Source organism: Argiope bruennichi, chromosome 3 (genome assembly GCF_947563725.1).
Source record: "Argiope bruennichi chromosome 3, qqArgBrue1.1, whole genome shotgun sequence".
NCBI lineage: Eukaryota > Metazoa > Arthropoda > Arachnida > Araneae > Araneidae > Argiope > Argiope bruennichi.
In genome coordinates, this window is record NC_079153.1 from 60,588,645 (window position 1) to 60,656,033 (window position 67,389).

The following is a 67,389-nucleotide window of genomic DNA, read 5'->3' on the forward strand; positions in this document are numbered from 1 at the left end:
AATGGCAATGAAATAAAATTGTTCACAAGCATCGTGTAAGTCTCTCAGTGTGTTAACTGAATAATTATGACACAGAGGATGCACGCGGATGATTTTTTAAGTGATAGAATTACAGGCCGTCTGGAATGTGGGAGTACTCAGATGAAAGTCTCCAAGGAACTTGCCAAACATGCCATCTCTATGCTTTTGCAACGATTCAAAGATGATGGAAATATACAGTTCATCTCCCCCTCCCCCAATTACAACGTTTAATGACGCCAACTATTTGGCAGTAACTGCCAAAAAAAGCAGATGAAGCACTGCATCAGGCCTGTGTCGTCAGCTATATTCAATCAATTATGGGGACGACAGTTTCAAGACAAACCGTGTACAAACGTTTGGAACATATTGGTCAATATGATTGCAGGCTTGTCAGATATGTTTTGTTCACTGTCGCCAGAGGCTAGTCTGGAGTAGAGAACATACGATATGGGCATCGTCACAGTGATATTGTGTGATGTTTTCAAGCTTCGTATCGGACTTTGATATGGAGAATGTCAGGTACACGTTACAACCTACAGAACATCATTGAACGACACTGTAACAGTGGTGCAGGATTGTTTGTTTGGGATGGATGTATATTGGGCTCCAGAATAGATCTGCATGTTTAAATTGGAATCATGACAGGCCGAATTTATGGAGACGTCATTCTTGAACAACATGTACATTTGTTTAGGAGTGTCATGGGAGCAGAATATGTGCTGTGCCCACCTTCACTGTGGAAACGTTGTAAATGAATGCCTTCAATCTGAGGCATTTCCACTTGAATTGAAACCTATAGATTATGTGTGGAAAATGCTTGGTCGACGAGTTGCAGCTCATCAACCACCTCCTACATGTGCACCGGAACATGTGCCGAGAACATAGCTTGATGAGTGGTACAATATTCCCCAAGATCAGCTTGAAAATTTGATACTCAGCATATATAGACGTTGTACGGACTGTATTTCATTGTCTGGGAGACATACAATGTATAAATCATCATAATGTTTGTTTGTTTCTTATGGCACTTGCCACTGACAAGCCCGCTGTTACGAAGACAGCGATTTAAGCCTGAGGGGGAACGTCTCTTATTTTTTATAGCAGCGCCAACTAGGGTCAAGAGTACGACTTTGCTACTCACGCATCACTCATTCGCTTGCACAACCCCTTTTTACAGGAGGGCACATTCACACATCTCCATGTATGTCCGATACGAACAACCATGCCCAAACTGGGACTCGAACCCGGGACGCCCAGATCACGGGGAAGACACGCTACCCCTATGCCAGGACGCCGGCTCATCATGTATAATCGTCATCAATGTATAAATCATCATAATGTATAATCGTCATCAATGTATAAATCATCATAATGTATAATCGTCATCAATGTATAAATCATCATAATGTATAATCGTCATCAATGTATAAATCACCAACCACGTAAAGTTAAGTTTTTGTAAGGGAGATAATTTTTTTTTGAAATTGCTTTAGAGAACAAAAATAGTACCACCATCGTACCACAAATACAACATTTTTTTCCTTGACTTTTGTTTAATTAATTTGCTTTCTTAATAAGTCACATTTGTTTTGTTTCTGAACCTTTATTTGTCGAAGCTGGTATCCTTAATTTATGGACATGGGTGTATTAAATTATGTGACATGAATTCTTCAAAGTACATTTGTTTTTATACTTAAAAATGAAAGACTAAGAATTAGACTTTGTGAAGTGCGGTTTATTTTTTCTGTGAAAGAAATGACGTTCCGTTATATTGGGCAAAAAAGTGTAATATTTGTATTATTAATATAAATATTGTACCAGAATACATAATGTATGTCGTAATGACCCAAAGCTCATTCAGTGATGGAACCAAATAAGATAACTGAATAATTTTTTTTACACCGAATATTATTTTAAATAGTTTTATTTATTGATATTATATTTTTAAGTACATTAAAAGTTTAAAAAAATAATTTTCCATTAAAATGTTTGATTGAAAATTACAGTATTTTGGCTAGAAACTAAAACAACCTATATATCTAAATAAAATTGCTAGATGGTATTTTAAACAAAATAAAAAAAAATAAAAGATATAATTAAGAGGGATTAAATTGTACTTTAAAAAAAAACCAACAGAAAAGTATTACATGTTCAAGAGAATTTTTGTAGTATTATTCTTGTCAAATTGTAGCGTTGTTCAGTTTTGACGTGCTTCAGTTAAAGCGACAAAATTATAGCATTAAAATTCACTACATTGTAGAATTCTCATGTCTATTTTATCTTGTATTCGGGGCATTTTTGTCAGCGTGAGCACATAAAATATTTGTCAATAAAAATAAGTTTATCTTTTGATATTTTTTTAAATATATTTCGATTGTACATATAAAGTGTTTCTCTTTTCTTCGACAGGTAAAAGTCATATACTGCCATCCGGAAGTTTTGACATTTGAAGCTGGGTTTCTTACTCCGACATTAAAAATGAAGCGAGATTTTTGCAGGAAGTATTTTGCAAAAGAGATCGAAACTTTGTATAGCAATTATAACGAATACATTTAAAATCTGCTGTATAAACATTCAGTTGTAAAACTATGTATGTCTTTTCTTTTCTTTATACGATATAAACTATAATTTATTTTTTTCAAGATCTAACAAATTTTTCTAGTTTGAACATTCTAATTTTTTTGAAGTTGTCTGAAAAGAAAGAAAATATTCTTCCGTATTTCATTGCAGATTGGTTGCCTTTGGTGATCACACGGTCTCTCAGGAATATTGGTGGTATTTAATTTTAAAGAAATATTATGTATAAAACTTAACACTCATGATTTCAAAAAAAGATTTTTTTATATAATATTATAAAAGCCATTAAAGTCTTTATATTTTAAGAATTTTACATGTGCTCTATCTATTGAGAAAATGGATTTTGCTAAGTGAGTTTAGTCCCATGAAATTTTCTAATTAAGTGTAAGGCCATGTAAGGGTAATTAAGTATTTGGAATTCATGTTGCCTTTCATAGTAATGTTATTTCACTTCTTGATTCTTCACATAATTTACAGTTATAATAAACAAAATCTTTCCACTGCAAATTTCTACAATAGATCTACAAATCACATAATTAAATATTTAATGTGATAAGGGAAACGATTTTCCTTACAGCAATTAAATGTATTGCTGAAAATGAAATATTTTTTAAAAATATGAAATTTCAATACATAATTTCACTGTAATAAAGTTTATATTATTAAAAAGACAACATTTTTAGTTTCAAATGGCGCAAGAATTAGTTTTATGCTATAATATAGTTATCGCAGGAAATCTTTCAAATTTTGTTTAACTTTTTATTAATTAAAATTCTAATCACAATTTATTTCGAATAAAAAATGCCTCTGAAGTGCACAGTGGAATGGACAATGTAATGGCTTTTACCATCAAAATGTTTGTGTGAAAACTGGCACTACATTGTTTGAACCAATCACAGGCACACATTCTCCTATATTATGAGTGCAGATAGAAAAAATATTTCCCGACATCTTGTAAAATAAGTATACCACGAACATCAATAAAATATAAACGATTACATTTATTGCTTATAATAATGAAAGCGAATGCGTGTCATCCAATATATAAATTGAATATATATGTTGCATACTTTAGAACAAATTATACCAAATTTTGCACAATTATATATTAAATGTTTGGAACTTATAAATTTGAATGACTGATTGATAACACTGTAAGAATTTTATTTAATTAAAAGTTTGCATAATGTTGGCATTTTCCCGTGCTCTTATTTCAGAGAATTAATAAAGTAAAAATTATTTTTACACAACTTTAAATGCAAGAAAATATATTTTTATAAGGTTGATTTTGATGTAAGCTATTAAATAAAAGCATGTAAGGAAGAACATCTTTAATATATAAAACACAATAAAAATTAAAAGCATTTATGACTTGTGGTGAATTGACAAAAAATGGGCTAATTCGGAATTTTAAAATTTTTGAAAATTCTATGCAGAAAAGAATTAATATAAGATTTAGAAAGAATAAGAAAATTGATACTATTGTGATTGTTCCAATTTTCATAACTCACCCAGTTTTACTCGCAATAGCTTAGACCTATTTTTTAAAATTAAAATACAGATATTTTGAACTTTAGCATAAACTATTTCCCTGCACTTATTTCTAGAGAAAATATCATGTTTTATATTTGTTTCATTTCTTACAGTAATGTACTGAAGAATGAAAATGATAAAATTTTCCTTGCTTTACTTGATAAAAGCTAATTTTTCCCATGCAAGCTTAACGTGCTCGTGCAAGTTAAATTTTACTTTTATTTCGTGTGAGATAAAAGGTTGGAAAATTTGCTAAAACTAACTTTAAAACCTGATTTAACACTTTATTTACCGAATTATTTTACCATCAATTTTTCAAATTTATTTTTGAACCATTAGTTAAGTTTTGGTACAGAATAAACCGAGGAAGAATCAAAGAACTTTTTAAATTAATTTAAATAATTTAATTAATTAAATTAAGAATAAAAGATTTTTTAATGTTATTCTTAGTTGACGTCTACTGCTTTCTATTGGAAAATACATTCTTCGTGTTCTTTCAAATATTGTTTGAAAAAATGGTCATATTTTGAAGATATCAGCGGGATTTAAACGGTATTTTAAAGTACCGTTGGTAAATAAAGGGTTAAATTAGAAAATTAATTTATGCTAAAAAATTGGCATCTTTCAGAAGATAATGTTTTGAATTTTAAGATGATGCAGAATAATTTTTATGCTATAATATTTTCTAATATTATTGTGGGAAAACGCCAAAGTGTGGTTCAATTTTTAATTAATTAAAATTCAAAATAAAATTTAAAAAAATTGCTCCGAGTTGCAAATTTTCTTCCATTACAATATACATGTGCCAAATAAGGTAGTTGTAGGTCAAATAATGTGACGAGCAAAGCGCCAACGTACACAGACTTTCTTTTTTAATATATGCAGAGATATAAATAAAGTAGGAGCTTGGCTTGACTTGGTTTGAATTTTATTAACACAAGAGCAATTCTTATGTTACATATGTTTAAAAAAAGAAAATTTAAAAGTAAAGAACACATTTTGGATGAAACAAAAAAACAAAAAGAACACAACTGGTCAAAACAACGATTTGTTTAGTTATATTAATGTCCTGTTGTAAAGCAACACTAGGGCTATTTAAGGACGGACCTTGAACCGCAGTCAGATGACGAGGACGACACCTCAGCTGGCACCCCTCCTCTCCATACCACACCAGCGGGACGACGTTTGACCTGACGGATTTAGCGTGCCACAGACCCCCTTACACGACGGTTCTTCGGTGGAATCGGGCTCGAACCTGAAACCTAACGGCTGACGAGCCAAGACCTTACCACCAGGCCACCTGGCCTGGTCAAAACAAAGAACCGAAACAAAATAAAACAATAAAAAATGTATCTAATACATTTAAAACTTATAAGAAATTAAAAATATTCTGATGGTGTTTTTCATTCAGCAAAATTAGAGACGATGAAGGGAATTAGAAATTATATGAATGCAAAATTAGAGACGATGAATGAGCTGTTCAAGGTAGGAATTAAAAGCTGATCATTTGATTAATTACAAAGCAATTTTTTTTGAGAATTAATGCTCTATTAAGTTTTTTTTCGAAATAACAGGACATGTTATGATTAAAAAAATATTATTGAAGAAAAAGAACTACCGAAAAATAATTATATATTTGAAATTATTCGAGCTAAGTATTTTTATTAACTTTCGCTAAACTTCCTTGCTCTGGCAATTAAATTGACAACATTTTGTTTTTGGATATAAAATATTCTAATGAAAAGAAATTGTTTTACTCACTTTAAAATGAAATAGAATTAATCGTTCAGACACATCATATACGCAGATTTAATTATAATACATGTAACATGGTACTGTTTCTAAATGACTAAGCCTTTCAATAATTATTTTTGGAGTCAAAATTTGGCGTTTTCCAGCGATAATTTCCGAAAATAATCTTGCACAAAATTATTATACAATTTTGAAAGTCAAAAATTATCTTTTAAAAGTTCTCAATTTACTTGCTTTAAATATTTTTAGACAGGATTTAATTAATTTTTTAAAGATATTTTAAGTATATAACATTTTTTTTTCATTTCTTTGAATATAACCGAAATATATTTCATCGTTTCATCAAATATTTTTTCGTCATTGAAATATAAAGAAAGATACTGTTAAATATCTATATAATTTACAGGACGAAGAAAAAAAGTGAAGTTACAATATTGCTAAATTTAGAAGATATATGAACGAAAAAGAATAGTGCAATGATGCCATGGAAATCGTTTTCATTAGAGAAGTTTATAAATACAATGAAAAGAGCACATATAATATTGTTAAAATAACACGCTTTAATGTCTGATCATTTGATGGAGTCATATATTTGAAGTTTTATCTAAATTATTTAAATGAAATCAGATATAACCAACATCTGATTTCATTTAAATAATTTAATAAATAGAGATTAAATTAAATCTTTATTTAAAAATTAAATTTAATCTCTAAGAGTGCATGGAAAAATTAGCTTGTTTCATCTGTTGGAGAAATTAAATTTAATTTTTACAAAAAATATTTAGTTTAATAGTTAGTATTAATTTAACGACTTTATTGTATTTTAGGTGAACATGGCTTATTTTCTTTACCAACAGCCCCTCGAACACAGAATCATCAAGGGTTTATATATACAGGACAATCTATCTAAAGGAGTTCTAACTGCTAAATTATAAACCAATTGTGATAAATGTATGTACCTAATAGCAAAAATGATCTAAATGAAGAAAATACATATACTTTACGTTGGTTGCCAATAAATGCATGATTAATTAGAACTTCAACATATTCTTGTCAGAGTTTTATGCATATATTGTTAATTAAAACACACACATTTACTTTTATTATTCCTTGAGATATATTTTGATTATAAGGAAAATAATTTGTGAAATAATCTGTGTATATTTTATACATTTTTCTGTTTTTATCTTTAAATACATTAAACTATCTGATGCTATATTTCCCATATCTTTATACAGGGTAATAACTCTATAGATATAAAAAAATGGTTAATTTTTGTGTGTAAGCTAATAATATTTGATTATAAATTGTTCCAAATATATAATTGTTCTTCTATTTTACTAGGATTAACAAGCGTTGTTATACTCCTAGCCATTCCTCTATTAACAATTTAGATTTTTTTTATTGTAGCCAAAATTCGGCTACTCTTTTTGTGTTCCTGGGACTTTTTATTTTCCTTTTAATGTTTTTGTGAACAGAAGCATTCAGCAGAATTGTGAAAGATGTAGTAGTTGTGATTATCTCAAATAAGTCTAGAAAGCTGTTATATCATTGGAACATCAGTAGTCATGAAAGATAAAAATAATTTTGATTCTGTTTAGTCAATTCTTTATTATTTTTCATATAATCCCTTTCTTCTAGAATTCAATTAATAATATTCCTTCCTTGCAGGGGATATCATAACCTTGCAGGTGATGTTATCATATTAATAATTCCTCCCTTGCAGGTGAGATCACAACAGTCTTTGGTAATATGCTAATCATCGAACCACATTTATTGTTTTATGAATTTTTACTAAGACTTTTTTTTTATTAAAACGAAATTTGTTACTTTGTAGTTGCACCTGCTATCCACCACTACGCTAGAGTTTCAGCTATCTTCCCAATAAAATTATAGATGTAAGTAATATTTTTAACTTTTATGTTATTCAACAATATTTAAAAGCTGATTCGTTGGAATTGCAAGAAAAAAAATGTTGAACTTAAAACAATGTAATGAATTTAAAATCGGCTTGGTTTATGTAAATAGAAAATATATAATTGAACAAAAACAGCATTTAATATAATAATTCCTTAATTATTAAATAAAAAACCCAAGAAAAATAGCTTGTATTTGCATTTATAGGATACCACATTTGATATTGAATGACATAACTACGAGGCATATATTTTACATATTCATTTTATCTTAAATGAACACTCGCTATAAACATATTTGCTGCATGCATAACAGGTATAAATTGCTCTGTTTTTATTGCACAATTGAATTTGGCAAGATTTGCGATCACAAAGACTTTTTTTTTTGAATTTACTGGAGTACAAACCACTGCGTTCTGCTCATATTTTTGAGAGGGGGCTTCTTCTCTGCAGCAACTATTTTCACTAGAGAATTCTTCAGAAAATACATGAAAAATGTAATTCAAATTTTCACAGGAAGTGTCTGAAAGCGATGTATAAATGAATATAAATACGTATTGATGTCCTTCATTGCATAAAATATTATAAACTTTAAGATTGCGAAAGCCGTTGATGGGTCTTGGTATAAATAGATATAGGTCATACTTATTATGGAAGTTAAGAATGGCTGAGTGGAAATTATATAGGAATGTGTAATTATTCTTATATTTCATTCAAATTCGTCACAAAGTTCTAGATCTCTGAATGATTTAAAAAGAAATTCTATTAGAATTTAAATTTATTAAAAGTTTTCAAAATGTTGACATTTTTTGGCGCTAATCTCTCTCTCCACACAGACACAGACACAGACACAGACACACACACACACACACACACACACACACACACACACACACACACACACACACACACACACACACAACCGCTTATGAATACGTAAACCACAAACTGGCTACTCCTACCCGCAGGAAGGCACATGGAAAAATCTGAACGACCGGACCGCCGCAACAGTAACACTGGGGGTGAGTCCTAAGGGCCATCACCGATCACAGTACAACTCTTCTCTTGGAAGTATGCGTCATCGGCAGGAGGAGCCAGATCACCACCTTTTTGTGCACTCACAAGGTTAGCGAGAACCAATCATTATCCCAGAAGCTTCTGATCCTCAATTACGTGGTGCTCTCAGTGGGACTTTATGAATACGTAAAATCTTTTCGAATTCCTTAAACATCAATTGGCAGCAATTCGCATGCTCATTTTGTTTGCGAGCTTACCTCGGTAGAAGAATTCAGGGCAATCTATTCCATTTCCAATAATTATTTCAAGATGAGCTAGGTTTTTGCAGTTGGACAAAGCGAAAAAATCAGTATAAAATAGAACAGTATCGAGTGTAAATCGAACAGTTATATCCAAAATCGCCGAAAACGAGAAGATAAGGCAAATGAAAGTTTTGAAGTATTTTTGATAAGAATACCCAGTCGGAATGAACAAAAGATAATACGATTTATGAGTATACAATTTTATTTACAAAACGAAGTTTCCGAACCACAAGAATATTTGCATTTAATTTCATCACTTGGGACTAAACGTAATTTCCCAGAATGCTCTATCAGTTTTGCTCTTGTATAATTTAAAATAACGTGATAAGAATAATTTGGAATATTTTGTAATAAGATGTATTTATCAAAGAGGATTGACATGACTAAATTAATCTTATTAATACTCTTTGTCTTCTGCGATTATATTAGTATTATTAGCATTATATCAATTAATTTCGATGAAATATATCTTATTAAAATGGGGGTGAAAAGTAAAAGCCAGATTTATTAATGTACTATTGCCACATTTTTACAATTTTTCTATGCAACCCGAAAAGCCGCTATATCCAGATTTCGTATTCGTCCAAAATCGCAGATTCTTGACAAGTTTTTGGGCAATTGACACTATTTTAAGTGCTTAGTGAGAGACCTTAAATTCATATTAAGTTTTAGGCTCCCTGTTACTAGAAAGTTTTTAATTTTATAAATAATTGTTTAATTTTTAAAAATTGATGTAATATAAAAGTTAACAATTCATGTAATTTGAAATAATTTAAATTTATTTTTAGTAATGAATGTGATTATAACTTCTTCTTACTATCAAATATGAAACACTGCATGGCGAGTTGGAATCATTAAGTGATCCCATGGTGCTAAGCGAAGCAAATATACTGTTATACTTCGTGCAATATACTTTTTAATTTATTAATATTTGGTTATTACTATTGATTATTAAGGTTTCTATATAATGTTTTTCATAAATATAATTCTTAATTTTTTTGTACTTCTAATATAAAATGATAAATGGGATTTCTATATTAATGTTTGTATAATGTGAAGGTAAGGGAAAGGTGTCACTTTCAAAATACTCAGACACCACTGTAAGGTATGGTTGTGTGTCAAAGGGCTCCGACGCACTTCCACTTCTAGCGGTGGGGAAAAAATTGTAATGATATTTTAAACTTTGAATTTAAACCAAATTAATTCCAAAGCTTTATCTTAATTTAGCCTATAGTAATTTCATTCTCTTATTTATCTATCTTATATATTCTCTTATTATTATTATCTCATTCCACTTTCAATTCAACTGAAGCTGTGTAAAAATTACTGCGCTATCAGTTGACCTTACCAAGGTGAACACGAGTATTCAATTGACACGTGGCCGGAAATCCCATGTTATGTAAGACTACTGATCATTTGACCCTTCCTTACTTCTGGTTTTGTGGCGTTCTGCTTTTGTACCTTGTCTGTGTCTCTGCTTGTAAATAATTATGCTTTCAAAGAATGGATAATAAAATTAATTAGAAAATGTAAAATGTCTTTTCAATGTCTTAAACCTGCCTCCTGCTTCACATTAAATTTGCTAATATATATATGTATATAAATACTCGTGCTATATATATATATGCTAATATCTATCTATCTATATCTATATCTATATCTATATCTATATCTATATCTATATTATCTATATCTATATTATCTATATCTATATCTATGTGTGTGTGTGTGTATGTGTGTCTGTAACACTATTTTGGTTGAAGCAGAGTGCAGGTTTGAAGAAATAGACGAGACGTTGTATTTTTAATTTCGTTTTATTCTCTCTTTAATATCCATCTCGGGAAAGCAATTTATTTTCAAGCAGCCGCAGAGCGGCACAAAAGCAGAAGTAAGAAAGAAATGCGAAACAAATGATCACTAGTCTTATATAACATAGGATTTCCGGCCACGAGCCAATTCAATACACGTGGTGACCTTTAATACCTTGGCAAGGGCACCGAAGGGAAAACTTTCATTTGATACGTAGTACTTACTGATGACGCATTATTTTTACAAAGGGATTAATTAAACCGAAAGTGAAATTGGATCAAATAAGAGAATATTGTTAGAATTAGCCAAAGAATTAGTTTTGAGTTTTGCACCAGAATCGATCTGGGACATTGCACCTTATTAGGAAAAAAAAAAAAAAAAAAAAAAAAAACCCTGCACTTAAGGAACGTGAAGAGACGCCATCGTGATAGCAAACGGTCTGTTATATGTGTCAAAAGCCTCACTTCTTTCATTTGCAATTTTAGCTCCATATATTTTTTTGAGAATTTAGAAAGCAATGGCAATTATGTAAATGGGAGCCTTAGATAGAAAAGAATAAGCATCCTATGAAGGTAATATATATTTAGGGACACTTTAAGCACATGCGCAAGCCGTATTAAGAAATAAGCACATGCGTAATACAACATTTGAAGTTACAAACTAAAACACTACCTTTAAGTACTAAGCAGAGGCAACTTGTTTTATAACACCAGATATACCCTATATATAGCGACAGGCAAATTAATTTGCTTTCCCAACTGGAACCGCAAGAACTCTTCCACCTGTAGATTTAACTAAGCAACTTGTGAACTAGTAAATAACTGTGGTAAATAGCATATAGGCCAGTTAACAACTCTTCTACCCGATCGTTTTGGTATAATGGTTTAGTTACTAGACTGCTAACCACAAGATCCCAGGTTCTATCCTAGCACATCACAAACCACTTCATTGGTGACCCGGACGATGAACTTTCGACCTTCGTAACAGCTGTTGTAGCGTCATCTACCAGCAACCAAAGTCGTCAGACTCACTTGACGCAGTATCAGCAACCATGAAACGCTCACCATAACGCTTGCTTTATTCAGCTGGGTACCGGTCCATTTAGACAACAGTTAATAACTCAATACATCACCACTCAACAGCCAAATCGTTCGTCTCACCTGCGACTCACTGGAGGGAGAGTCCTGTGGTGAATAGCATACAAGCCAGTTAACAACTCTTCTACCCGCACGATCATTTTGGTATAATGGTTTAGTTACTGGACTGCTAACCAGAAGGTCCCAGGTTCTATCCTAGCACATCACAAACCATTTCATTGGTGACCCGGACAATGAACTTTCGACCTTCGTAATAGCTGTTGTGGCGCCATCTACCCGCAACCAAAGTCGTCAGACTCACTTGACGCAGCAAACCAAAGTCGTCACACTCACGTGACGCAGCATCAGCAACCATGAAACGCTCACCATAACGCTTGCGTTATTCAACTGGGTACCGGTGCATTTAGACAACAGTTAATAACTCAATACATCACCACTCAACAGCCAAATCGTTCGTCTCACCTCCAACTCACTGGAGGGAGAGTACTGTGGTGAATAGCATACAAGCCAGTTAACAACTCTTCTACCCGAACGATCATTTTGGTATAATGGTTTAGTTACTGGACTGCTAACCAGAAGGTCCCAGGTTCTATCCTAGCACATCACAAACCGCTTCATAACATTTACAACAATAATAATAATAAATAACATTTTAATAAATGAAAATTTGAAAAAAATTCCTCTTTGAATACTGGAAGGCAAAGGTAATTTCCTTTTTATCGGAGTTAAGGGTTTCAAATTCCTTTCAGTCCTTAGCTCCCCCCTCCCCCCCAAAAAAAAGAGTAATATTGCATATTGAAGCAACTACGGATAATGGTTTTGCCCGTTTTTCATAATGTGTTCATTGTTAAATAAATATGGAATCGCCACTTCAGTATCTATGTCTAAATGAAATGAAGTTCTCCTCATCCCTGCCTATTATATAGGGAAGAGAAGACTGAGAGACCTATTCAGAAATGCTCTCAAACTTCTCTTTCAGATCTAGAAGATCTCTTCAAATCTCTTCTCTTTCAGATCTAGAAGATCTCTTCAAATCTCTTCTCTTTCAGATCTAGAAGATCTCTTCAAATCTCTTCTCTTTCAGATCTAGAAGATCTCTTCAAATCTCTTCTCTTTCAGATCTAGATCTCTCAGACATGAAATCGTTTCTTTTTGGTGGATTTCATCTACCAAGACGATATATAACGGCAAAATAATCAAATGTTTATCCTTTTCTTCCTTAGAAAACAACATTATCAAAAGAAAGAATAGATATCTAGTTTTAATTGATTAACTATTTAACTGTGTCTCTACAAAAATATTATTAGGGTGAGAATTATCAAAATTAAGTATTAATATAAATGTAAGAATAAACAAATAAAATTTTTTGAAATAATGAAAAAGAATGATAGAAATTATAATATGAATGCAGAATTACGAAAGTGTATATTTGAAGTTATGCGATAGGAGAATTTCTTATTATTTAGTTTTAAGCATCAATAAATACTTTTAGATCTCAAAGCCATTGAACTGTTCGAAGTAATGAACGAGTTCTTTATTATATTGGTTCAAGAACAGTGTGATATTCATTATGCAAATCGTATATAAATGCAGATTTTTCCCATTTGATTAAGGTACGGATCTCACTGAGTTGTCATCAACAGTATGAATATTAATTGATATCTTTGAAGTGCTTGGCATAAGTACAATTTCTCCAAATACATCATATCTGTCAGTACGCAATAACATTTTTATGGATACATTGATGCCATCATGGATTAGATATACCAACCCAATAAATTTCACGTTTATATCGACGTGCTAAATCAGTTAAGCTCTCGGGTTCATTATGTTTTTCTGAACGTTTATCAGTAATGAAATGGCATTCTAGAAGCAATTTCTACCCCCAGCCACAATGATGGCATTGAATTATGTTGCAAGAGATTGCAGAAAAAATGTGCTAGTAGTGCTGAAAAATTGCTTTAAAGGTAGATCTATTTGCTAATTAATTTATGAACTCATCACCGATATTTTAAGAATTATACCAAAGAGTGCCTCAAAATTAATGCAAGATTTGAATTTGCCGCCATTCGTTCAATAAAGTGTTGGCAACCCTATTAAAAATCATTTGACAGCTGATAGTTCAGGGTTAGTAAACATGGAGTGTTACAAGATAGAGCATGTTTTAATTGTTGAACAATATTTCAAAAATAATTAACGCCTGGCTGCTACAGTTGGAAAAAAATTGAGAATTGACCCCCTATATCGCGTGATTTAACACCATTGATTTCTTTTTATGGGGTTATTTGAAGGCCTATAACAACTAACAAGCCCTAAAGCACACGTGCATTGAAGAAGGAAATTCAACTCTGCATCGACGAAATTCAGTCAATTTCATGCAAAATGTTATGGAAAGTTCGAATAAAAGCTTGGAGACCATTTGTCTTATGTGTTATTCCATGCATAACCCTATTCTGTGTACTTTACTGCAACACATTACTTCATGAATGTTGGCAACTTCAAATCTTGCGTTAATTTTGAGACACCATTTATTAAAACCGTTATCCCGCATCTTCGCCCAAAGCGTGTTTTGTATATCGTTTACAGAGGTATTTTAAATCAGGAGCTTATTGATTTACAGACAGAACATCTGTTGACTTCAATGTTGTTCTTTTAAATTCATATGCCATTTCACCAGTCGGTGGGTAAAATAATATTTTAAAGGAATCAAGTTGAATTGTTCTGTAATTCAAGTACTGTTGAATTGTTTGAGCCCCCAGCATTCATTAAACTTGATTTCCTTACACCTGCATGGCTAAGTACACAGCGATAAATTGGAATTTGTATCTTTTGAAGAAAGGAAAAACGTGCAAAAGGAATTCGCGCGGATTTAAGTTCATGCTACTCATACTAGCTGAATATGAATCATCTTGCTCATTCTTAGAATAAGTAAAACTATCTCATTTGCACGAGTACGAGGATAATCTATTGTAAGTATCAAGGAATCTATATCATTATCTTTGATCTGAGCGAATTTATGAATACATCGCTGCAACTCTGTTAGATTTGGGGATGTTGGAATTTCCTCACCTGTGACTCCAGAACCGGCATATTTTACCTGCATATTGCAGCCGTTTAAAAAATATTTTGCAAGACTCAAGTAGAACTATGTTTTCTCTAAACATATAGTCATCTGAGCCCAGTATCCGAATTTTTATCTCCAAGGTAAAAATAACGGTTTATTTTTTTATATAATCTTCATGATCTCATCATGATTTCGAAATCTTACAATTTTTGAGCAAATATTATGCAGCGGAATTTCGTAAAAATTGGGAAATGACATAATGAAATGATAAGAAGTTTATACAGCAAAAAAGAGCAAGCAAGTCGTCGTATTATAACTATGTAGAAAACATAACAAGAATTTACAAAATGTAACAATTTCCTGTTTACAAAACACGATCGATATGATATCCAACCTTTTTCTGCTACATCTTGAAGCATAAAATCGCATTTCAACCTTTGAAAATAGTGTATGCAAGGGAATATCACACACATTGTGTATTATGCTATCTTTCAGTTCGAGGACTATTGTAATAGGTTCACGACAGATCAAGTTTTTGAGGTATCTTCACAACCAAAAGTTGCAAGACTGAGTTTGGTGATCAGGTAGGCCAAGCTATAAAGAAATGACTTGGACACATATGTTTGACACAACGGGCATTCTATGGGGGAGCCCCATACTTCAGAAATACTTTTGCTGAAACTCATCATATTGAAATGCCAGAATCAGGGATTGTTGATATTGTTACGAATCTGTGATGCGGCTTCCCAGCATAGTTGGTTCCATCATCAGAAAGACAGTTTTACAGTCATCTGTATTAGATGGAGCCCGGGTGTCGCGTTGGAGGTCCATGAGCTTGACGACGAATTTGGCGACTTTGGCGCCAAAATAGATTATACCCGAAACATCGAGAATTTTCCCGATCCGTCCATTAGGAACCGAGATACGCCTCGAACGTTCCTGATTGGTTGAGAGGCTTCTAACCCCGCCTCCTGAGACCTATAAAAGGAGGCAGCCGCAGCTGCCAGAGTAGTCGTAGTCGGAAGCTACAGAGAAGAGTAGTCGGAAGCGACAGAGAAGAGTAATCGGAATCGACGGTGGAGAGTAGTCGGGATCGACGGTGAAGAGTGGTTGGAATCGACGCTAAAGAACTGTCCTTCCAGAGATAAGCGGAGCAGCGACGGAGTCGAGCTAGTGCTGAACTAAGCTCTGCTCTACTGTCTGCAGTAGAGTCTTGTTGTATGCTGCTGTGTACGCTGCACATCTCGGCTGAAGATAATCGTCTCCTGTGCTGTATATAGTTGTCGTCTTTGTGCTGTCCTGTGTGTCTTCGTGTAAATAAACGTCGTTGTTTTATTTTCTACTGCCGCCTGCTGATTGAGCGTTCTCCACACCATATAACTTCCACTATCGAAACGAACCCCGGCAATTTCGTAACAATATATTGATGTATATTGTTGATCGGTGGCAGAGCGTGTTACAGGATCTTAAGTGCTGAGCTGTATCTTTTTTTTTTTTTTTAAACTGATATTTACAAAGAAGATAAGATATTATAATTGAGTTTTTTTATAAAATACTTGCAGTCATGTTTCATTAGGCTTAAATTATATGGGCAATTGCGATTTGTCATTATATCTATTTTAAAGCCTTATTCTTATATCCTTTTATCTGAAAAGAATAAAAAAAATTAAGAAAAAATGCAAAAATCACACATATATACATTAAAATTACACATTATAATATAAATTTTAGATTACTAAGCTAGATACCCTTAAAGACATCCTATGGATTAATTATTATACTTATTCCTCTAATTATACGATTACTATAATTAGAGGAGTTATTCATATAACTATTCATGTATCTTCTTTTAAATTCCTATTTATATTAGAAGCAGTAAAATATAAGATGAACAATAGTTTCAAAAATGCAATAATAACGGAAATATAAAATATATAGAATAAATGAATGAACATTTAGAGTGTTGCCCTGCTATTTGCATTCAGTGTTTGTAAAAGCATATATCATGTGTATGTGTCTTCATTCACTAAATTCATTCACTCAGTCAAAAAGCATTTGCATATAACGCTAAATATTCAGTGAAATATAGAAGAAAATGGATTAACATTTATCAATGAATAGAATGCAATATTTATTAATGAATTATAATAATTTATTGGCTTCTGTACCTATGACTTTTTCTATGGCTTGTACTAGAATACAGGGTTGTTGTGATAACGTTCGTCTATTCTGAGTCTTTAGAGTCAGTTGTTGTTTCTTATGGCACTTGCCATGGACAAGCCCGCTGTTACTAAGACAGCGATTTTAAGACGGTGGGGGAGAGTCTCTTGTTTTGATACTAGCGCCAAATAGGGCCAAGAGTACGACTTTGCTACTCACGCAACACTCATTCGCTTGCACAACCCCCTTTTATAGGAGAGCACATTCACACATCTCACAGATAGAGCAATCATGCCCAAACCGGGACTCGAACCCAGGACGCCCAGATGACGAGGAAGACGCGCTACCCCTATGCCAGGACGCCGGCAAAGTGTTGGTTCTAGGGTTAAGAATGAAATGTAATTTTATTAGTACATGAAGCAAATAAAGCCCTTTGTGAAAACTAGAAAAAAAATCAGTGAAGTTATATTGATATCTAAGATGAATTTTCCAGTTTTATTATCCAGTTAAACAAATCAAAGCAAATATTTTTCATTGATGTTAAAATTAAAATATATCAAATCATGAGCTGTAGAGGTCGATCTATAACTCCAAACAATATGGAAAGAAAGGATATAATGTCACGTTATGCATTTTACGTCTACAATAGCAACAGCAACAACAATAAAAAATGTCATTCTTCGTGTAATTAAATAAATAAAAAACAGCATTACGCATGTTCAACGAACATCTCCTTATAGCATGAATTCTCTCAAAAAATTTCTTAGCTAAAATTCAAGACCATTTGGACCATACTGTTTGAAAACAGCAACTTATAACAAAGTTTGAGTTAAATTATGTTTTAAGAAATTTTGAACCGAAAGTATAATGTGAGAAGTGTACGGTCTTTTATAAAAACGGTAATTTGAAGGTAATTTTATAATTTTGGAATAAAAAATTTGACAGCATATTACAATATTTGATTCTATTTATGGAACATGTAATAGTTCCCATGAGTGATAATTTCTCTCTCTCTCTCTATTTATAAATATATATATACAGGGTTAGCAAGAAATACGTTACCCACTTCAATCTCTAAAATGCGCTCCATTGGTCCAAATAAGAAAATTTGAACTACAGATTATTCAGATGATGAGCTTTACATTTATTAATTAAAAAAATAATTAGTACAAAAATTCCCCAATAGATCGCGCTGTAACACAAATGGCATTTATTTGCATATATTGAAATTGTAAAGCATAATATTGAATTCCATATATTGAAATGTGATGCTCTAGACCGAATACCTATTACCATTTTTCTTAAGATAAAAAGAAGTCGGATTCTGCACGAACATTAGTTTCTTCTCTGTTCGTCATGCTTACATTGCAAGAAAAAGCGCTACTGATGAAATTGTTTTACCAGAACCAACAAAACTCCATTGCATTTCTAAAGGAATTTCGTCGTATGAAGCAGATACGAAGAGGTTCAATGTCTCCAGGTACCCTACTCAAGATGATGCAGAAATTTGAAAAAACTGGGTAGAGGACGAAAGTAAAATGTCTTACAAGTAGAGGACGAAAAAAAAAATCTCGTCTTCCAGCGTCGAAAATGTTGCTACCGTGCTCGTTGAAGCCAGCAATCAAACGCCGCATAACAGTTTCAATCTGCCAGTTGTTTCTCGTTTTATGGATATGCCGTATTCATCTGTAAGAAAAATCGTACGGCAGATTTTGCATTTTTATCCATACAAAATCAAGTTTGTGTACCTGTTACAGAACGGGGACTTTGAGGTCCGTAAAACTTTTGCATTTCAGTTCCTTGTTCGAATGGTGATTGACACAACTTGGCCATAGAACATTCTGTGGAGTGATGAGGCTCACTTTCGCCTCAATGGGAAAGTTAACACCCACAACTGGGCAGAGGAAAACCTTTACGCTATCCAGGAACAACTCTTACATCCTGAAAATGTAACATTATGGTTTGGTTTTACAGCTACCTTTAACATTGGACCGTATTTCTTTGAAGAGATAACTTCAAATGGAATCCAAACCTGTTCCGTTGAAGGATAACGGTACCATGATATGCTGATGGATTTTGGATGGATTGAAGACATCATTTTCACGCAGGATGGTGTACCACCTCATATTGATCGTCGTGTAAAGCGATTGTTAATGCAGCATTTCACAGAAGTGCATGTTATCAGCCGTCATTCCCCATTGCATGGCCTCCTCGCTCGCCAGTTCTTACCCCTTGTGACTTTTGCTTGTGGGATTATTTGAAGGACAATATATACTGTCAAAGGCCATTAACTCTACCAGATCTGAAGGACAACATTCGGCGCCATATTCTTAATATTCCGGCAGACTCACTGCGGTCATATATAGAAAATATAGTTCTCCAATTAGAACATATTGTTGAAAATGTAGGAAGACATATTGAGTAATTTCAATTTTACTTTATTTAACAATTATAAACCATATTAAATGGTTTTATGTGTATTACAACGCCACCTAATTTGAATTTTTGTACTAATTTTTTTTATTTAATAAATGTAAAGCGCATCATCTCAATAATCTATAGTTCAAATTTTATCTCATTTGGATCAATAGAACGCATTTTAGAGCCCACTGAAGCGGGTAACTTCAACATTATCACTTACTTCCACTCAACACCGACAGTAGTTTGTATTCACTTGGCAGTTAAAATAAAAACTAGCAGCCTTTGGCAACCAGATTATTCGCCTAGTTGATTTACTTTTTAGACTGTTAAATGATTAATATCGGATGCTTTTAAAAATACCTTTTACTTTGTTATATTTGATTGAAAGAATAGAATTCAATTGATCACTCTACTATGAATTATAAAGTGTATATATGTATACCGATATAAAAGCTGGAATAAAAATACTAATATGCAACTAATGATTGACAAAAACACATTGAATGTTTTGATGGATGTGTTTGATTTCCATCATTTTGTTTGAAAGCATTGTTAGAGATAGTGCATTGAAAATATTATTAAAATGAAGAAAATAATTCTATTGTAATGAAAATAATATCAATAAAAAGATAAGTGTTTCAATCGTAAGGCATCACTTTCTATAGACAAGTCACAATGATTGTCCATCTGACGACGGTTAAGTCTGATTTTGCGCAAGATTAAACTTTCTGTCTGAAAGCTATGTCTTGATTTCTTTTATATCTTCTTTCCTCTGATTGAATGTATTTTTTAAAGACACGACGAACCCTTTCCAGAGCATTTCTAATAATATTTTAAAGCTCCATTAATTAGCTAAGGAAAAAAGTTCAATGCACTCAGTTCAATGCAACTGGGAAATTCGTATGATAGTTTGTGAATATTTGATTGTTGCCATTCGATAATGAATGAAAAGAGTGATTTTTGTGTCAAGTACTTTAGAGTTTAGAGCGCTTTGCCATTGTATAGAATTTTTCACGGAAAAGAATCATTCACATTCGTTTGTGCAATGAATTGTAGTGAAAATGTTAGCGGCATTTCTATATCACATTAAAGTATCTGTTGAATTCTCTGAATTTTGATATGCTAAGAAATATAATGTGTTACGCATACTTTTTCTTACCATGAAAATTGGCATGCAAACTTCATTTGCAACAATTAAGAAATTTGCATTTCCTAATATTTTAATAAATCTACTGCAGCGGTAAGCAACATCTTCAATGCTAGATTTGTCTTCTAGCTTTCGTCCTTTCTTAAAAGAATGTCGAATCTTCCTGTTGTCTCTAATTATTTAATAATTTTGTGAGCGCCTCGAAAAAAATTTGGTCCACACCCATCCATGATTTTCTGTCTACTGAATTTTCAAAGTCTGCAGCTGTATTATTATTATAATAAAACAATTTCCCGAGTAGAATCTTTTAAGAGTAGAATCTTAATGCCTTTCTGCAGTAATAATCATGTTCATTATCAAACCAGACTCAAATTACTACTTAATACTCAGACTACTCGTACATAGTTTTATTCGTAGCAGAGATGATATTTTGTATATTTATTCAGGTTGCAATTGTATATTTATTCGTAGAAGCAATTGTATATTTATTCAGGTCAAATAATTTGCGAAATATTTCCCGAAGATTCCTTTGAATAAAGAGAAGGAAGGAAGCTCTGGGAGCTATTTTCTTGAAACATTAATTACAATTTCCATTATTTATTTTAAAATTAATATTAATAAAAAACTTAAATTATTAATTAAAGTTGAAAATTTTTATACAAAAGGTGATCAAAATTAAAACACCCTTATTCTGAGATCTCTATTCAGTGAACTACTCGGTGTAAAGGCTTCAAAATTGCTGAATATAATATTCAAGACATGGGAAAACGGATTACATGAAAAAAAAATCATTTCTAGAAACACCGACAGAGAGTGCTGTACAGCAAATATACTGAAAAGACACAAATAATCACTGAAAAACAATGCTTTATGGAATTTTTCCTTTCTAATTTCTATTGCTGATATGAATAAAAAAGAAGATCAAAAAGTGAAGAAACCTAAGCTGTCATTGTAAATGCAATTTCACACTGTAAGCACAAAAACTGCCATAAACCGTTTTACTGCTACTGTTCTGAGCATAAAACGAGATAAAGCTGGAAAAATGTTATTCTTATCAGCTATAACGTCGCTCTTTGCTTTTGGATTTGTTTTATGAAAACAAAGGAAATGCTGCAGCTGCACTTCGAGAATTTCGTAGATTTGAAAATTAACGCAAAGGACCAGGAAGTATTAAAACATGCTCGAAAATTTTATTGTACCCCAAGTGCAACAGCGCCAATGTATTGATTCAATTACCTTTATGCAAGAATGCGAGCTTCCACACAATGGACTCTGTGTACAACAGTTTCTTCTGCAACATTTTACTAATGATAGAGTAATTAATTACGCGTTATCGGCCATCTCGTTCCCTAGATCTGAATCCCTGTGATTTTTGGCTTTAGGAATACTTAAAAAATCTTGCTTTTCGAGGCGTATAATAACCTTGACATATTTAAAAGAGAGTATTACTCTACATATGAGAATCATCTCAATCGACCAATTTCGATTCGCAGTAGAGAAATCTGTTTACAGAGTGCAGGTATTACATCTTAAAGAAGGGAATCATATTGAGCAGATTACCCAGCATCTATAATAAGGTTCTTGTGATTGAACGTTTCATGCGTTCGTGCAACAAATATGTATTTTATGTCTTTTCAGCATAATTACTTTGTACAGCACCCTCTATCGGTCTTTCTGGAACTAATTTTTTTCGCGTAACCCGTTTTCCAATGTCTTGAATAGTATGTTCAATAATTTTTGAGCCTTTACACTTAGTAGTTCACTGTATAAAGAGCTCAGAATAGGGGTGTTTGAATTTTGACTACCTTGTATATACATATACTCATCAATTATACCATTTTTTGCCACATCATTTTTTTCTATTTTCAATCCATTTTATTTATAAAAAAATATTTTGAGTAGATTTTCCAACGATATATTTCATATAAAATAAAAATAAAATTTAATCTGCACGAGCCCTTTACGCGTATGCATGGAAAAAATTAGTTTTTTTTCCCAACGTGTTGCTGTCACATTACCAAAAACTAAAATTAAAATACTTCTTGCAAACTAAACTTAGAAAAGCATAATTTTCATCGTGTGTCTGCATAATACGGAATAAACATAAAGCATATTTTCTAGAAAGAAAAAGTGCAAGAAAAGGCTGATTGTGAACTTTTAAAAGTGTCTATATTATTAATTCAATAATTTTGCAAACCATTAGTAATAAATATGCACAACTAAAAGGAAATTTGTGTAAAGGAAGAAAATAATTATATTTTATGTAGGCTGAGTCAATAAATATACCATGAATTACAAATTTATTAAATTTCAGCCAAATTTTTATGCACGTGTAGTTCACCGCTAGGTGCCGTTAAGGGTTTATATATATATACAAGATATTCTATCTAATGGAGTTCCAACAGCTAAATTCTAGTGATAAGTGCATGTATCTAGTAGTAAAAATGGTCTAATTAACCCTTAACTGGGGAGGTGAAATTTTAGGACTTAACTGGGGAGGTGCGGTTTACGAGACCGCATTTCATTTACACGCAAATTAAAATTTTTAATGAATGTATTAGTATGAAAAATTACCAATATATTTTGCAGATATTTTTCTTGATATATTGATATGTTTTAGAAATTTTTCAAAATATATTATCATTGAGAAAAGTAAATGCTTTGGAACATACATTTTCTCCTCCAATTACATGTTACAATAAATAATATTCTTGAAAAAGTATATTACTTTTTACTTTTTAAATCATATTTATTTTTACAGTATATGAAGGTATATATAAAATAATATAATGTAAAAATCGGCAATTATTTGAAAAATAAAAAAATTGACAATAGGTAAAATTGGCCCTTTTTCATAGCGCGGTTTTCTAGGGCATTTTAAACATATAAGTTAAGAACTAGTATAAAAATCAACCTATAAAATCTGTATATATATCTCTTGGTATATTAATATATTTTATAAATTTTTCAAAATACATTATCACAAGAAAAATTAATTATGTTTGAACATACATATCAAAATCAGTTGAATGCGAACTTTCATCGAAAAACTCTTTTGTACAATTATTCTTATCACTAAAACCAATTTCTGCTTCATTTAAAAGTGTCTGGAGCACTGCTTCATAATAGGATCAGTAAACTGGATGATATTTCGGGGCCCAAGTTTTAGTGCCATCTGCTAAGCCTTGTTTATCACTGGGACACTAACAGGGAGATGCGGTCTTAGAGACCGCACTCGAAGAAATAACTGAATTATTTTAAAAAGCATCTGCTGAAATCGTTTGAAAAAGTGCACGTGTATTGAGGGTCACAAAACAGGAAGCTACAGGGTGAATCCATTCAATTGACCTAAAAATAGAATAGGGGTGAAGGAAAATCCATCGCTAGCGGTCTCACAGACCACACGTCCCCAGTTAAGGGTTAAAGAAAATAATTTTATTTTATGTATATTGAGCCGATAAATATATGATGAGTTACAACCTCAACAGATTCTTTTCAGAGTTTTATGCCGCTATCGTTCACTAATGCACACACATTCATCATTATTATTCTTTGAGATATATTTTGGCTGGAAGGAAAATAGTTAAAATGTGAAAGAATCTGAGCAGATCTTATTCACTTCTCTGACTCTGAGTACATTAAACAATATAATATTGGATTTTCCGTACCTTTATATAGGGTAAAATAGATATAAAGGATTGTCAATGTTTACTGTGTGATCTGATAAAAATTGATTGTAAATTGTGCAATTACAAATTGCCCTATTGTTTTCTATTTCCGTAGGGATAACAAATATCTATATATCACTGATCATTCCTCTGTTGAAAAGTTAGTTTATTATTGCCAAAATATGGCGAAATTATAATTTGTGGCCTTGGAACCTTTTATTTTCCTTTTAATGTTTTTTTTTTTTTATCAAAAGTTAAATCTTTCAACACAACTAATAAAGACAAAGCTCATGTGATTATTTCAAATCATTCTAGAAAGATGTTAAATCATTGAAACATCTAATGTCATGAGAGCTTATAATAATTTTAGATACTGTAGTTGATTCCTTACCATTTTTCCCTTCTTCTTTCTTGCAGCTGTTCACACAGCAGCCTTTGGTGAGATATTGTGCCACATTTAATACTTTCTGACTATATATCAAGATTTCCTTGTTCCGTATGAAAACACAGCTCGTTATTTTGTGTTTAAAGCTGCCTTACTCCACTATAAAGAATTTCAAATATCTTTCCAATAAAATTATAGATGTAAGTAGCACTTTTAATTTTTATTTTAATTAAGATTAATGACCAGTTGGTTAACCAGGAATACTGGTTGCGAAAATTTTCGGATGGCTCTTTTGTACATTTTTTTTTTAGTTTATATGACTTATTCTTAAAAAAATTTCTCTAGTAAAATTACTTACTCTCTGAGTGAAGTAAAAGAAAAGGGGAAGCCTTTGTACGAGTTAAATATATTCATTAAAAATGATAGAATAAAATGTAAAATTGTTCAACATTCAATTTTTTTTAGTGTATTGCAGAATATGTGTCATTCTACAAGAAAGTCAGTGTACTAAATAAAGTAATTTTCTACCAATAAGATCGATAATGCAATTTTTATCCCTTCTGTTATATTACAGAAAAATCCAGCTGTGCTTTAAAATGGATGCACTTTAAAAACTTTTCTCCAGTGTTTGACTCTGAAGTTAAAGCTTAATTATAAGTAAATAAAAATTTCAAAGATTTTTAAAAACATACCTTGTCCGGAAACATTTTTAACATTGAAAATTAAGTCAAAACTTTAAGTTGTGATGGTTCAAACAATGGTTACACAAGAGAAAATTAATTATCAACAGCAACAAAGAAAATACAATGAATTGTAATTCGAAGACGAAATATATTGTCGTACGAGTAATATAGGGTTAAAATGCACGAAATTTTTTAAAAAGAAAATTGGTCTGAAGTTATGAGGCATTTAACTTGATATAGTTGGAAATATACTTTTTTTGGATATTAAATTGATGCAAAATTATTTGTTTTGGATATTAAATTGATGCAAAATTATTTTTTTTGCTATTATAATTTAGGAAGTTAGGCAGAAAAGTTCCACATTTTCGCATAATATTTAAATTAAAAGGCCACTTTTTCGATCAATAATTTTTAAGTAACACTAAGTTTAGAAATCTCTCCTACTAAACGTCAACACACAAACAGATTTTTTTTTATTATTAGGACACGTAAGTTTATTCGAAAAAGAATATTATATGATCTAATTAGCCATATTTTCATAGTCATATCTATTATTATTCATAAGAATGTCACAACTGGAATTTTAATTTAAGTAAAAAGAATCTAGCTTTCTAGAATTTTAATTCTTAAAATTCGTTTATCATCGAAAACAGTGAATAAATCTTTCATTTCATATTATATTTTACCATTAAACTCTTTCACTATCGAATTTTGAGGCATCAAAAAGTATGTTTAGGAAACTAATTAGTGAAATGCACATAATTACTTTTGTACTTTTTCGTGAATTAATTTCAATGGCCAGCAAATAATTTATAAATACTAAGAAAAAGAATTTGGAGTTACTTTGAAATATATAATAATGGAAAGAATTTCTAACTTATTTTTCCTTGATTTTTTTGCATTATTTCATTCTATTTTGATTATTTAAGTCTACGAATGAAAATGTATTGAGTTTGAATACTTGAGTAAATACTTGAATAAATTTGAGTTTTTGTAAAAGTTTTTACTAAATGGTGAATATTCAAGATATATTTTCTATAACTGTCAATCGTTAATCATTGCATTTGCACAATTTTTCAATGTTTACAATGATAATGATCCCTGTATGAAATATTTCAGTTGTAAAATATAAAATTATGATTTTATTTTTAAATTTAGTAATTTAAATTCATAATTCATTTAGTAGTTTAAATTCATAGTACATATGAATTTAAGTTACATTATTAATCAAAAACGTTTTATAGCCAGAAAGTCAAGAAAATGCTTCATGATTCTACTGGTACAGGGGACTCAGGAGCAGAAGATCCAGAATCCATTGAAATACCGGTAAGATATCACAGCTTAAATTTACATTTTGTATGCAATGTAGATAATTACTTACGAATTAAGGTACATGGTTCAAAAATATGGTGCAAGAAATGTAAGAAATATAATTGAAGTTACTTATAAACTTATATATTCTTGCTAATAAGACGTTTGAAGCAAAACCCATTGGGGTAAAGATAAAAAAAAAATTTCCCTCGGCTAGCTGGAAGGCAAAGGTAGAGAAGGCCTTTACATCTAAGTTACTATTTGGCAACATAAACTAATGTTAGAAACATTCAATAGTAGGGCTCGAAAATCAGTTTTCAGCCCCTAACTTCTATCGAAGTGTAGTTATTGAAAAACTTTCAACTCAAAGGTTATTTGTCTTAATCAGGCGCTAGTTTGACTAATTGGATTTATTTTTCTATTTTCAATATTAAGAAAGTCATGACGAAATGAAAATTTCAACTGTATCCCACCATTTCCACCCCCTTCGAGCTAGTCGGGCTGTTTACGAGCTGTTCGAGAGTTTTACATTTCTAACAACATACTTCAAGTCAGTTAAAATCCAAGCTAAATTACTCTAGTTATTCTGTTCACAAGATAACATGAGCAAAGCGTTGTACGCACGCACTCACACACACACACACACACACACACACACACACACACACACACACACACACACACACACACACACACACACACACACACACACACACACACACACACACACACACAATTAGGTTCTAGGGAACATGATCGGTAAAGAATTGAAGAAATTTTCCCAAAGTTTTGTCTTGAGATTCATTGCAATAGGTAGCCTTCCTATAGGAATCTATTAAAAAAATTAAAAGCACGATATTAGAATGCCTGTAAATACGGAAAAGATAAAAGAAAATGCATCTAACAGGAAAGAAAGGAAGGAGCGGGGAAAATTTTGTTTCTTCATAAACTAAGCAAAGAGGCAAATAAAAAAAATCAATAATCATGAAAATCAGTTTTATATAATTTTAGTTCAAAGAGCATCCTCAAAGAATTTTTTAAATTTTAATTTATCTTCTGCTTTTTTCTTTAACTCGTGTTCATGTTCAATTATTTGTTTTAGTTTTTATCATCTGCAGTTCAGAGGAGACAAGCGAAAAATAAATAAATAAATAACATAAACACACAAAATAATAATAATTATTTGATATCATTTTCACAGCGTTATTTTGGAGTTATTGTAGTTTTGATTTCACTGGCATTCGTTAAGTCATGGGTAACATTGTACGTGTTCAGGTAGTCTGTAATGCAAGATCTCAGCTTGCAACTTCAAAATTGACTTATGTCGCCTAATTTGTAATACAAAAACAATTTATAAATTTAATCAGCTCTAATTTGAAGTCATGAATGATAGAGATTAATCTCTCAGAGTTAACGTACATTTCACATCTAACATGAGCTTGGAATAGAGGAATTCTCTCTTCAAGAGCGTAGTACGGATCTTAGTCTTGCAGCCTTGCAGGATTTTCATAAGAAACTAACAATAATTAAAAAAAATGGCAAAAATGTTAACATTGCAGTAATAGAAATTGAAAATTGCGACCCTACACTACCAAAAAAAAAAGATCTCGTTATCTCCTTCAAGTCTAAATCATAATCAAGGGTTTAGAAGTGAAGGCAGTTTTGGACCGAATTTGCTGAAAAAAATTCATGTAAAATCGGTCTTCTTTCTTTCTTTCGATATATTAGTAATAACTTATTCTCCTAAACAATAACTTTAATTATCTAAGCACAATCACTTACTGAGTGATCTCATTGCCATGCCATTACATTACTCTCCTGTTATGTCCGGAGGTTTGGAACCCAGAGCTCAAGAACTCCACGAAACTTCCCCCAAATCGGCATATCGGGCATTGTACGCATGTCCATTCTCCTAGATGTTTTTCGCTAGTATTAATACAACTGTGTTCTCCAGTATATTATTTTGGATTATGTTGTTTACATAGTTTATATTTTGTCCAATATGCAGTTATATTGTTACAAAACTTCCTATACTAAGTCTGTAAAGACAAGGGGTTCGCTTGTAGCGGGTGTATAGTGTGAAACAGACTTTAGTATCCAAGAATGACGTTTATTAACACGAAAACACCGATCCTCAAGCGACAAAACAGGGCCGAGACGTACAGAATCAACACACAGCAACACACTTAGAAAACACAGAAGCCCACAATTAGAAATAAGTAGTAAACAACAATCACGATACACAAAAAGGACAGGCAGAACAGCAGGAGGAGGGAATCTACGTAGCTATTCTCTACGGTCTCTCTTCAATCGCCTGCAATGACCCATTGTCTCCTCGCTTTAGCTGTATCCAGCTGCCGATTCACTACTTTACGACTGGTTGCCCCACACACGACTCGATGTTGCTTCTGTAATAAATTCCAGGATTCGGGTCACAACCCAATTCACCAATCACTTGAGTTCCACTCGGCGGCTGAGCTTCGCTAGACTGATCCAAACGGTTCACAGTTGACTCGCTATACAACTCTATACTACCAGACGACGGTCTTCGTCTTGGACTGGACAGCCTTTTATAGTTTCCGGAGCAGGGCAGAGAAGGTTCTGGAACAATCAAGCATATCACAGCTCCTATTACTTCTATCGTCAAAATTCTTCAAGATTCCAGTATCATCCATTTTTCGTCAAATGGACGCCAAGTTTGTCACCAAACCTGGGGATTTCTGATCCGTTATCCGATCAGTATAATCGTAAATTCATTGGAATTCGCAGGAAAGATCGTAAAATGGTCTTTTCTACAATGGAATAACCGTGCCGGGAAGCAACTTTAGAGATTCTTAACTATACATTCCTTTTCATTATCATTTTGTCTGACGTAGAGCACGTAGAAAAATCTCGCAAATGATCAAACAACTTGTGTCTAGTATTTGGAAGTACACTTGAAAATCTTATCGACTTATGCAGATATTATAACCTACTAACTATATACATGTCCTTTTATAAAATATAAACAAGGATCGACATTATTAAAAGAGCTTAGGTGCTAATAGGTAAAAATTCAATATATATTGTTATAGATTATCAAATATTATTTACGAAAATATAATACAATGAATAACATTGTAATATTAAGAAATATAATATAAGAAACATATAATATAAGAAATATTTTTTCTCAAGAATCTACGAAATAAGTAAAATCATAGAAATAAATAATAATGTCAAACAATCTTTTGGTCCAAATTTTAGATTTTGAATAGTAATAGATTTTTTAAAATGAGATCTCCAAATAGGTAACATTAATTTTATTTAAAATATTACATTACATTATCGCTTCATTACAAACAAAAAATAATACAATAGGTGCTCGGAATTTTCAAACTGACATTCATGCATAATTGATACCTAGGTTGCCTGAATTGGCGAACAATTTCATAAATAAATAAATAAATATTGGTTAAGTGTTTGTGAAAGGATTCATGATTACCTCACTCTATACGCCTGCTACGATGAGAAACTGGAGCATGCTAACCTCAAGATATCGATCACCCTTAGGTACTTGCTTTCCTGTGTGTTCTTGTGTGATTAGGTACCTGCTTTACCTTGAAACTCTGCTTTCCTGTGTGATTAGGTACCTGCTTTAACTTGAAACTCTGCTTTCCTGTGCGATTAGGTACCTGCTTTACCTTGAAACTCTACTTTCCTGTGTGATTAGGCGCCTTCTTTACTTCGAAACTCTGCTTTCCTGTGATATTAATTACCTGCCTTACCTTGAAACTGCGCTTTCCTGTGTGATTAGGTATCTGCCTTACCTTGAAACTCCGCTTTCCTGTGTGATTAGGTACCTGCTTTACTTCGAAACTCTGCTTTCCTGTGTGATTGGGTACCTGCTTTACCTTGAAACTCTGCTTTCCTGTGTGATTATATACCTGCTTTACCTTGAAACTCTGCTTTCCTGTGCGAGTAGGTACTTGCTTTACCTTGAAACTCTGCTTTCCTGTGTGGTTCTTATCTCTTTTGATGTATGGTATTTTCCTCAAGTTTGTACACCTGTTTGTTTCGAATTTGGAAGCTCGAGGTCAAATGGTTCGCTGTGTAGAGAGCCAACCTACACATAGACGCAGACTAAGCACACACAATCGTTTATATTATAGAGAATGTTTGCTTTTTTATACGATTTTCATGTATGACATTTTGTAAAAAAAGGGATTTTTGATTTTCTGTTCTTCACATTTTTATGGTATCAAATGACTCTGAAAATTATTATCTAGCTTCATAATTTTCAGCTTTGAAATAAGCTTCTTCCAATAAGTTAATAACTTCTTTTCACGAATATAGAATTCTGAGGGTGCAAGAAAGTCGAAGTTGGGGATTCTTGGAGAAACTATACGCTTTCCTCTCGATGATTTACAAACTACCTGGGATGCAATTATAAAAGGACACAAACTCTCAGGTAACATTTGTTTCTTCATCATCATACAATTTAGATTTTCACTGTAGAAATAGGAAACATTTTCTGAAAGAACGAAATGAAATTCATAGCATACTTATTTTATAGGAAATGGTCGATGCTTCGGTTGGAGGAATTTCAAATCCAGTTATGAATGGATTTCTTATGGAGAAGTAAGCTTCAATAGAAAAAAGTGCTAAACAATTTTAATTTATTTTAGCACAAAAATTATCACTACGAGGATAAATATTTAAATTTCTTTCTACAGTTCATAAAAAAAGCAGAAATATTTGGCTCAGGTCTTGTAAAGATTGGATTAAATCCTAGCCCATCATCGTTTGTTGGAATTTATGCTCAAAATGGATTGGAAGTAAGTAAATTTTTCTAGTAAAATTGATATATTCCGTAGTCAATAAAAGGATACTTAGCAGAACAATACTTCAATCCTAGATGTATGTAATGGCATTAAAGTTGTATATCTTAAGACATTATTGTATTGTTTTCAGTGGGTTGTTGCTCAATTCGGAGTTTGGAGAAATTCTTCTGCAGTTGTTCCTTTATATGACACACTTGGACCAGATGCATCTACTCACATAATAAAACAAGGTAAGTTCAAAGAAACTTCAGATGCATTAAACAGCTTTAATTTTACAGGAACAGGATTAAAACTTATGCTGGTGAACAATACATATTTTCATAAAACAAGTTTTTTTTCTCACTGAGAAGTTACTGCCTTGAGTAACGGAGTTAAAAGAAAAACTATTTCGATGGACTGAGTTGGCATGGTGCCTCATGTATTATTAAAATATTAGAATTTAATCGCCATTTTCTAATGAAATGAGTACGAACAAAGAAACAGTGCTACATATCGGAATAGAGTAAAAATAAATTACGATTTAATTAATTTAGGTAATTTTGACATCATGTAGACGACCTTCCCATCATTTTAAAGGACAACTTTCTAAATATTCTTTACACGATTTAAGGACTTAATTCTGAGCATGCAGAGAAGTGAATTGTGAATCTAATGGATGGTTTTGGATTATTTGACTTATTCCAGGGGATCGGGCATGAATTATTCGAAACCACAGGATTAATTTAGTCTGTTGCTAATCATTGCAAAAAATAGGCATGTCTCGAAATTTCATGAAGAGCTTCTATTTATAGTTTACAAAATTTGTTCATTTTCTGTGTAAAGATTACATTTGTAATTGTTTAAATTAAAACATATTTATATATTATGAAGTCACTTTTTACAATATATGAAAGATAGTTTTAGTTTCATATTTTGGGTTCAAGGTCACCTGAAACCTAAACTTCTCAGGGGTCACGAATTAAAAATTAAGTGATTTAAAACATATTATGGAATTCTGAAGAAGTTTTATACTTTATATCAAAACCATATTAGTTATTACAGGAATTGAAAAAGATGTATTCTCTCTGTTAAATAATAAAACGCTGAATGTAAATACATTTTAAAATTTAGAATATTTTAATCTCTTTTATTATTTTAATATCATAATAATTATTATTGCTAATCAATTTAGCTTAACCCTTTAAAGGGCCATTTTTTTTTAGTCATATTATGTTAAAATAATTTTAGGCTTGAAATTAGAATAAGAAAGGGATTCCTTTAACTTATTAGATGAATTTAATTTGATTAATTAATAATTAAGTAACAAATCAAGACACATCATTTTGTGTAAGATAAAGAACTAAAGTATCTAAGTTTCTGTCTTTCTAAAAAATTTCTCAGAACTTATGCCAACCTACATAATTTCATACAAAGATTGATAAATTTGGTGTTAAGCATACTTCCGACAGCCCTAGAAAAAGTTAAATTGTATGAAATGAAGGTCGATTTCTGAAAATTCGGATACTTAGAAGAATTATGAACAAACATTGCAAGATCAGTGGATCAATGCTATGCTCTATTGATTTTTTTTATAAACCAGTTTAAAAGTAATTTTAAATAATAAACATAAAAATGAATATAAAATTAATATACCAAAAAACACATTTGGTAACAGTGCCGTTAAATGCTCAGTAAAAGATATAAGTATTATGACCTGACAAAAAAAAGACTACCGGCTGGTGATAGAAATCATACACATTACTAATGATGTAAAAAATATGTTAATGAATATTAATGCAAAGAAACAAATTCATAAACAAAAATAAAGACACTAAATTTTGTAATAATTGCAGCTGAAATCAAGATAGTCATCTGTGATAACGAGGATAAAGTAAGAAATCTTATTAAGAGAAGAAAAGAAACACCCTCTTTGAAACATATTATAACAACAACTACTGTAGACCAAGAGGTCAGAGAACTCGCTCTCGAAAAAGATATTTGTCTTCACACCTTCAATGAAATCGAGGTAAGATTTAATCTGGATTTTTAATTTTTTTGCTGATAAATAAATAAAAATTTATTTTTAGGAAATTATATGTGTGTCAGGAAACTCTATATGTTTTATTACCTTTTATGAAAATCCATTTTATTTGAATAGGAGAGTCATTTTGTAGCGTTTAATTTGAACCCCGAGTATGTAAAATTATACTGAAACAGATTTCTGAAAACAGAATTTATTTTGCTGAATAGAAATGCTTAATAGAAAAATTAGATATTTTTTGACATAAAATAAATATTTATCTTTGAATTATCAATCCAAAACAGAACAGAGACACAAAATTCTAAAATCAGTTTTTAGAACTTTGGTATTTCTGGAACGCCAAGATTCATAAAAATCTCGAATTAGGGATTTTTGACGAACATTTTTTCTTTTTTTGGTTACATATTAGAAATAAAAACAAAATCTTAATACAAAATAATACAATTTTTATATTTTTAGCTTAAGATTGCAATTTTAATACAAAATATAATATTAATACAGTAATATTTTTTTTATTCCAGCATTGAAATTTTTATAGGATATCCATATTAAACCAAAATATTTTTGTCGGATTTTTTTGAAGTCTTTTGTGGGTTTTTTCACTGCTCTCTTTGATTAATATTTAAAGTATCTAAAAATGAATCCCATTATGTAGTTTAAAGAGTATGAAATACATGGAACGAAACAATTTATTGTCAACTAAGACAGATGATTTAGGCATATAAGTCACATGACATTAAAATATAACTGCCATATCCGTATTAAGAAACTTGTTATAAATGGTGCCATAGTTTTTGGCATATCGGAGAACGATATTATTTGTGATGACAACCGTATACTAAAACCTTGTTACACCGCTTAACCACTTTTAAATCTTTTGCCTAAACGAAAGTTTTGAATTATAAGAAGAGTTGAGAATCAAAGGGTGGAGGCCTTGATTGCAAGGAGTTAAAAAAGTATTTTCCTGTCAAAGTGTGTAATGAGGCGCCAAATAGAGATGATCATGATCATGATCATCTCCATTTGGATCATGAGTTAACATGAAATATGATCATGAGTTAAAACGACTCCTTGTCACTAATTTTGACATGATGCATCATTGACACCCTCACTTGGCAAGTAAATCAATGTTTCTTAAGAATATTCATTCCGGAAAAAACAGCATTACATTTCTCCATATAAAAAGGCTACTGCGTTATAGATGATTCTCTTTAATGATGATGATGCCTTGTGCAGTAGTTTCTAAGGGTGAAAAACCCTGAGCACCCGAGGGCAGAAGTCTGACTTCTAGCTCATATGAAGGTGACGCACTCATAAATTCGCTTGCACAACCCTTTCTTGCAGGGGAGCACATTCACACACCTCACAGATAGAACACAGATAAAGAACAACCATGCCCGAACCGGGATTCAAATCAGGGACGCCCAGATCACGGGGAAGATGCGCTACCCATACGCCAGAACACCGGCGGTTCTCTTTAATCCGCTAGAATATATAATTTAAAATTTTTTATTATAATCATATCTAATAATTGCCAATAGAAATGAAGGCTATGGTTTGATGAATTTTATTGATTCTGTACGATATATTTATTTTATTTCAGATTCACTCATCATTCTTTAAAATTTAAAACTTTTAAACAAAACAACGAAATAAAAAGTAAATAACTTTATTATATTTTTTTCAGAATTTGGGTCAAGACTGTTCTACAACAGCATCGGTAAGTGTTAATTTCCTGAGTTAAGTAAATATTATTTTCTTTTGGGTGAGAAATGTATTCTTCTGTACTATCATACAATTTTTCCGAGTTAAGAAAGGTGAAATGAAATTTATGCTACGAAGGAAGTAAGAAAAAATAAAATAATCTTAAAAATAGATCACACTAGGTCAAGGAGGCGCATTCTAAATATGCATTTATCAATTTTAGGACGAACTCTTTTTCAAGTCATGAAAAGGTCATAACTTAATAGCAAATATCTTCCTTTTTTATAGAAAATTCCAAGGTATTTTTTTCTTGTGTTTTTATTATGAATACATTTTTCTAAAGGAACTTTAGGATTTATCTCCGTGGTTTTTACAATTTACTTATTTCACCGCTAGAAACGCTGTAACTGGTCTAGTTCAATACTAGTTGTCAAGCAGTTAAATAAGTACTAGATGCAAGTTTTGAAAACAGCTTATTATTATAACTTGTCTAATTTTATCATATGTGTATTATTACTATTATTATATGTAACCATATTTTCAGTGACATGTCATATATTAAAAGAACATAAGGAAGCATATTCTAATACACTGCTAAATTAAATCCTAAATTAAAACATCTTATTATGTATCCTTGAATAATTAGCTAAACAATCACAGTTTTTATGCTTCATTTATCCCAGAATTCAAATTTTGGCAATCCAGAAAACATTCTTTTCAAGTGTTTTTCTCTCTCTTATGCTATGTAGTTCTCTTTGTTGATTTTTAAACTTAAATATTCAATTTCTTTAAAGCTTCCGCAGAGCTCTGATGTTGCTCTGATATGTTTCACGAGCGGAACTACAGGTGTGCCGAAAGGAGTCGTACTGACGCATGAAAATCTCATTTCACTGTGTTATTCTTTTAACTTAGCATTAGTAAGTTCAATTTTTTAAGATATGATGCATCAGTCAAAGAAATTATTTTAAGGATTCTTTTTAATTAAAGCCTTTTATTGATTACCTCTGATGTTACATCACTCCCATACCCCTGCATTTAAAAGTAAAGCACATTTTAACCTGAATTAATTCATAATTAAACTTAATATGTTTGCACTGTGATATTTAAATAAAAATAATCTTGATTATGGAAATATTAATAATGTTAAAATGCCACTTAAATAGATAAGAATTTATTAAATAAAGGGTTAAATATTTAAATTGAAAGACTAGTAGAAATGAGGTTAAGTTGGTAGAAAAAAAATTGCCTTCTTTGTAATAAATCACAATTTTGTTTGTCATTAACAATTTAAATAAATCCATTTTGTGACTTTAATAAAGAAAGACTAATATTTTTAGAATTTTCATATTCCTATATTCACCTTCGCCAAACTTGGAATAGAATTCGGCGAAATTGCCTTATTCTAGTCCAAAGCTTTTTCAGAAAACCTCCTTATGAAGTATTAGCAAGTTGAAGGGGATATTTCAAACTCAAGCTTAACAAAAAGCTTGGTTTGTTTTGAGGGATTATAATTACAATGATCCTCTAGAACTTGCTCTGCTTTTCGGACTTTGATGAAACTTGAATATTATATGGACCATGGGAAAAATATTACTATAATGAAAAAAAAAGTTCAAATTTTGATTACCAGATGTCACTTTTTTAAAAATGCCTTATGAAAATTTCAGACCTATAAAGAGACTTGCAATCAAAGCCCAAAAATCATTATGCGTGCCTTTGTCATGGTTAATCATACCCTTACAAAAGAAAGATCAGCTCTACTGGTAAAACTGTTTTTTCAAAACGGCAGCAGTACTTAGCTTCATTGCGTGAATATCGCCGTTTAAAGGAATTGCGAAAAGAGCACACGATGAAGAATGGCTTGAAGAAGATGATTATGAAATTTGAAGTGATTGGTGAGTTGAGTGTGCTACCAGGGAAAGGGGGAAACCTGTTGCAAATGAAACTGTCAAAGAAGTCTCTACTGCTGTGGTTGAAAGAGCCTCCAGTTCCAGCTATATTTCAGCAAGTGCTCGTGAGTCGGCGATTCCGTGGTGGAAAGTACGAAAAATTCTGCGATCCATTTTAAAATGGTATCCGTGTAAGATCCACGTGGTGCAAATGCTGCAATCCCCAAGATTTCCAAACACATTATGAATTTGCTTGCCGACTTTTTGGCGAGAATGGGAATTTCTGACTTATGACCTTGGCAAATTCTATGGTCAAATTAGCCGCTTTTTTCTTTAGATGAAGTGTGAATAATCAAAATTGCCGCATATGGGGTGATTCCCTTCCTAATGTCCTGCACCAATAACCACTGCATTCTGCTTATGCGATTGCATGGTGTGAATTTACTGCTGAATTTAATCTCGGACCTTTTTCTTTGAAATTCTCACTCCTCAAAGACATAAAACGTGCTCTAACACGAGTGCACAGTACAGCGAATTCCACTGAAAGCAGGTCATTCTTGTTTTACAGGAACGTTAACGTTTGCAGACCGCTGTCTTCATGCCAGATGGAGCAACATTCCTTATTGGGCATCAAGTCAAAGAATTGTTTCGTACCAACTTTGGCGAGAATAGTGTAATATCCAGAGCTTTTCAGGATGCCTGGCCTCCACGTTCACCCGAATTAAATCCCTATGATTTATGGTTGTAAATATCTAAAGACCGTGTTTATGGAGGAGGAATTAGAACTTTACATGAGTTAAAAGCCAGCATTACACGCCATGTCCCTTAAACCCCATGAGGTATCTTTGCGCTACCATTCAACACGCCATAAGGCGCTTTCAACGATGTTAATGGAGCACACATTCAGCACATTCCATAACTGAATAAAGTTTAATGATTCTGACAGATTTTTTTGTACTTCTTTAGGTGCCACAATTCCCTCTGATGGTCAAAATTTGAACTATTTTTTTATTGCAGAAACTTTTTCCCATAGCCCGTATAACGTATATATCAAATTCCATTCTGAATAGGATCATTTTAATTATAACCACCCTATATATAAGTGTTGCAGCAATGTTTCTATGCAATTATGTTTTGCAGTGAAAAAGTGTTAATTTTAAACTCTCCAAACACTTGGCTACTCTTTACCCACATGATTCAAATAATTGACTCATGATAGCTTGGATCGAAGTATGTTTAATGTGCAGGCATTTATAAATGTTTTTAGAAGTCTCTTAAGCGTATATCACCGAGTTCTAAAAGGAAAAAAAAATTATCATGCTTTGGAGAATTACAACAGGACACATAAAAGGAATTAATCGGATCAGTTTAGTTTGAAAAGCATTGCAGAAGATAAATTATTATTTTTAAATTTTAATTAGTGATAGAATATGAGCTAAATTTTGATACCGCATATTATGGGAAACTCTTTTATAGAGTGTGCACCCTACATCCCCTGGAATTTTGTAAGCTTTTAGCTGGGAAATCAAGTTATTATCTTATTTTATTTGCCAGCATAAAGGTTAATATTAGGTTTTAGCTATTATGTTTTAAAGTCATTCCGATTCTACGTAGATTTATATTTTTGCATTTTCTTTTTCAGGGAAAATCTGCTATAACGAAAGAAGACAGTGTTTTATCTTACTTACCTCTTGCTCATATATTTGGCCAATTTATTCATGTAAGAAACATTTTCCTTATTACTTCACAACTATAGACAAAAAGATTGCATTTTTAAAATTTAAAAAACAACAACATTTCATTGTCAAATTTATTTCAAAACAAATTTAGGATTTAATATATCTTCAGAAATCAGAATTTCTCAAGGCTAGATAAAGTGTCCCATAATTACCGCATAAATTTAATGTGATGAACAATTTTGGAATAATTTTATTTCTGCTGTCCTACTTTCCAGAAAGATCGTTTTAAAAGTGGCAAAGTTCTTTTGATTAGAAACAAAAACAAAACATTATTTGAAACTTGGTAAATAGCAAAACATGCATGAGCTATAATGGTTACAAAGGACACAGTTCAAATATTTCGAGTATGATAGAAAAATGGAATGAGTATAGTATAATTTGTGGTTATAATAAATTTACAAGCAGCATAATAACAAGAAACTAACTTTTTTTGTTTCTTGTAATTGGTGTTCGACGTGTCAGTTCTTTGTCACCAGGCAATTCAAACATCTTATGAAGATTTTAATTATAATATAAAGAATTATAAACATTTTAAGTGCCAATTTTTAATCGGTTAAGGCCCAAGGAATTACTTTTAAAAAGGGTTTGTACTTTTTTTTTTTTTGAAAATCTTTTAAATAAAGTCTTTTTTTTGTCAACCATATGCAACCTTTGACTGCTATTTTTTTTTCTTTCAAAAACTTGGTTCCATTAAGTATAATTCTTAGGACATTTTCATTCTATGAGAATGAAGAATCTCGCCACACTAAGTTTATGCGAATTTAATGATGTTCATTACGAATAATAACGAATATATTACGAATAATAAATGTTCATTACGAATATTAAACGAATATATTACGAATAATAAATGTTCATTACGAATATTAAACGAATATATTACGAATAATAAATGTTCATTACGAATATTAAACGAATGTATTACGAATAATAAATGTTCATTACGAATATTAAACGAATGTATTACGAATAATAAATGTTCATTACGAATATTAAACGAATATATTACGAATAATAAATGTTCATTACGAATATTAAACGAATATATTACGAATAATAAATGTTCATTAGAAATATTAAACGAATATATCACGAATAATAAATGTTCATTAGGAATATTAAACGAATATATTACGAATAATAAATGTTCATTACGAATATTAAACGAATATATTACGAATAATAAATGTTCATTAGGAATATTAAACGAATATATCACGAATAATAAATGTTCATTACGAATATTAAACGAATATATCACGAATAATAAATGTTCATTACGAATATTAAACGAATATATTACGAATAATAAATGTTCATTACGAATATTAAACGAATATATTACGAATAATAAATGTCCATTACGAATAATAAATGTTCATTACGAATATTAAACGAATATATTACGAATAATAAATGTTCATTAGGAATATTAAACGAATATATTACGAATAATAAATGTTCATTACGAATATTAAACGAATATATTACGAATAATAAATGTTCATTACGAATATTAAACGAATATATTACGAATAATAAATGTTCATTACGAATATTAAACGAATATATTACGAATAATAAATGTCCATTACGAATATTAAACGAATATATTACGAATAATAAATGTTAATAAATGTTCATTACGAATGGAACATTTATTATTTGTCAATGCAACATATATTTTCAAAGATTATGAAGAATAATTTACATAATCTTAATCCCTTTTTAGAATCTTCATAATTGTTATACATAATTAATAAATTTCATTAATTTCAATCATAAGTCTCATATTTCTGATTTAATTGCATGCTTTTCACAAATCTCAAATATTTGTATAGGACTTGAACCATCTTAATGTTTCAGATTTTGCGAATATTTTCAGGTTGTTTTTCTTATGGTCGGTGCACGCATTGGTTTCTTTAATGGAGATTGCAGGCAGTTGTTAGATGATATAAGGATTTTACAACCAACAGTTTTACCGGCCGTTCCAAGATTATTGAACAAGTGGTATGACGAGGTAGGGTAAAATTAGATATTTATTCAGTTAGTAAATAGTATTTTTGGGTGATAAAATTTTTATCACTGTGATATTTTAAAAAACTTTCATAGTTAATTAGAATAATCTTTTTTTGCTTGATTCAATTATTTAAAATTTATTAGCTCTTTAATATGGAAACAATTCAAGCTTATGATTTCATGAAAGCTAATTAAATTAGAAAAATGAAACAAAATTAAATTACAAAAAATTTCATTTGTTTTACCACGAAATAATTACATTTAAATAATGCTCAGTCAACAGTTTGATGATGTCAATGTTTGGCAATTTATTAAGTATTTTTAGAGTTCTATTTTATCGTATCTCTAATTAAAAGAGTCATAATTAAAATTATTTTTAAAAATTTGCATTTTTAGGCAAATATTATATTTCTGTCTCAAATAAATCTGAAATTTAAGCAACAACTTAAAATGTATAAGCTTTAGTTTTGAAATATGTAAAAAGTGTGAAAACATATCGTGTGAAAATAAATGTTATTTTTGATTTTTTTTTTGTAAATTAAGATTAAAAAGGCGGAATTGTCATATACGATTGATTTCACGTTATAAAACATTCAGTGATTGTTTTCAAAATTATCATTTCAAAGACTTTTATTCAAGAATTCATAGGTTCCTATCAATAATTGAATTTTAAAGAGCAACTCTAAAGATATTTTTCTGTTAGCATCTATTTTAATTAAATTTGAACTCTTTTTTTTTTTTTTATTGTGACGCTTGGATGATAATGGTATAATCAAACATAATTTTTACGAAATTTTTCTTGCCTTTACGTTATTTAACAAGGATTCCATCAAGTAATGATAATGTGTTCACACGATAATTCTGTTTACTTCAAAGAAAAATAATTTTAGCTGTTTCAAAATAGATCGAATGCAATGCTTATTATTTGATTTTGTCAAAAACTTTTAGTTATGTATTCGGCACTTACAGAAAAGTACTCTTTTAAGAAATTTTTATTACACATTTTGGCATTTTATCCATATCGAAAACAGGAACATGAAAATTTGGAATTTATGAACTAATTTTAATAGAATTTCTGCAAATAATACCATTAGTTCTGTTTAGAAATTTTACAATTTGAAATATTATATATATCTATTTGTAATATTATCTAAAACGCAATTTGATTCTAGAATTATCTTTAAAAAAATTATTTTGCTTTTGCAATAAAGAAATTTTTTTATTGACATTTTTTCTCTTAGGCCCAGTGGTTGATTCAAAGCAATTTAAAAACAGTTATGCAAGATGAAAATTTTTTATTGGAGTAAGTTATTAATCAAAACTATTTTCAAGTATTTAGTTTAAAAATTAAAAGCTACTCATTTTGGCGATTTGTTGGCGTTCTTCAGTTCCAATGTAAATTATATTGCGGGATTGTTACGAAAAAATGTTTTAAGCAGAAAAATCGAAATATCCTTTTTTAAACCTTCGTAATGTTAGGTGTTTCCTGTTTTGAAAAATCGGCAACTGATTTCAAAATATAATTGCCGCATCTAATTGATGTGTGTCAAGAGATTATAAATCATAGCTATTTTAATATTGTTATCAAAATATATAATTTTTAACATTCATTGGAAATTCAATACAATTGCTTATTATAGTTGTTTTTGCAACTTTAAATAAAAAAAAAGTGGAAAATAAATTTATTATATGAATTCTTATAAAAATACTTACAAAATTAGTATTTTTTTAAAAAAGAAATAAATGATTGTGAATAATGCTTAAAAGAGTATGGAGATTTGAACAATAAAACTGTATTGAATTATGCAGAATTTTAACTATATACAGACGAATATTTGATTTATAAATTAATTAATGTTAATGTTTTCTTAAGTTAGCATGCATACTTAATAATATAAACTGAACAAAGATTTTTAGTATGTAATTTTTGCACGGCTTTTTGATATATTAATACAATTGTGAAAGTAAATATACAGGTACGTTTTGTTTTTCAGGCCATGAACAAGTGATTTTTGTAGGTGTATATATACTTTTATATTATTAACGGTGAAAGCGAGTGTGTGCATCCATTTGTTGATGTTCTTCAGGACAAACTGTTTGATTTAAAGTTACGAAGTATGACACACATAGTCTGGGGGTTGGGGGGTTGGGATTAGCACATCGGCGAAACATTTTTGAAATTTTAATTAAAATCTTAATTAATTAACAATTTAGAAAATCTTGTTTTTTTCCTATCTGTAATTTAAAAATATTTTAATGTATATAATTTATTTTTACATCTTCATAAATTCAAAAAATTGTTTTTTAATGTTAATGTAAAATTTGTTTTTTAAACTAATGTTTTGCTTTGTGTTTCTCTTTTATTCTTGTAAGCTAAGGAATGAGATTACGTCTTTTTTTCATATTCTTTAGTAATATCGTAATGATATTCAACTATTATTTAAGGGAATAAATAAACAAAGCCCTCTACAATTTTTAATTTTACACTTAATTTTTTTTACTGAGAAAGCTCATGTCACTACTAATGTATAGAGTGATTGATTTTTGGAACTTTATTTGTTAGAATACCAAAATGTGTGATTGTAGATAAAAATTAAAAAAAAACCCAACTCATATATACATTTAACAAATTAAACTTTTGTAGGTAGACTTTTTGCTAATTTCAGCTTTTTTTTAGAACCGAAAAAAGATTGGCTTGCAAATCTTTTCTTGATAACCTCGGAGAGAACCTTCGCCTCGTTATAACCGGTGCAGCTCCAATTTATAGCAACGTTGTTGAATTCTACACAAAATTTGTAGGCTGCAAGGTAAAATTTTTTCTTTTTTCTTTCTCGTTTCTACGTATTTGAATTATAAAAAATTATAATTATGTCTTAAAATACTGAAAGCAAAATTGAATGATATCATTGCTAATTTTTGAATTTTCCTCGCTTGTAAAGCGAGAATAAGGTGAACAAATGGTGAATTAATAGCTTTTCCTTGAATAAACTGGTATGTATTTACATCCATTATCTCAGAAATAACAGGTTATAACTTTTCAGTGTAAACTCGAATAGTTCAGCAATATAATAATATCAGCAATAAATCAGCATTTGCTGATATATGAAAATTCTTTACTGATAGATAGATTTTTCATTCCTTAACATATAATTTTTAAAGTTTTTAATCTTAAGTTACGTTTTACTGAAACATATCCAAATAATATAGAAATAATTAAATTTTTATCACACCATATAATTTAATCAAATTTATTTCCAGGTTTTAGAAATATACGGGCAAACCGAATGTGCTGGTCCATGCTGTGGAATTTTGCTAGATTCCTCTTACGATGGTAAATAAAAAAATTGCTAACCTGTCTATTGGAGGGGGAAAAAAAAGGGGGCAGATTTCACCAACCTACCCCAAGTTTGTCAAGAGATATTAGAAACTTTTATGCAATTCTTAGTAACAGAAAAATAAAATAAATCTTTTGTTAACCCTAAAGCAAACCTAGTATCTCTTTGATTCATTGTAAAAATGAAAAAAAAAAAAAAAGATATTACTTGACTGGTATTAATGCATTTACAGTAAGTGCTATAAGCCTTAGAGGTAAATGTCCTCCAAAGTTGAGAGGACATTGGAGGAAAACTTGCCTTTTTTATGAAACAAACACAAGCTAAATTTTTAGATCTAAAGGGGGGATAATTTTTTATAGATATCACTTTAAAAGTCATAATGATCACAGAGTCGTAGAAGCTCACCATGGGAGACAGTTACATATTATATAATATTTTATGCTTTCGGAAATGAAAATAAAATTTTGGAATTGGAATAATTTGAATTCTGAATACTTTCTGATATTTTTAAATCCACTGATATTTTTAAGAAGCTGATAACTTTGTTGCATCTTTTACTGATATTTTTAAGAAGTTCTATCTTGAAGTAATGATAGCTAGTATTTAGGTCTTCTTACTGCAAGCAGTTTTTTCTTCATTTACTAATTGAAGGTATGGCTCTGAGTCAAAATTTTAAAATGAATGTTTGTCGTACATTTTCATGTTTAATAATCATCTAGGTATCGGTATAAGCATACTTACCGATATAAAAATCAATATTATAAATTAATCATATCTTACACTTTTCAGATGTCATATCAATTGTCCAGAAGAATTGTTGGACAGCGAATGAAATATGAATAGTCTATCGGATAACAATTTCAAAAAGGCTTTGTACGAATGATAGGATATCAAATTTCAAAATTCCATTGTCATCATTTCTTTTTATTCTTTATGGATGTTATTAAATAGTGCGACTGAAATGAGATATCACATCAAATAGTGAAGTTTTTAAATAATATTTTCAGTCAGTTGTACATCATAATGATACAAATAAATGCCTAATGCACTTGTTTTTGACCATATACGTGATATGATTTGTCTAATTTTGACTCATATTTTAATATTAAAATAATTCTGAATATCAAACCTGTTTTTTTTCTGAATGATCTTTTTATAATTCCTAATAGTCTCTATCTTTTGTTATGTTGGACAGTGGGTGCATCCTTATGTAGCAAATCATAAAGTGCATTCATTTTTATTTTAATTTATTCAGATTTTATATCAAAGCTACCTTATTATGATGAAGTTTTCTGTTAAAAATAGAATTTTCGCTTTCTTTTATTTATTTCACTTGAAATATTGTTAAAAGATTAAATTTTTTCTTAGTTTTTAATTATATATTTTCTTCTCATGATCTGCTAGGAAAAATAATTTCGATATTAGTATTTTGCTATATTTTTTTAGGTTGTGCAGGTGCGCCGCTTCCATGTTGCATCATTAAACTTGTAGATGTTCCAGATATGGGCTATTTTTCAAAGAATTCAAAAGGCGAGGTATAACTTACATAATTTTGTGTTTTTTACTGTTAAGTTTCATGTCTACTACTCTGAAGGGTCTAACGTAAACGTATAAATATGATGAAAATCGTGTTGTATTTACTTATTTATCTTATTTAGGTATGTATCAAAGGTAAATGCGTATTTAAAGAGTACCTGAAAGATCCAGAGAAAACTGCAGAAACCTTGGATAAAGATGGATGGCTACACTCGGGAGACATTGGAATGTGGTTACCAGTAAGCTTCTGCTGATAGGCGTTTTTTTTCAAAATGTCTCAATAGAAATAATATAATATGACTTGTATGTATGATAAAATGAGAAGAATTTGTTGTTACTATTAATATGACATTTAATATTTTTTGCTAGGAACACCAAAAAGTTGCATTGAATTAATCAAAATAATTATCATTACATATGAATGTATCACAGCTTATCTCAAAAAAGCGAAAAAAGCATTCATTTTCTTAAATATTGGATCGAGCGTTATATTAACAAATACGAAGTTTTATTAAATAAGATGGGAAATTGTATGAATACATTGCTCGTGAAGGTTGTTAATGAAACGATAAAAAATTATTTTCATATGGCCTTGTAGTGTAAAAATGCCAGTTTGAAAAAAAAATCTTCCTTTGCATTTATCTGAAGAACACACAGATCTTCATGTTTCAATCTGAAAAATTAGCAGGGATATGAGCAAAACATTTATTGATTCAAACCACATTTTCATATCTCAGACTAGCACCTGTTTTTTCATGGTACTGTGGCGGATTGATACGAGCGAGGATAGAACCTGGGACCTGGTGGTTCGCAGCCCAGTAACATGACCACGGTGCAAAAGCAATTGCTCGGGTAGCGTAGCTGTTAACTGGCTCATAAGCGTTCACCACAGACTCTTCCCTCCAGTGAGTCGGAGGTGAGACGAATGATATGGCTCTTGATTTTAATGCGCCTGTACCCACTTGAGTAGCGCCAAGCGTTATGGAGAGCGTGTGTGGTTGCTGCTGCTGCGTCAAGTGAGTCTGACGACTTTGGGTTGCTGTAGGTAGATGGCGCCACAACAGCTTTACGAAGGTTGAAGGTTCATTGTCCAAGGTCATCAATGTGGCGGAATGTAGCTGATGGATATGAGCGAGGATAGAACCTGGGACCTTGTGGTTCGCAGCCCAGTAGCATGACCACGATACAAAAGCAGTTGCTCGTAGCGTGGCTGTTAACTGGCTCATAAGCTTTCACAACAGTACATTCAAGAACATATTAAAATATTTAATGCATATATAAGAATCATTAAATTATTAAAGGGTTTGAAACAGAAAATAATAAAAAGTTTACTATAACCTATAAAAATACAAAAATGATTAATGTATTAGCTATAGTGATTATCCGTATAAACATCTTCGATACCTATAAAAAGTTGTATTTTTCTAATAATACATTCATATACGTGCTACGATTACATGCAGCATAAATCTTTATCATTTTAAAACATACTACTTGTTAAAATATGCTATTTTTAAGGTAGGTTTCATAACACGTTCCATTTGCAAGCAATGAATTTGATTTTCTTGTTCGAAAACAAAGTAAATTTCTGAAGTATCACAAATGTTAAATTTTTGATTTTTTTTTTCTTTCCTGCTTCATTAAGTTGAAGTAGTAACTGTCAACCAATTAAAGATAACAGCAATAGGAGTGATTAAAAATTTCTTTCCAAGTTATGATGATTGAATGATGCACTACTTGAAATATATTCGTATATCGCAGTTTTTCAGTATTAAATAAATTTGCATATTCTAAAGTGTTTCTATCTAATTTGTGATAAACCTCTCTAAATTTAGAAATAAACCTATAGCTAAAAATTTTCTTGATAGAAGCTTGTGTTGCTTTGTCGTAGCATAGATGATGTAAAAGTAACATTTTACGGATTAAAATTTTTATATTATACATTTTAACATTATTTTATACTATGAAAATTTAACTTTGGTTACGTTTTATAATTAACTTACACAAAAGAAAAAATATTTTCATGCCCTTGTCCACGCAATTTATTGAAATTTAGTAATTGGATTTAAATAAATGTAATATTTAGGGACCTAAAGTTCCACTTTTTTTGAGATGCATTTTGTAGAATATGTGGCAAAAAATATAGATCAAATCAAATATTTTGATATTGTTTCTCATTTACAAGAAAATAAAAAGAGAACCATACATAAACATATATAAAAATCATACAAGACAGATATAAACAATATTGTTACTTAAAAAATAAACTAAACATAATTTGTTAATTGTTTTTTTAAAGCTCTAGTTTAAACAATATTAATTTGTTTCAGTTTATTAGAACACTTATGGATGTCTTGAAAACGATTATATTGCTGAATCTTTTCTTTTGTGAATCTATCTTGTTATAAATTTAAAGCGTAATACTTATTTCTATAATAGTTAGTTTTTCTTATTTTTACTATAACTCGTTGTCTGAAACCAAATCAACTATCCTCAGTACAAAAAGTCATTTTTTTCTGATGAATAGAATGTGTCAAATTTAATTGTTGCTTACATCCTTGATTAAAGAAATAAAACAGACAAAAAGCTTCGAATACATGAAAAAAATGTAATCGAATGCTGTATTAAGTGACGAATGTAATTATTGTTTTTATGTAATAGTGGCGATAAAATAAGATCGTGCTTCTAAAAAATTATCCAACCTAAATTTAATTTTTCTTGTTCGTTTCGATTATTTTTATAACATTAAGGAACTTTTTTTATAATTTTTTTTTAATATATGGATTCTTTTTGTACACATATATTCGTTAGAATACATAGTGTAAATTGAAGCTTTTTATTTTCTTTACTTAAAGTTATTATCGTCTGCGATGGTAGCAGAAATGATTTATCTTAAGATAAGATATTTACGAATAAAAAATTATTGCAATCAGTGCACAATTTTTCAAAATAACCTACTATCTTTCATATGAAGTGTTATGCGTTTCGCATGTAGATTTTTATATGTTATTATGAATAACTTTGTTGAAGCATAGATTAGGAAAAATTGTGTTTTCTTATTTAATATATAATAAATTTTGTTTTGATAAATATAATTTAATTTTTCTTTTACTAGAATGGTACACTGAAAATAATAGACAGGAAAAAGAATATTTTGAAGCTTGCACAAGGTTTATATGTTGCTCCCGAAAAGATCGAAACTATTTATGCTCTTAGCCAATTCGTCTCGCAGGTTTATGTGTATGGAGAGAGTCTAAAGGTACAATTTACACTCCATAAACTTATAGAATAAATATTTTGGGAATAAAAATTATTTAAATAATTTATCATTTAATTAATTATTATAATTTTATGCATTTTTTAAAATTTTTAGTTGAAATGGTGCTGAGTTCTAATTTTACTGATTTGATCGAAATTTGTTTTGAACACTCTCTGAGGAATATTGGATTTTTATTGAGGACAGCCATTTTTAGTTATGCTGGAATGAGATTTTGTTCTGGAGGAAAAATTTGATCAATTTTGAATTAAGATCAAATTTTGCACGCAAAAAAATTTTAATAAATTTATTAATTCCCAATAAATATTTCCAGACTCTTAACTAGCAAAAATATAGCTAAATTTCCTTTACGCTTTATAAGTGACTGTAAGTATATATTTTTTTCTCTGATAAAGGTGTTTCTGAAACTACCAACGAATCGATGAATTCAAAATTTTCGACTGCTATGGAAAATTCGATATGTACGATGAGCCTTTATTTGATTCTAGAATTGATTAAAAAATTTCCAATATCTTTAATTAATTTGTTGATAATTGATTCAATATTTCTTCCTAATGATCGACTCTCAGAAAATTGATAGATTTTATAGTATCTGAAATATACATTCAAATTTTGAAATATAAAAACCATAAAATTAATTATGTAAGTATTTTCAGAACTTCTTGGTTGCCATTGTGATCCCTGATAAAGACACTGTAATGTCGTGGTGCAAGGAAAATTTAAAATGCAATTTATGGAATGAAATTTGCAACCATCCTGTAAGTCCAACCAAACTTTAGTCACTTTGAAAATTTTCTTTTTGACTTATACATTTTCTCTGAAATATTTCGTAATCAGACAATTTCGGCAGTTAACAAGAAGTAAAGTTCCATATCATTCAGATGTAATTTAATCAATCATTTTGCTATCATTTAATAGATGATATCAGACCTTTTATAGTAGATCGAAGTGTTATACCGCTCTAGACTAAATTTACTTTTCACCTGAAAGTGTGTAAATTCCATTTTTTTAAGTTTATTTATTGGCATTTTTTAAATAAAATTTGTTTGTAGGAAAGAAAGATTTATAGTCTTTTTAAATCTCAACTGTTTTATTTACCAAATCTATAATCTTAATGTATGTTAAATCGGTGATCACAGATTTCAAAGTTCAATAAATATTTTGTAATGTGCATGGAGATACATTTATACAAAGTTTCAATTAATTTCAAACAGTTATTTTTGCTTCAGCAAATGTCTAATTGCGTGATTTTCTTCCATTACTGAAATCTGAAAAAAATAAGTTTGCTTGTAGAATTGCATGCTCTTTAGATCGTCTTGAAGAAAATACGTGAATTCGACGCCAGGAATTTTCTTAATTCTGATTAGCCTAAAATAAAGAAATTGATAATTGTCCTGAAATAATGATATTCAAAGCATTATAAGTCTATCGGTTTGATTGCTGAAGATTGAAATGTTAAACAATCAAGATTGCTTGACTGCAAATGATCCAAAGGATAGAAGAATTGTATAAAATTCAAACATCATAATTGTTTTCATAACTACATTTACAGATAAAATAAAATAAAATATTACTTAAGGCACATTTAAATCATTTTGAAAATAAAACTGAAAATTGAATTTTATAATGAACCAGAGAATCTTTTTAATAAATAATTCTTTGAGATATTGAGCAAACAATAAAATTTTTGTTTGTAATGCACATAAGATTTTTGTGCTAAAAGATACGATTGTCTTTAATCATATTTTTTAAAAAATGTGTTTGGTTTCAAAAATATAAGTTTTTAGGTTTATTGAAGTTTTAGTATTTCCGTTTCAATTTCAAGTTCAAATTTTAAGAGAGCTTACAGAATATTAAAGACGTATATACTACAGAATATCATAAGGCATCTATAGCAATATAAGTAATATAACGCTTAAAATTTAAAGCTTAAAAAATATTTTGTTTGAAGAAGTTTTAAGATATTAAATTATATAAAATATTTATTTGAAAATTTTACTAGTATTATTCGAAATGAATCAGTTGGTCACCAAAGAAAGTTAAAAGGGAATAATAATACAGTGCTGAAGCGCGAAAGTTAGATAGAATTAATATATATATATATATATATATATATATATACACCAGTTGTTGGAACTGGACAACTAATTTTTGATTTTGCCAATTATCTTTATTGTATAAATTATTTATGAGACACCTTTTTAAATTTCTTTTGAATATGTAACTATTTTTTTCTGTGCACAGGCAGTTAAAAAACTTATTTTTGAAGACATGCTGAGAAGAGGAAAAGAACTTGGACTTAATTCAATTGAACAGGTAATTTACCTTCAAAAAAATTTTGAAAGAAAATGTAAAGTCGAACTCCGAATCATGCAATGGTTGTTCTTTTTTCTCCAAATCATTGCACTTTAGATTGATGGTAAATAAAATTACTAATAATTTTAATTTATGGCTGCTTTAACATAGAATCAAGAAAATGGATTCTCCCTTTAGCTCGTTGAAGCATAAGATCTGCTGTTTGTTTCGATTGCCCTTGGCATTAATAATTATATCTTTATTAGCAATTAATATAAATCAGGATCTATAACAAATATTATAAGAAAGCAGAATTACTTGCATTATAATTATTTATTTACGAAAGAATAATTATTTCCTTGTGTATGAGAGAGAGAAAGGGGGGGGTTCAAACTTTGTATGTTGTATGTCACCAATGTGTAAGTTGCATGTATCTTATTACTTTAACATCCTAAATATAAAAGAAAAAAAATAATGGTTCAGCTACTCTACAAGTATGCAATAAGTTATTTCATAAATGACTTATAACTTCATTATGAAATATTTATGTGTTGATATTTAAATGTTACTTAAACAAATTTGCTCTTGCTGTAACTTTTATTTCACTCAGCTCTTAGAAGATAAACTTTTATTTCATTCAGATAAAAAGAATGTTGACTGAGTTTTACTTTTTCGAAAATAGGCATGAGAAATGAAACGTCCAATTACTTTGGTGCTTGCCAGTGTAATAAAGTGACAATCACAGGTATTACTGATGATAATTAACACATGAAGTTACATGGTTACATGTGAAAACTATTCATAGGACATGATAGAGTTTGGAGGCTTCTCAATGAAACTCATTTGTCTATAGGCGTAGCGAGATCTTCAGGGATTTCATAAAAACTTGAGTTAAACTCTTCTTTAGTATGCCTTTTGAGCGTATTGCCAATATGCAATTCACAAAGGATAGTTTGGCTAGTTACCCTTCGGTATCTTTTCTTCCATTGTTTACCGTAGCAGCCGCATTGCTTTCTAACCTTGACTACTTGGCATCTTTAAACATATAAAAGGCCAGCTTAAATTTATAGTTAGATTAAAAAAATAATTATGCAATATTTCCTCATTGCTAGTTAACAAGCTGATCAAGAATGATAGTAAATATGGATTGCTATCGTCTTTAAGTGGATGTAAAATGTAGACAGCTTCATCATGAAAATACTTTCTTACACAAATGAGAGCATGAAACAAAGCTGAATAGTCTAAAGAAGTTTAATTTTATTTATAAAAGTAAGTTAAGACCTAAATACCTTTTTTTAAAAATGTAAATTCTGAGAATTTATAAAATGAAAAGGAAAGAAAATAAATTTAATTAAAAAAAATCGATACACGCATGCTGTTTGTAATTTAGTCTGAGCAGAAAAAAAAAGAATGATAAAGATAATTAGAATACTGAAAGAGCATGATCACTCGATCGTTTCGTACCTTAGAAAGGAAGTAAGCCATTTTTGCAGAGAGGGACAGAAGAGAAGTTCCTTTAGAATAGTAGAAGGTCTTAAACGAAATCTTACACTAGTTAAATTTGGATCATCTAAAAATCCTATGAACTTGCTGGAATTTTATTCCAACTGAGCGGCAGCAAAGTTTTACATCAAATTCTGCTCCTTTTTTCCTATCTTTAAATTTTCATTCGAAAATTTTATAGTGATTATCTACATCTCGCTGTATCGTTGAAACTATTTATGACTACTTAGAAAAATGTTCCTTTTGAAAAAATAATTAGTTTTTACTTTTTTCCATTGTTGTAAAATTTAGGTTAAGGAGGAAAAAAAACCCATTTGATATGTTAGTAATGGCAAATATTCATAAATTATGTGACGTGAATCCATGAACATATAATTCGCCTTTATATCTTCAAAATGAATAATTCTGAGAATTAGAGCTCCTGAATCTTTTTTCATAAAAGCTTCTCGTTGTTAAAAATTACGAGGTATCGCTGTATATGGTAAGAAAATACAGAAATCACATAAACATAAATATTCGGAAGCAGCGTGCATATCGTAATAACTTAAATTTCATTTGATATGCTTACAGTTATAATTCCAACTTAAGCATTTTATTTTAAATAGTTTAGTTTATTGATTTTACAGTTTCTAAGCACTTGAAAAGCTTTTTTAAATCAATTTTCCATTTTCAAAAATTTGACTAAAAATTATGAAGTTGTAGATTTTTTAAAAAAACCTAAAGTTTCCTATTGAATTCAAAGTATCCGCCTTTGTTAAAAACATCAAATATATTTGTTAATTTTTTTTTATAGATCGATTTTTTTTTCTTTTTTAAAACCTTTAGCTATTTTTTTTTCTGTGAGTATAAGAAAAAAGTTAAAATATTAGAATTTATTCTATAACAATCAAAACGGAAATAATATTCGGAAACAAAAATTAGCCTTCAAATTGCAACATTTTGCTATTTCCTTACTTTTTAATATACAGGGTGTTTATAAAGTCCCGGACCCATTTTGATGTTTAATAACTCATAAAATAATAAAGATGTAAACACACTTATGGCATTTATTGATGGAATAACTCATATATTTTCCTTTTCAGGTTTGAATATTTTTACTTTTGTAAATATCGTCTGCGCGTGTGGTTAATTTCAGATAATTTCATTTTCCAGTCTAAATATCTGTACTTTTCTAAATATTGTCTGCTTATTAATTGCATTTTTCTCTCTTTTGTTTTTGGCAACTATTGCAATGTTATGTTTACTTTTGATGTGTTTGTTCTATGTAGTACTTTTGTATGTGATGTTTTATTCGAGCGGATATTAAGGAGAATGCCTACACCACAAGAGAAAGCACAGATTTTATGGGGAGTCATAGAAATGAAATCGATAGTGCAAGCACAGAGAAATTTCAGAAGAATTTACCAAAAAGATCCTCCATCCAAAAACAGCATCTTGCGGTGGAAAAAGAATTTTCTAGAAATTGGAAGTATCGAAGATAAGAAACGTTCCAGACGTCCTTGCACAAGTGATTTTGATGTTGAGCGTGTCAGAGAGACATTTTTACACAATCCTAGAATATCTGTGAGATCAGCGGCAACAGAATTGGATATGCCAATTTCGACGGTGTAGAAGGTTATTAAGAAAAAAATTAAGACTGCATGCATACAAAGTTCAAATTGTTCAAGTTTTGGAACCGAACGATAGGCCTAGGAGGATGGCCTTTGCAACAGATATGCTAAGGAAGATAGAAGATGCTGCTGATTTTCTGAAGAGCATAATGTTCTCCGATGAAGCATCCTTTCATGTTTCTGGCATTGTTAATCGCCATAATGTGCGCAAATGGCTCTGTGGATGCCGACATGCTTGCCGCTACCTGGCGTGAAATTGACTATCGACTTGATATTCTCCGTGTGACGAAGGGGGCACACGTGGAAGTTCATTGACAAGGGTCATGAAACTTTTTGAGTCTATTTAACCATTTATGTTATTAATTTAAATCTATCTTTACTATTTTATGAGTTATTAAACATCAAAATGGGTCCGGGACTTTATAAACACCCTGTATAATATGGTAAAAGCAATTTATGATATGAATTTTGAAAAAAACTTATATTGTATTGGGCATATACAGTGGCTCAAAAAATTGAGAGTACACCTTACGTTTACTTGATAAATGCGACTTTCAATATAAATAACACATTAACGGGAAGTGCAAACTTGTTTTTATTTTTACACATAACAAATTGTTTAATTTAGAGTAAAAACAAAGAAAAATCAACAAAAAACTTCTAAATTGAAAAGTTTCAGAAGCATTTTAAGTAAACATACGCATAATTTCACCTCAAAAAATTGAGAATACACCAATGAAATTCTTGTAATATTTAGCATAAAAAGAACGTGTCAGTATTTATTTGCATGTCTTTTGGCTCTTATAATGGTCTCTAAACGTCATGGTATCGATTCGACCCATTTTTGGTGGTATCTGAAGATATTTTACCCCATTCTTCTTGCACCATTTGTTTTAAATGGGTTTTGTTTCTAATTTTGTATTTTTGAACCACTTTTTCGAGTATCCCCAACAAATATTCAATGGCATTGATGTCAGGGTACTGTGGTGGTGTGTGTAATTGTTGTTTACAATGGGAAAGACATCATCTTTTGACGTTACGTGCATTCTGTTTGGGGTTGTTGTCCTGCTGGAAAATGGAATTTCCATCTAAACCCAAATTTTTAACACTTTCCTTTATATTGCTGCTACCATATGGTTCATCCAACTTATTGCAAAAACTTTTCAAATCATAGGCAGAAGTGTAAGTGCTGAAACTGTGCTAAATGCCATTAAACAAACTGGATATAAAAGTAGCATTTTTAGAGAGAAACCGTTCATCAGCTTGCAAATTCAGAAAAAGCATTTGAAGTTTGCAAAAACTCATCAATTGAAGACCAATAACCTTTGGAAGAAATCTATATTTAGTAATGAAAGAAACCTCAACTTTTTTGGCAGTGACAACCATCTTACTGTATGGAGAAAGCCTAATACTGCTTTGTATCTAAAAAATTTACATCCTACAGTTAAACATGATGGTGACTTCCTGATTATTTGAGGTTACATGGCTTCATTCGGGGTAGGAAATTTAATTTTTATAGATGGAATTATAAATGATACGGTTTACTTGGATATACTTCTCAGAAACCTAAAGGAAAGTGCTAAAAATATGGGTTTAGATGGAAATTTCATTTTCCAGTGAGACAACGACCCCAAACAGAATACACGTAACTTCAAAATATGGTGTCTTTTTCATTATAAATAGCAGTTACACACACCACCACAGTACCCCGACATCAATGCCATTAAATATTCATGGGCCATACCCGAAAAAGGGGTTCAAAAATACAAAATTAGAAACAAAACCCATTTAAAACAAGTGGTGCACAAGAAGAATAGGGTAAAATATCTTCAGATACCACTAAAAATTGGTCGAATCGGTACCATGACGTTTAGAGACCATTATAAGAGCCAAAAGATATGCAATTTAATAGTGACACTTTGTTTCTATGCGTGATATTGCAAATATTTCATTGGTGTATTCTCAATTTTTTGAGGCAAAATTATGCGTATGTTTATTTAAAATGCTTCTGAAAATTTTCAATTTAGAAATTTTTAGTTGATTTGTCTTTATTTTTACTCTAAATTAAACCATTTGTTATGTGTAAAAATAAAATCAAGTTTGCACTTCCCGGTAATGTGTTATTTATATTGAAAGTCGGATTTATGAAGTAAAAATAAGGTGTACTCTCAATTTTTTGAGCCACTGTATATCAAAGAGTTGGAGCCAGAATTCAAAGACTCTAATCAAAAGAATGTACAAAAGAACTAATAAGAAAAGGAAAACTGACATCAATAAATTATAAAACTTCTACGAAATTATAATTCGCAGCAACAAATCCAATTTACAAAAGTACTCTTATTGCAGTGTTTCTTTATAGTTACATTGTCAAAACCCGAATGATGCTAATGGTTGGTGCAAGTATCAACAAGCAAAAGCATTCAAGGATATGGTAGCAGAGCCCTTACAGCATATAATAGACGAAATAAAGCATATTTTTAAGAAATTGTCAGATCAATGAATACTGTATATCTGCTTAGAAAAAAGAAAAATACAAATGGATATTTTAATGGCACGCTAAGAAAGTCTGAAACAACATTTTGTAGAGTTAGTTCAATGCATTTAGGATCATTTATACTTGTGATTTATTTTAATTATGTAGGGTTATAAAGTTATATTTATGGTTATAAATTGTTTAAAGTTGTGAATGAAAAGTTAAACGTTAAGTGAATTGACATTAATTGAAAATGAGATAACTAATGTTTCCAAATGTCATTCTCTCCCAAAAAACAAAAATTCCTCGAAAAGCAAAACATTTTTACCCAAATAAGAAACAATTGTAAAATAAGAAAATGAAGGTCAAATCAATCGCCGTGAAAACTTTCAATCTCTTGAGATTATAGGAAACATGTTTTTCAATGAAAGGGAATCTTTAACAATTGCAATTGGTTCTAAACTTTGTTTTTCATAAAAATTTCTCATAAAAAGATCTAATAGATAATTATCGGAAAGTTACAATATAGGCTTCAAAGAGAGGTGAATACTACAAAAGTTTTAGTTATGTAAGAGTAATGCAATGAAAACGAGCTCTAACCAATTAAAAAGAATTTAATACACAACCACTTACACAAAACACACACTTAGTCAATATTTATATTTACAAGCTTAACATAAGAAAATCTCGCAATCGGCTTGGTTTCACAAGGTTTACAGTTTTGCGGTTAGCCTCGTACTGCCGCCGTGATGGGCGAGGAGGTTGGCGCGCTGGCTTCAGTTGAGAGTGTTACAGTTGGCGAAATACTTTATCATTTATAAGCGTTTATATCAGTCGTAAATTAAAAAAATAACATATTTATACACATTTTCCCCCATAATTTAGTTGCACTTTAAATTTTTTAAAAGTAAGGGCCTTTTCATAGATTATTATTTGTTATAACTTGGCTTCGAAGAAAATTAAGATTGTGGCATTACAATTTGGCATATAGTATTAATCTTTTGGACACATTTAATTAAAATTTACTATAAATTCCACTGCTTCTCAAAAACTATTTTATGTGCCGTTTATTTTGAAAGTGGGCCAAGTCCATTTTTGAAAAAAATGGGGGTAATGGCAGTTATAGATAAAACTTGTTATGATCTTTTTATGCGTAAAAAATTTATAGTAAAAAAATTTAGATTCTAGTATTTGGGAGATGGAAGTTTTAGCTCTTAACAGTATTGAAAATCTGTTTATTTTGAAAGTGGTGCAAGTCCATCTTGGATTGAAATTATATTTTACCCAATATATTACGGCAAAATTTAGCTCCGGTTGCTGTATGGTGAAGCAAATGGGGCCGTTTGACATCTTGTCTGAAATCTAGGATGTTTCTTTTTATCTATTATTGATATTGAAAATCGGAGGTTGTACAGTATTTAATAAATAATAAAAAGTATATCTTAATTTTGTGTGTCGATAATAATATGTTTACTTCCCTCACCAATTATTCAGTCCAATGACAATGAAATAAATATCATTGATCACAAATTTTTATTGTCAGGACATTCATTTCTACCGAATGATTGTGATTTTGGAGTGGAACTATCCAGTAACTATTCAATCCAGAAACCAGTTCCTTGCATATTCCCCAGGATTATTATAAAGTAATACAAAATTGTCAAAAACACAATAAATTTTTAGTACATAAAATTAAACGTGGAAATTTATTTTCAACCCAATCTCTGGAAAACGCGGCTTTAAAAAGAAAGAAAAATACCTATGGAGAAATCGTGAATTGATTAACTATATGATGGATCAGATTTACAAAGGGTGTATCATACAAAATTTTCAACAAAATTTCGATAGAACAAGATTTTGAATTTAAAATTATCGATTTGTCAACACAACGAGGAAGGTAAATAATTCCAAGTAATTTCAGAAATATAAAATTATCTTTTATGTATGAAAAAATGAGATTTATTACATCTGAAAAATACAAGGATATGATGGATTTATTACCATATATACCTCCCGTCCATCATGAACATTTTAAAATGTTAAACCCTGAATAAAATTCAATTTAATTATACCTAATTATAAACTAAAAATTTATAATTTCATTGAAATTCTTAATAAAACTGAATTGTTTTTTGTTATGTTATATTTTCTACAAAAATATTCTTTATTTTGTTTCACTTTTTATCAAATGGTTAAATATTTATAAAAATTTTAATGGTATTTTGTTTTTATTATTAAAAATGGCTGATGCAACTGAAATATTTCCCAATTAAATGTACGTTCAAAATAATTCATTAATTTTGAAAGTGAGGCAAGTCCATTTAGTTATAATAAAACTCTTATTTTTTTAATCAGCACTATAAACACTATTGGATTACGAACTTACATTATCTGGTACCATAAAATACAAAAAAATATATCTATTAATACTTACCAATATTTTTAAATTTATTAAAACGCAAACCTTTAAATATCTCGCAATAACAAAAAATGGATTTGCCCCATTTTCAAAATAAACTGCTCGTATTTACTGAAAAAATTGTTTCATCTTTTTTGTGTTTATAATTGAAAACGCTTCTAAAATAATAATAATAAAAAATCCAAAAATCCAAAAAAAAAAAAAAAATCCAAAAACATAAATATGAAAGATTAAATCTGAATTAACAAATCGACAGAAAGGTATTGTTGTATTCAAAAAACATTCCCATTCCTGAACTTTATTCTTGTCCTGGACATAAAAATAAAGCATCATTCATTTATAAAATATTTCAAGTGAAAGGATAAAATTATTTCATTTAATTAAATAACATAAAATTATTTCATTTATTATATTCTAGAATTTTCATATATATTACGTAGATTTATTATATTTTTTGGGCATATCGATTAGCAGTGGATTATGCATAAATTACTAGCCAATAAAAATTAGATTATCGTAAGATAAACTATATCAATGCTGGCACCTAAGATTCGGAATATATTTCTCTTTCCTTTTGCAGGTTAAAGCCATACATTGCCATCCTGAGGTTTTGACATTCGAAGCTGGTTTTCTTACTCCAACATTGAAAATGAAGAGAGATTTTTGCAAAAAGTACTTTGCAAAAGAGATTGAAATTTTGTATAGCAGTTATAATGAATGCGTTTAAAATCTACTGTATAAAAGAATTTTGTGTATCATTTAATAGTTTTTGTAATTTTTATAAAAAATAAAATATCATTTCTTTCTTTGAAAATTTAACAAATGCTTTAGTTTGAATATTACAATTTTTTTTTCTTAATTCTCCAAATTATCTTTCCATATATTCTTTCATATTTCATTGCAGACTGTTTGTATTAGGTAATCATCTGATTTGTCAGGAATATGGAAGTGTTTAGCTTCAATTAAATCACATATGCACAATTGACCATTATGATTTCCTCAATAAACTATTTTTAAGCATTGAATTTGACAGATATTAAAACTATCTTGCACCTGTTTCTGCTTATTGTATACATGAATTTTCAAAATTCAGTCTGGATATTTCGTGACGATATAGTGCCATTAAAGATCTTGTGCCAATCACATCTTGTTCCATCAGGATATTTCGTGACGATATAGTGCCATTAAAGATCTTGCGCCAATCACATCTTGTTCCATCAACATATCACGATCTCAATGGTAGAGATCATGGCATATCTATTCTACCATCAAAAACTTTTGTTTCTAGGTAATCTAATAATTTGAATTTGCACTTCGTGTTTAAAAATTATTGAAGAAACTTTATTACACTCAAAATAATTAAAATGAATATCTGACTATTTCTTGTCATCCTATACGGATGATCATTGATCCAGGGATAACAGTTTTTGGTATAAGCATATTTTGGGGTGTGGAAAATGGATCTCGAGGACAGCGTTTTAAAACCAAAAATGTAATCATTTTAAAAATTAAATTTTCAAATTAAAAATGTTATTATTTTAACAGCTAAGCAAAATTTTTTATTCTTCGGAGATAACTACTTATAAAAATACTATTGCATAAAAATCATTTTTCAACTACTTTACTATTCCAAAAAAAATTATCATTTCATCTGTACCAATTTAATTGTTGTTACTGAAATTTTTTTTAACATTAATTTAAAAATATAACAGGTATATTGCTAAAAGTGAACAAGTTAAAGAAGTAAATTTTGAGAAATTGGAAGTTGCCGATGATGATGACAGAATTGTATTGTTTCTTTGTTATTTTGGCATTTTCATGTTGTTTATTTACTTTTTAACTTTAAAATCAGTAATTTTGCACCTTATAGGAAAATTTTCAAGAAAAGACGAGTCACTGATTTTGGAATTAAAGACCTATAGGATCTTTAACAGCTAAAACAGACCTCAAAAGCTGGTCAAATTCGACTCTACCTAACTCGAGAAAATAACTTAATAGATTTTTTATCACAATTTTATAAGACATTTTTCCTTTCAATTGTAAATTTTTAAGTCACTTAAATAATTTTCAATAATTAAAATACATGTGAAAAGAAAACATGCTTCCGTATAAATTGTCGAAAGCAGAGTTTCCTGGCGCGCAAAGTTTTTCAGAAAATGAGCAATTTATAGTAATAAATGTCACACCAAATTACTCCCAAAGAACATAACTTTATAATCATGCAAAATGTTAAATATTTTCCTAGATTTGCTAGAATTATTTTACTTTTTATAAATAACTCAAGATTTGACAAGGTTTTTTGTAAAAAAAAAAAAAAAAAAAGAAAGAAAAGAAAAATTAGCATATTAACAAGCTTTGAAAATAAAGTATGCATAATATTATTTTGATTTTGCATTAATGTAATGATATTGATACGATGAATCATTTCTGTTTAGTCCTGCAATCAAGCTCTAAAAATATAATACTGAGAAAAGTGACTTTAAAGTAAACATTTCTGAGTGAAAAGTCAATAATGACTTTCGCGTTTTTGACTTTATTTTTTGAACTCATTAATATGCATACAAATGCAATACCAAAAAAATGTTTTGAAAAGTTTCGGCTATCAAATGAAATTATAAAAAAAAAATTGAAAAATTAAAGTTTAAAGATCCTATATCGTTTTAATATATCTTGAACATAAAATTATTTATTTATTTAATACTATTAACAATATATCTATGATTTTAATAACTGCACAATCTTTAATCACGTAATCTCATTAGTGAATAGTAAATAATGACCTTATATATTTAAATGATACGAAAAGCACCCGACATAGTACCCGATTAAAAAAGAAAAAAAAGTTCGAACTTATTTAGTGATCAGTTTTATGTCATAACACATATCGAACAACCGCAATTCTTCAGAATGAAACCTTTATTCATACATACTATAATCAACAATAAATTACAAATTTAGTTTATAAAAGTTATAATAATGATATTACTTACCTTTTTGTTTAATAATATGAATGAAGAAAATTCCAAAGATAATGGACAATGTATTAAAACATTCACTTCAAAAATACGAAAAAAAGCTGCAAGATAGGATTAAAACTAAAACAGTGGAACTGCGATTTAAACCAAACGCTTTAGAAAAATTAGCGGACAAAATATTTTTTATTAAATTAACAACCAATAAGAATCAAGCGTTTGCGCTAGAAGGGTGAAAAATCCAAAATGGAAGAATTTTGACTGTAGAGAAGAGTTTTGATCAGAAAATCGTTTGCTTTAAAAAAAATCGTTTGCTTCAAAATCGTTTGCTTTTAAAAAGAAAAAGATTGATATATATTTTTTATTTTTCAGTTTGCTTTGCTACTCCAGGAAATTATCTCAAAATAACCAATAATCAAATAAAAACAAGCGAGTTTAGTTTGCAAATATTAGTCTTATATACACTTGCCAAAAAATGTCTGTGTACAAATGCACAGTAAACATTCAAGAGCCAATAAAAGCACACTGTAGTGACTACATTAATTTAATTTTTATTAAAGTATCTCTTGAATAATTTCTTAAATATCAGTTGCAATTTCAAAAATATAGCACACATTTTTTTAAAGTAATAATAAGGATAATTTAAAATTACACAAAGAATTATCAGAAATAGTTTGCGTACAGATACAAATTCAAAAGATATTTGCAAACTAATCTTCATTTTTTAGTATCCATGGACTTGTAGGATCGTCTGCATTTATATTTGCTCTTTATTCATTTTTAACTCTGGTGGCATACAACAAATAGAATAAAAAAAACTTGTATGAAATGAAATATCGATTGCATTTATTTTTTGAAACTTATTTACATTTTAACTTTGATGGCAATACAACAAATAGAATAAAAAACACTGTTTTTTTTTATATGAAACACACTTGCAAATAAGTATTTAGTTTGATTAAGTAAATTTAAAATTGCATTTTGAAGATTTTTGAAAGACAATACGTATTGTGTTTGACCTAAAATGGATTCAAAAAGAAAAGAGACTGCTTCGAACGAAAGGAAAATCCTCTTAAGATTAAGGAATGAAGGTAAAACTCTTCGAGAAATTAGTAAGATAGTTGGAAGAATTCATTCTTCTATTCAAACAGTGATCAATAATTACAAGTAATCAAAATCTGTTATCTCAAAGCCACGTTGTAGCCGCCCATCTAAGTTCATTTTACGAGAAAAAAGATACATCCTGCATCTCAAATAGTAATAGATATTAGAAAAAGATTTAAAAAATCTCTTTGTGAAGATACTATATGGAAAAATACTAAAAATGGCTGGCTATGATGGCAGTGTAGTTCGTAGAAAGCTACATATTTCAGCTATCAATAATGAAAAATGTTTAAATTTTGCCAATGAGTATGTAAATAAAGTTTCTGAGTTTTGGGACAAGGTAATATTTTGTGATGAAAGCAAGTTTTGGGTCTCAAAGGGTGTTAAATGGAGAAAACAAAGCACTCTTTTTGAGAAGAAAATCTTCTGTTTGCAGTTAAACACGGTGGAGGTGGCGTAATGATTGGAGGTGCATGGCAGTAAGTGGAGTATGTCGATTTATTTTTATAGACTCCACATTAGATCATATGGGATATCTAAATATATTAAAAGAAAATTTGAAACAGAGTGCACAAGATTTGAACCTTGGCGATGACTTTTGGTTTGAACAAGGCAATGATCCAAAACATATTGCCTACAACATAAAGCTCTGGCCGTTGTATAATATCAAAAATCAGTTACCTACTCCTCCACAATAGACAGAATTTATCCCATCTAACATTTATCGAACCCCATCGAACAACCAAGATTCAGCAAGATAACATAACATCTAAAGATATGCTGGAAAAAGGGATTATGATGGAATGGAATAATATTTATTTTGAGGAAACTACCAGGCTAGTCCATTCTATGTCTAAACCATTAAGAGTGGTTATCCAACCAGATATTAAAGTTTAATTGACAGTCCATGGAAGCTATTTTTTGAAGACCTTTTCATCTGTACTTAAACTATTTCTGATAACTTCTTGTAAAATTTTAAATTATTATTATTATTACTTTAAAATAATGTGTGTTATATTTCTAAAATTGATATTGATATTTAAGAAATTATTCGAGAAATACTTTAAATAGAAATTAAATTAATCGTGTCACTCAAATACACTTTTATTATCTCTGGAATGTTTAGTATGCATTTGTACGCAGACATTTTCTGGCAAGTGTATAATTGTCACATTGTACATTGCAAGTGTACATTTGCCACTATTGTTATCATTATTAAAATTTACCATTATTTGTAACCGTTAATTTTTCCTGCTCCAGTAGAACCTTCTTAACTTTCTTATTTACGTGAATTAAGTGATTTGATTCTTTGAAACTGGTTTCAAATTTCGTAGTAGTTGTTATTGTGCATACAATCAATGATATTCCGAAAATGATTTATAATCAATTTAGGTACTCATGGAGTCTTTTCTAAAATTGTAATTGATGTGGGAAGGTGAATCACATATGTTATGATATTTCTTTGAACTGAAATTCATATTTCGTCTAACATGGTGATGACATTTAAATATAATATGCGTAATGTCAGCATTTTTTTTAAAATTTTGTACGTACTTTACTTTGTAGACTTTATACAAAGAGACAATGTGGTGTCCATGAATAAAAACTCAAGATTCTCACTAATCTCCACGGTTAATACCATCTTAATCTAAAAAACTCATTTTTGATATTATGCCTATCTGTCTGCCTGTCTACGAACATGATAACTCAAAAGCACTTTAAGTTACACGGCTGAAATTTTATATGTGATTTTCCTACTACGGTTTTAGATTTACATAAAAATTTGAAAGAGATCTATTCACAAGAAGCTTGTTTGTCTGGCTATCCTAAATGAATATAATAACTGCAAATGTAAATCCAAGTAACTAAAATTTAGTGATTGGAATTAACGTCAAAAGCGTATATATGTATCAACTTTTAAATCAAAGATATCAATGTTAACTGTTTTTCGATCTATACTGTCTTATACATGCAAATGGGATAACAAAAAATGCAATAGTTTGGATAAATGAAATATGGTGCACATATAGCATCTAAAGACTAGATTCTTCTCCAGTTTTAAACTAATCCTGAATTTCTGGCAATCTATTCATTTCATACGTAGAAACTTGATAAAATCAAAATCTCAAAATTTATTTAAATGAAATTTGGTATGTGATCTAACTACTAAAATTGTAATTCTGTGACAAATTTTGGTTCTAAACGACCAATAAAAGGCGGCATATTTAGTTTTCTAGACTATAATAGAATCATATAAATTTCACGAGTAGATCTCTGAAAATGAAAGTCTCAAGAATCACTCGTAGTTTCATGGCCTCGTTGAAGGTTCATAAAGAAGGAAGATAACAAAGGAGGGTTTTCCGCACAGACGGTGGAAGCGATTGCCTCATGCCACGAGATTTACAGGGCTTCTGAAAATCTATTTCGACATATATTATAATCTTAAGCAGTCGGATTTTTTTTTGTCCACATTCTCCCCTTCAATATGGTTCACAGAATTTTCTCCCTTTAATTTTTCCTTAAAAAATGAATGTATAAAAAAATCAAATAAATTGTTAGTTCTTTAATGAAACTAACGAGAATGATATTTCTCTTTAAAAAAATGTTATAACTGGTAACACTTTTTTAAGAGTCTATGGAAAGAAAATTCTGGTAAACCTCGCCCTCCAATTTTTTTCCAGAGATGAAATAACTTTTCTCAGTTTTAACAATTCGTATAAGAAGGAAATTTTATTTGGACCTATGTTGGAGATAAAGAAAGTTTGTCGATTCTTCAGAAGTTGAAGCTGATTTCACTTCATCATGATATTCATTTCCAGTGGATCCCATCTCATGTGGATCTACTTGGTAACGAAATAGCGGACAGGCTTGCAAAGAAAGGAAGCAGCCTAGCGACTTCATCTTCTGCTGTGCTCACATACTTAGAACTGTTCTCTCAGGCGAAATTCCTAAATAAGAAGAATTGGATGGTTCCCCCTACTCATGATTGTTATAGAGCCAATAAGCCGGGGCAGTGGCCAACCTTAAATGTCTTTTCTTTTCTAAGGGTGAAAAATTTTACCCTCTTTGCCCGAAATGCTGCCAGCATCAGGCCTCTGCTGAACATATCCTGGACTGTCTAGGATTTCATTGGGGAGAAATTTATTCTTCTCCCTTCCTCGTTTTTGACTTTCTTCTTGTCAACGGATTTTTGGATTTGGTCTGACTAAGTCAGACCATGGAGATAAGCAACAACAACAACAGGAAATTTTATTAATTTAAAATTTAGAACTTAATATATTATTTATTATGTATTTTTACCATGGTTTATTTAATATGTTGAATTGTATTTATTTTCAATAATGCCCATAAATTCGGTTTAATTTCTTGATTACGGTTTTCGAATACAAACTTGGTTAAAGGTTTACACATACACGTTTACAAAAAGTCAATATTTGACAAAATAATGTATGATAATATTGGTGATTCCTCTGAGAGATAGCAGATGGTGCATGGAAAGAACTGAGCGTGGAACTCTTTTTCTTTTAATTTTGGGACTTTATTATTCGTGTTTTGATATAGGCAGAAGCTTTTTGTAAATGCTCTTGATAATGTGTGGACTCAGGTCCCAAAATCTATTCTTTATATTTTAAATCTTTAAGCAATAATATATATGCATCAAATATTTTATTATATCTCAAATTTTTTATTCTTTAATTCTTTATTTTGAATTCAATTCTATATATCCAATTACATTATTTCTCATGTTCTCATATAATTTCAAGAAAAAATAAAAATGTTATAAAGAAATAGAAATTGCATTTTTTTT

General features: G+C 30.2%; 2 protein-coding genes across 3 annotated transcripts in view; both read left to right on the forward strand.

Annotated features, from left to right (window-relative positions):
- Positions 1-2,606, forward strand: part of LOC129963779 (long-chain-fatty-acid--CoA ligase 1-like) — a 47,591-nt gene extending 44,985 nt beyond the window's left edge. The window contains exon 19 of the mRNA XM_056078332.1: positions 2,431-2,606. Within this exon, the coding sequence (XP_055934307.1) occupies positions 2,431-2,577 (147 nt within the window). The 3' untranslated portion in view covers positions 2,578-2,606. The remainder of the gene's footprint in view (positions 1-2,430) is intronic.
- Positions 2,607-24,893: 22,287 nt separating this feature from the next.
- On the forward strand, positions 24,894-60,328 carry LOC129963778 (long-chain-fatty-acid--CoA ligase 1-like). 2 transcript variants are annotated; one of them, XM_056078330.1, is made up of 20 exons: positions 24,894-25,069; positions 26,801-26,878; positions 31,199-31,313; positions 31,419-31,483; positions 31,579-31,680; positions 31,817-31,916; positions 33,519-33,691; positions 35,394-35,426; positions 36,205-36,327; positions 38,942-39,019; positions 40,924-41,058; positions 42,299-42,360; positions 43,735-43,864; positions 44,316-44,388; positions 45,839-45,927; positions 46,051-46,167; positions 49,044-49,187; positions 49,862-49,963; positions 51,450-51,521; positions 60,086-60,328. In XM_056078330.1, exons 1-20 carry the CDS (start codon positions 24,983-24,985, stop codon positions 60,230-60,232), a joined length of 2,025 nt encoding a protein of 674 aa, XP_055934305.1. In that variant the 5' UTR covers positions 24,894-24,982; the 3' UTR covers positions 60,233-60,328. The 2 variants fall into 2 exon arrangements, with proteins under 2 accessions (XP_055934305.1, XP_055934306.1); XM_056078331.1 differs by having other exon boundaries at positions 24,930-25,069; positions 26,797-26,878.
- Positions 60,329-67,389: the final 7,061 nt, after the last annotated feature.

Coding starts and splice junctions, on each gene's coding strand:
- LOC129963778 (XM_056078330.1), top strand. CDS start 24,983: ATGAAAACACAGCTCGTTATTTTGTGTTTAAAGCTGCCTTACTCCACT. Junction 41,059..42,298: donor TGAACAAGTGGTATGACGAG/GTAGGGTAAAAT, acceptor TTTTTCTCTTAG/GCCCAGTGGTTGATTCAAAG. Junction 46,168..49,043: donor ACATTGGAATGTGGTTACCA/GTAAGCTTCTGC, acceptor TTCTTTTACTAG/AATGGTACACTGAAAATAAT.